General features: G+C 39.3%; 3 protein-coding genes across 7 annotated transcripts in view; 2 read left to right on the forward strand and 1 right to left on the reverse strand.

Moving 5' to 3' along the window:
- The first annotated feature begins 18181 nt into the window (after positions 1 to 18181).
- Positions 18182 to 22977, forward strand: LOC120788467. The gene is made up of 2 exons (XM_040124336.1): positions 18182 to 18478; positions 19502 to 22977. The coding sequence occupies exon 2, from the start codon at positions 19613 to 19615 to the stop codon at positions 20831 to 20833; it is 1221 nt and encodes a 406-aa protein (XP_039980270.1). The 5' UTR covers positions 18182 to 18478; positions 19502 to 19612; the 3' UTR covers positions 20834 to 22977.
- A 2939-nt stretch (positions 22978 to 25916) lies between these two features.
- Positions 25917 to 38178, forward strand: nfil3-2 (nuclear factor, interleukin 3 regulated, member 2). 4 transcript variants are annotated; one of them, XM_040123639.1, is made up of 3 exons: positions 25917 to 25949; positions 26640 to 26731; positions 33358 to 38178. In XM_040123639.1, exon 3 carries the CDS (start codon positions 33934 to 33936, stop codon positions 35803 to 35805), a length of 1872 nt encoding a protein of 623 aa, XP_039979573.1. In that variant the 5' UTR covers positions 25917 to 25949; positions 26640 to 26731; positions 33358 to 33933; the 3' UTR covers positions 35806 to 38178. The 4 variants fall into 4 exon arrangements, with proteins under 4 accessions (XP_039979573.1, XP_039979575.1, XP_039979576.1 ...); XM_040123641.1 differs by lacking the exon at positions 25917 to 25949 and adding an exon at positions 29445 to 29554 and having other exon boundaries at positions 26382 to 26731; XM_040123642.1 differs by lacking the exons at positions 25917 to 25949; positions 26640 to 26731 and adding an exon at positions 27631 to 27867.
- A 27539-nt stretch (positions 38179 to 65717) lies between these two features.
- LOC120787059 (ral guanine nucleotide dissociation stimulator-like 1) overlaps positions 65718 to 72089 on the reverse strand; it is a 15110-nt gene continuing 8738 nt past the window's right edge. For both annotated transcript variants that reach the window (XM_040122814.1, XM_040122818.1), the window contains 8 exons: positions 71976 to 72062; positions 71025 to 71057; positions 70518 to 70639; positions 69219 to 69308; positions 68780 to 68909; positions 67894 to 68220; positions 67591 to 67705; positions 65718 to 67481 (listed from right to left, as the gene is read on the reverse strand). In XM_040122814.1, the coding sequence (XP_039978748.1) occupies positions 67342 to 67481; positions 67591 to 67705; positions 67894 to 68220; positions 68780 to 68909; positions 69219 to 69308; positions 70518 to 70639; positions 71025 to 71057; positions 71976 to 72062 (1044 nt within the window). In that variant the 3' untranslated portion in view covers positions 65718 to 67341. The remainder of the gene's footprint in view (positions 67482 to 67590; positions 67706 to 67893; positions 68221 to 68779; positions 68910 to 69218; positions 69309 to 70517; positions 70640 to 71024; positions 71058 to 71975; positions 72063 to 72089) is intronic.

Here is a 72089-nt window from a genome sequence, read left to right on the forward strand (position 1 = left end):
ACTTATCTAAAAGAATAAATACTTGTTATAGTTAAAAATAATGGATAAATGGTTGAAATAGTTAGCTAAGAGTACAATGGATCAATGGTAGACATAGTTAGCTAAACATGACGGATTAATGTTTGAAATAATAGTTAGCTAAAAGTAATGGATGGTATAGAATAAAAAGTAAATAGCTAATAGATAAATTAATGAAATAGTTCAAAGTAACAGGTAAAAGTTTGAAATAGCTAAAGTAATAGATAAATGGTTGATGAACAGTTGAGATAAACATAGCTTACGTTAAAAATAGAGAATCAATAGTTGAAAAATAGTTGCTAGATAAATAGCAATAATAAAAACTAAAGGTAATGGAAAAGTAAATGGTTGAAATGTCGATCTCCTAACACTCTCAAGTAGAAACAGTACAAATGCAAAATAGACCAAACCGATTTAAACATTGACAGTTCAAATGCATTAAAAAAGAATTCTATGTTCCAATCCATGTTTATATTATTAACAATGCATGGCATAATCTAGTTTAAAATTAAAAAACACATTTGCTACATGATGGATGGTGTTGATGAAGGGCTATTTGAGTTAATCTAACAGGTGAGTTACATTATGTAAAGAAATACACTCCTCAGTGTGTGTTTACATAAAGTGTACATATTTAATCACATTTTCTCATTCCTCTGAGGACATGTTCTGACTGCTTAACTTGCCCGTGTTTCTTCTTCAATTAGTGATGTGAAATGAATGAAGAAACATTGGGTAGCAAGAAAATGAGGTAAGGACAGAATAAACAGACCTCAGATTGCCCTGCTAAATTGAGCCCTTGTCCTCAACAAACACTTCTATTCGTTTTCACTCTCTCCTACTCCTCCTTTCGCCTCCCGCTCTTTCTTTTTGCACAATGAAAACTCAATTGTTTAATTCTATGATCCCACATTACAACAGTCAACAATAATATAATGCAGTCAAGAACAATAAAATTTCATGTCTCCCTTTGCAAGAATTTTTAATTCTTTCTGGGTTAAACTGTTTACATATCTTACTTTCTTGAAAGCAGAATGATTTTCTCTTAAATTATTTTTTCTAGGAACTAGGAACTGGATTTGAATTGTATATCTAGCCAAACATTATGTCAGTTTCACAGAGGGTATGCAGTGTAGGTGTGAAACAGTTCAAAACAACATACTCATTATGACGGTGAGACATATAATACTAATTTACAGATCCATAATCAATGAAATCTTTGAGGACTTCTGGGTAACTTACAGCAAATGGTCACGCAACAGCCACCAATTAATGATGAAAAAAGAAAATTTGCACCAAAAAAACATTACTCAAAATAACTTTTAACTTATTAAATTTAACTCCAGGCAAACCATACCATTAACCTATCTGACTTGCCATTGCTCTAGCGTCAAAAGTCAAATATTTACAATAGCATCAAAACCAGTAAATAAATTTGTACAACAACAATAGTGAACTCTTTACAGCCTTGTCACTCACTTCAGGAAAGTGGGGCACAACCAGATTTCCTGTGCACATGTTGTTTAGATCGCCATAACAACAGAAAAAGAGGGGTTTTGATCAATCTGTATAGCTTATTTTAGTCCAAATGAACAACACTACTCATATGTTGGTTGATAGTGAGGTACACGAGTGGGATCACGTATAGAGTAAGCCTCACTTAGAGGAATAGTGTGTCATATTGAGAGATATACATACTTGCTTTCTTACCAAATATGAAACTGGAGCCTGGAGCCAATTAGCATAACTAAGCACAAAGACTCGAAACAGGGGTAGCAGTTAGCCTGGCTCTGTCAGAAGAAAAAAAGTCCACCTACCAACACCTCTAAAGTTCACAAATTAACCCTTTCTACCCAAAATGCTGAACTGTCTCATTTAGACAGTAAGCATTTCACTGCGACTTATTAGATTAAATGCAACTGTAGCAGAGGTAAGGTTATTTATTTGGCCAGTAAATCTCTTTTGACAATTAATCTAGTAGTAGTTGTGAAATAATTGGGGTGAAATGGTTAAAATCAGAACTCTATAAACTATTTAATATGAACGCATATATATAAATACACTGTATAAACCTCTCACACGCCAATTCACCAATGCTCCCCAAAGAAGTGACTATTGTTTCTCTTAAAAGAAAGCTATAAGAAAAAGAAAAAAAAGAGCTTCAATGCAAATTGGGGCCAGAACTGCATAACCACAGGCTACTCTGTAATTCTTGCCTTTTCCGAAACTAGCTGGTACTTAAAACAAAATCTACTTAGATGAAGTATAATTGATTATTTTAGAAAGTACTCATTTAGTTATGCGATAATTGGTACATTCCTGCTTTCGTAAAGAGGGTGGCAGAGTTTAAGAAACACATGGGCTATGTCAAACATTTTCTTCTCTACTACAGTCCAAAGTCCAAAGGCTGCCTTTACATAATGGTGCAAGAAAATATGAAGTTGCTGTAGTTTTTACGGCTGAGTTTTCAGGTCAGCGGTTTAGCAGGGTGGTCTAAGGCCGAAGAAACTTCAGCGACCACCTTGGGACAAATCCTTTTACCAAGCAAGATTCTAATCTTTTACGTTTCTCTTCCATCTCTTGGCTGCCCAGGTGGTTGGCTTTGAGCATCAGGGGAGCAGTTCACTCTGGGTTAAGCTCTTTCAGCCAACTGTTCAAAGCTCTTTTTGCATGGTTTGCCTCTCTAGTGGCTGCTGTTGAACTGCCTCCCATTCTATTTCAGGTTTTAAAGGAATGACAGTATTCTCACTTGACTCTCAAGAAAATCCTTTCAATCCACTGTATGGAACACAGCTGGGATTAGGATGCAGTCTACTTTACATAAAAGTGAAGATTGCATCCTCAGTGAATGTTAAACCAAAAAAGGAAGCCTCTCACGAGAACAACAATAACCACTCTCAGAACTTTCAGTATGGTGGGGGATGCGTGGTGGGAATTAGGCCTATAAAAAAATACTTTACTAGAGGCTTTGTCAATATAATGGAGGTTAGATTCATACAACTATAGACATTACAACAGTCTATAAGGTTTCTCATTTGCCTTTATGAAATAGAATGTAACAAACATAACCAATTTAAATAATAAATAAATGAAAAGATTTCTTTGTTAGAGGGGATTAAGTCTCATGTATAAGTGCATATAGCAAGTTACATGAATTAGAAAATACATCCAGCATGGTTCTTGTATTAGGATTAAGCTAAGATTTATTAAAGAATTTAAAAAGTCAAGGTCAAGAAAAGTACACTCTGCAAGTACACTGTGTTTCTTATGGCCGATGGTTTTACACTTGATTTCTAGGACTAATGTAACCTTCATATCGTAAGCATAATTGCTACTCTCATGTCAAAAATATTTAATAAGATCTGTTTAATGATAATGTACAGAGCCTTAAGAGAATGTTGTTATTTATAAATTAGTCCATCTTCATGTGGCATCATAATTAACTCCTCATCAACTGCATGACAATCCGATCAGAGTGCTTTACAGAATCCTCCATCATCTATGTTCTAATGTGTTCACAATAATGTTTTCAGTGTGGATTTGAAAAGGAGATACAGTAAAGCTTTGTGCAAAAGGGATTTCAGGGAACATGACCGTAATTGGTATTAGGAGCATGAGCACCCATGCAACAAGATCCAATTGATGATATGAAAGGTGAAGGCTTGCCTCATAATAAATTTTGCTTATTCTTTTATGACTGCAGCAGCTTGATGTAGCAACTGAAAGAGCTGGAAGAATTTTATGAACAAGATGTAAAATAAAGGTACAGCCACATAGTCTCAAATTCAAATCCAATTCAGTTATCTTAATGTTGTCAAAGTCCAGAAGATGCTACTCAAGTTGGGATGTTCCACATTACATTCACAGAATAAGAATTTCAATATGCAAGAGTATGGTCAAAAGGAGTAGTCTTACTCAATAGATACTCTTTTTCTAATAAACCACAAGGCTTGGTTCATAACTAACTATATTACAAATAAAAGCCCTGTTCAAGTCTAACACATCCACTGAGTAGTATTTCCCCACTGTGAGGAAGCCAGTCCTGGATGCCATCAGAGTTTAGGCTAACATTAGCGGCTCTGTTAATTTATATGCAAAATGTAAAACAAAAGTCTGATCTTACATTTATCCTTTTCATTTGGGACTAACTAGGTCTACTAGGTCTGCAATGCAATAACACTGTTTTTTTCGAAAATCTGAAATGTTTTCTTGTTGATTTTGCATGGACTTTTGAGACGCGCTTATTTTAGCACTTAAATAGCGCTTTTCTAGTCTGAGAGACCACTCAAAGTGCTTCATACAGCACTTTATCTATACATACAGCGCTTTTCTATTCATACACACACACCCACATACTCATGATATGTCTGGGGCAATTTGGGGTTCAGTGTCTTGCCCAAGATCACTTGGATCGAACCACCGACACTCTAGTTAGTGGATGACCCGCTCTACCTCCAGAGCCACAGTCACCCCTTATCATTACCCAAATCAGGTGAAAACTGATAAAAACCTCTCTGAATGTCTGAATATCAACATTAAAACTATTTTCTCGTCTCTTTTAGTCTTAGCCTTTTTGTTTACATTTTGGCAAATCTGCATCATTGTACTTCTACTGGTAGTTACTGTTCGCATGCTAAAGACAACAATCCCCTGGATTGCTTTTGATACTCAATAAAAATTACGAGCTCCAAAGACATACAGAGAACCTCTTTTTGTTGATTTCAAAAGGGATTCATGGATACTTATCCCTGATTGACAATGGAGATCAGGATATCATTGTAAACAGAGAGGGTGGGCTGGGTGAATATTACTCCAGAAATTCAGCTGTTCCTCATTTATCCTTTCAGATTGCATTATCTCTTGATTAAATCTGTACCATTTAAATGTAGTTGTATTTGTTTACATCCATACTGCCCATGTGTAAAACTGTAAGTAACTTTAATGGTGTAAGTTGTATTGTAAAATAATGCTACTCATAATTTTGGAACTGCTCCCAAAAAAAAAAAGATTAAAAAACAAAGAAAAAAAAGGAAAACATTAGTATCCCATGTGATTTGAAGGCAGCACACTGAAAGATTATACACACAAAAGCCTGGGCAGTATAAGAAGGTGTAACAACATTGTTTTTAATGTTGATTGTCTGCTTACAATTTAATCTGTGTGACATGGTTTAGACGGGTTGTGCTATGCTGTGTATACTGTGTATACTTTGTATAGTCATGTCAAAGGAGTTCAGAGAACGGAGAGATTATCGAACAAAAAAATATGACTTACACCAGAAAAACTTGCAACATCTGCTCATATTCATGCAGTAAAATAAAACACAGTATTAGTTGTCTCTACACAGGAAATTATTACTGTGCATTCAGAAAACATTCAGACCCCTTCACTTTTTTCACATTTTGTTATGCTGCATCCTTACGCTAAAATCATTTGAATTCATTTTTCTCCTCATCAATCTACACTCAATACCCCATAATGACCAAGTGAAAGCAGAATTTTAGAAATTATTTACCTTTTGACCCTTTGCTATGACACTTGAATGTTAGCTCAGGTGCCTCCCATTTCTCTTGTTCTTCTTTGATATGTTTCTACACCTTGAATGGAGTCCATCTGTAGTAAATTCAGTTGATTGGACATGATTTGGTAAGGCACACACCTGTCTATATAAGGTCTCACAGCTGATAATGCATATCAGAGCAAAAACCGAGCCTTGATCTGCCTGCAGAACTCGGAGACCAGATTGTATAGAAGCACTGATCTGGGGAAGTGTACAAAAAAAATTATGCTGCAATGAAGGTTCCCAAGAGCACAGTGGCCTCCATAATTTTTAAATGGAAGAAGTTTGAAACAGCCAGGTCTCTTCCTATGGCTGGCCACACAGCCAAACCGAGCAACTGGGGGAGAAGGGCCTTGGCAAGAGATGTGAACAAGAACCCAATGTTCACTCTAGCTGAGCTCCAGAGATCCTGTGTGGAGATGGGGGAAACTTCCAGAAGGACAACCATCACTGTAGCACTCCCCCGATCTGCGCTTTATGGCAGAATGGCCAGACAGAAGCCTCTCCTCTGTGAAAAACACATAAAAGCCTGCTTGGAGCTTGCAAAGAAGCACCCAATGGACTTTCAGCCTGTGAGAAACAAGATTCTCTGGTCTGATGAAACCAAGATTGAACTATTTAGCCCCAGTTCTAAGTGTCATCTCTGGAGGAAACCAAGCACTGCTCATCACCTGCCCAATACCATCCAAACAGTGAAGCATGGTGGTAGCAGAATCAGGTTGAGGGAAAGCTGAATGGAGCAAAGTACAGAGATGCCCTTAATCAAAACCTGGTCCAGAGTGCTCAGGACCTCAGACTGGGTCGTGTTCACCTTCCAACACGACAATGACCCTAAGTACACAGCCAAGACAACACAGTAATGGTTTAAAGACAACTCTGTGTTGAGTGGCCCAGCCACAGCCCTGACTTGAACCCAATCAAACTTATCTGGAGAGACCTGAAAATGACTATCCACCAACGGTCCCCATCCAACCTGACAGAGCTTGAGAGGATCTGCAGAAAAGAATGGAATAAAATCCCCCAAATCCAGGTGTGCAAAGCTTGTCACATTATACCCAAGAAGACTCAAGGCTGTAATCCCTGCCAAAGGTGCTTAAACTAAGTATTGAGTAAAGAGTCTGAATACTTATGTCAAAGTGATATTTCAGTTTTTATTTTTAATAAATTTGCAAAAATTTCTAAAATTCTGATTTTGCTTTGTCATTATGGGGTATTGTGAAAATGAAGGGGTCTGAATACTTTCTGAATGCACTGTCTTGAGCGTTGTTGTGATGGCTGAAGTTCAACAATATTAAACCCTCTGTCAAGTTGCCTCAGGTGAACCTGAGTGCTCAGGACACTGTGCCACTGTCATGCTGCAAAGAACAAGGTTAAAACTGGGCCATCTATATCTGTGCTAACCTCTGATTATGAACAGATTATGTAACCGCACAGCATGTTTTACATAACCGGCCTTACATAACATCCGTGCACTCCTTCTCTATACACCCTTTGTTCCGAAATTAAATAATTTAATTACCCCAATTCCCTTCTATCCAAGCCATCTGCTTGGCACCTAATCAAATATGTTATGAACCACTGACACATAAAACCCTCCCCGCACTGGGATTTACATGTCTCTGTTAACTTTCAGCCAAATTATGATGGTGATGTAAATCAGTGCCTGAATGAGATAGATGTTGTATTTACACATATAAAACAGCAGCTTCTGGGATGAATGCTGTCTTTATTCAAAAATAAAGAGTGCCTTGAATGTTTACCTTTTTGTTATAATTTTCATGGATTCATTATTTTAAGATATTATGGACGAGGGTATTGTGTTTCTTCTAAGTCAACAGTAGTGTCCAAAAAAAATATTTATAATACCAGGAAGGATCTTGCTTTTTTATAAAATCAAATACAGTTCAGTCGCCCGCCCCCAGCTCATCCTATTTCCTATAGTTCCTTAATCAAAATTTTTTTTTCCCTTCTTGCAGTTTTTTTTTTTTTGCATTATTCTTTATTTTAAATAAATGAATTGCAAATAAAATACATTATTTTTGTTAATTTTTATTTGCATATCAACACTGGCTGTAATAATTATAAAGAAAAACAACAGGGGAGAGCATCAGACTGATAAGTGTTTTGGTTGCTCTGAATTCTGGCTAAACTGGAGCAAACAAAACAAACTTCTCATCATTATGTCATTTCTCCTTGGTCCTCTAGACCACTTCAGGACATCTCGACCCTGTCCTGATGTCAGTTATAAAGACAGATCTGGGAAGACATTTGGTTGCTGGAAAGAAACCCTCCAGTAACTTTATATCTGCTTGATTACAATTTTAAAAAGATATTTAAAAATGCATCTGTTTTTACAGTTGTGTGCATGTTGTGTGGAATTTTCTGATATTTCAATTAATCCATTCCATTCCCCAGATGTGTCCCCTCTAATATACAGTATATAATTTGTTTTATGAGGATTTCATAAGCCAACCCCCACCCCTTCCTCCTGCCTAAACGATAAAAAGTGGTTGCTTTGGAAACAGTGTGACGTATTTCAGAGCCCAAGAATAGAAGCATGAGGAGGGAAGCGGGTCTGAGGCTCTTGGCTTCTGCTTCACAGTCAGTCTGAGTGCCTTTCCAAATGTTTTCCTCTAATGCGTGTCGGAGGCCAACACTCAAATGATGCTGAAATTTCTGTCTCATTAGAGAGCAGACAGGGTCTGTGTTGATACTGTGTTGGAGAGATTACCTGCTCAAAAAAAACATCATCTGGTTGGTGGAGTTTGGAGCAGAGTGAGGTCATGACTGAGGCAGTAAACTGAGGAATGACTAAAACATTTGGTAAGGATGCATATGTACACTGACAACAAATTATCCATAAACATACACCCACATGCACACAGACACATGCACATGCTCTGCTTGTTATGAAACAACCCACCAAGTCAAACAAACTGAGTCATAGCCTATTAATAGATACCGCAATACATCTCTCATGTGTATGAGCCTTGGATAGGGGCTGTGTGTCTGTGGTATAGACAAGCCGTTACATAAATGCAGTTCTGCATATCTCAGGGGAGTGGTGATTCATAACATGAGCATAGTTCTCTTTTTAACTGCATTTTTCTTATTCACCAGCTAAACAAATAATAATTACAAAGACAGCTAAATTTGGTGGTATGTGGAAGTGCAATCTACTGGGCACAAAAGACACACTATGGATGAAAGCTCTTTTAACTATATGAAATTAGGTTTCATTCAGGCTTTATAAACTTCCCACCTCAATAAAATGGATCACTGCACAAACAGCAAACAAACCATGTACTGGTAGTTGTATTTAATGGAGTAGGCCAATCTGCCAGGCCAGGCACAGTCAGAAATGACTGATTGGGAAATTACATTAGTAGTGAGTTGGTTTTGTAAGCCTGTTGCATAAATACCGCCTGCTCATAAATAACCACTTTATATCTTGCTTGTTTAAGCTGGACAAGAAATGAAGCATAAAAAACGACATGTGGTTTTGTCACCTTTGGATACAGCCAGGCTAGCTGTTTCACCTGATTCTGGTATTTAGCTAAGCTAATCAGCTGCTGATGCAATACCTTCAAATTTACTGTACAGACATGACAAAAGCTCACAAATTAACACATTATTTCTGTTTGTTAAATCCGTACAAACAGCGAAGGGTAAATATGATACACTGTGGTTTTACATGGCTAGGCGCAGTCACCATGGGCTTGTCAGGCATGTTGTTTTTACACTTTTACACTGTTGTTTTTTTGTGTGGCCGAAACAACTGAGATATTACATGTTAATTAGTGAATTTAGAGGTGCTGGTTTGTGTAATTTGTCACCTTTGGACAGAGCCAGACTAGCCATTTCCCTCTGTTTCCAGACTTGCTAAGCTAAGATAACTAGCTGCTGTTTGTAGCTTCACATTTTAAAATAAAAACACATATACACGAGACTGGTATCAATTTTCTCATCTAACTCTCAGGAAGAAAGCCTATTTTCCAAAAAATAGCTTTTTTTAAGGGCTATGCTACAGGCATTTTCAGTGTGGCAGTTGAGTCAAAAAAACAAATAAAATATTTCACTAAAGTAATGTGTGTATATAATGTGATGGAGACTGTGTTTGAGCAATTGTTGAAAGAGATGGAGCAGGGCCAAGAAAAGAGAGAAGAAGAGGGAGGGTTAAGAGCTAAGTAGAACTTAATATGATGTGGTAAACATGTAAAAGATGTGTTAGTTATTAAACTCCATTTGTATTTGTTAATATCTAATATTACTGACAGTGTAAGTGACAGCTCCTCTTATCTTTCATAATACCAGTTGACTAGGACTGAGTGTTATCACATTAGATAGCGTTACATGGCAGGTGAAATGAAGCCAAGCTGGCATGCAGTTTGATGATACCGTGCTTGTGGAGCACACTTCCACAGCACACTGTGTCACTGCAGAGGGATTTCTTCCAAGCCACAATGACGCAAACATGAACAAAATTTTTTTTCTAATACATCATACTGCAATTAAAGCTCAGAGGCTGCAAGGGGACTTAAGGACACTGTAAAGGAAGCACAGAGGGGGGTGGAAATAAAGAAGAAGAGGAATATATATTAAAAAACTGTGTATTGAAACATAATGAAACTGAGTAGCTGGAGAAAGGATCAGTGAAAGTGGTGCTGTTCTAACAGAAGACACTCAGCTGAAGGCAATCAGTGGCCATCTACATGACCATCTTCTGGCAGCAGCTAACTGTGCCAGCGGAGTGATGGCCTCCTCCCAACCCTGTCCTCCTCTCTGGACTCCCCCTGTGGTCCGGATCAGAGTGTATTTTAAGCTTGTCCCCACCTCCTTCTGCAGGGAACTTTACGTAACATTCCTTTGCCCGTCAACTTTGGCTAACACCTCCCTGCTCATCTGTCTGACTCCCAGTGGCTGTTTTTGTAAAGCTGGTCAGCTGGTGTAAACAGTCTTGCTGTGCTTGCTTGAGTCTTGTCTGTGCCACCTACTTGGCAGGAATAGAGCAGAGATATTTATATCCATCCTGCTTCCCATTGCTAGTGCAGATATAATCCAACCCAGAGCTGATAAATTATGAAGAAAGCCCGGATGCAAAAATTATACTTTCTGTGGCTGGAATGTCATTCTGTAAGCAATTTCAAATGTTCATGTTAGAAACAGTTGTGTTTACTACCAGGCTTGGTAGAGCTCTCCTCTAGGAAACTAGAGGTTTTATAACCTCTACCCTTCATCCATTTACTGCAACTAAAACAAATAATTTTAAACCAGAGAACTATACTACAGCTGATACTGTACAGGGATAATGTACATGTGCTGTAATTTCCTAATAATTACCTAGGAAGTTTCCTGGAAAGAGCTATGTAATTTGCACTAATTATAGGGAAAATACAGTTAAAGTTCTGAGACTGTCATATAAGTTTGGTTTGTTAACCTTGAATGGAATGAAAAACTGACAGAGATCAATTTAAACTAAAGTAAATTTACATTAAGTCAGCAGCTGATGATTATTTTCAATATTTATTAGTCTTCCAATTATTTTCTCAATTAAGTAATTAACTGTTAAATCTATAAAATGTCAAAAAATAGTGAAATATCCCCACCACACTTTTCAATTTATTATCATATAATCAAAAAAGCAGCAAATCATCACGTTTGAGAAGCTGGAACACGTGACGCTTTTCACTTTTGCTTGAAAAATTACTCCTTGATGACTAATGACTATCGAAATTTTTGCAGATTTTCTGTCAGTCGCTTCAACTTAATCAACTAATTGTTCTAGCTCTATAATTTAGATATTATAAGATATGATTTATTTATTGATAGAAAATGTATTAGCATATGTGTTGAATTGTATATTTGCCTCTGGAGAAATTTTACATTTGTGTATGATCAGCTGAACTGCTGTTCACTGAATAAAAGACTCTCCAGGTTATGTTAGCAGTTTTACTCTTAGCTCATTTTTTCTCATTGTTTGAGATGGAAAAGTTGTTATTCATTCTCAGACAGCACATATAACTAATTACAATGGCAGCCATTTGTAATGACCATTTCACCATTTAAAATTCTTTGTAATTTTTAAAACAGTGAGTCCTTGATTTCAGGGAGAGGTAGACAAAAGCACTGAACTGTTGACCACATGTATGGTGTAACTCACTTCCTGTTGCATAAATCAAGCAGACATAGTGATTTTGTGAAACTTTTCTTGTATTAAGTGACTTGAAATCTATTTGTTCAATACCAATAATAACAAGCATGTCATTAAACCCTCTATTTTTATTTTTTATTTTCCTGACTTACTTTTCCACTCTTCCAATGCCCCTTAAGACTCAGTTACAGAGAAGTAATCAGTGATTTTAATTGAAAACCTACCATAAAGTCAGTGGAGAAATATAGCTCCACTGAAGTAATTCAATGAAGAAGAGTCTACAAAATCTCAATAATAAAACATTCACTCATGGATATATTATAGGAACACAATTTTAGTTATTTGAAATATTTAACTCACAGAACCAATCTTTCCTCAAGTTAATGAAATCTGCAGTTTCACAGACTTATCCAGGTTTTTACTCTCTCAGATTCAGTGGTCTTTTCAATCAAAGAGATCTCCTGTCACTTTGGTGCCAGTGGCTTACAAAACCAACTCACTACTAATGTAATTTCCCAATCAGTCATTTCTGACTGTGCCTGGCCTGGCAGATTGGCCTACTCCATTAAATACAACTACCAGTACATGGTTTGTTTGCTGTTTGTGCAGTGATCCATTTTATTGAGGTGGGAAGTTTATAAAGCCTGAATGAAACCTAATTTCATATAGTTAAAAGAGCTTTCATCCATAGTGTGTCTTTTGTGCCCAGTAGATTGCACAAGCCAGATGCACATGGCACTGTTAAAATCTCACCTTTCATCCACACAGTGGAAAAGTGGAATTTGCAAAACAAAATATATATACACAGAAATATCTCAAAAATATTAGCTAATTTGAAAGGACTATGGTTATGGAATGGTCTTTTACTACCTGATTTCATTCATGATTGATTAATATTTTTAAGAAGCACTACTAATTTTAAACAGCTATGTAAGGCTGCTTGAAATTTCATTGACAGTTAATGAATATCAAGGGATTAGTTCTTTCTTGCTGAGAGTTAGATGAGAGGATCAATACTGCTCTCATGTCTATACGGTAAATATGAAGCTATCACCAGCAGCCGGTTAGTTTACCTTAGCATAAAGACTGGAAACACGGGGAAGCAGCTTGGATGGCTCCATCCAAAGGTAACAAAATCCACTGCAGTATTTGTTCGAATTAAACAAAACAGGTATAATGTGTTTATTAGTGAGCTTTAGAGGTCCTGATAGGCAGATTTTGTTACCTTCGGACAGAGTCAAGGATCCTGTTTGCCTTTTTCCAGGTTTTGTACTAAATTAAGCTAACCAGCTTCTAGTGATAACGTCATATTTACCCTACAGAGATGAGAATGGCATTGATCTTCTCATCTAACTTTCTGCAATAAAGTTAATAAGTGTATTTCCCAAATTTCAGACTATTCCTTTAACCTTCACTGACATTTTATAAAAGTGAACTATCATTAGCATTACAAAGACATTGTCAAGCAGCCTTGAATTGTTGTTATCACTGACAAAAACTCATTAAAAGTCATATAATTTAAACAAAGGCAGAAAGCATGTTTTCTATGTTGCAACATTTATGTCGAAAATTCCACATTAACATAATCTTGTGTAGAGCAGCTACTGTGATTTTAGAGGCACTGTCCTCTGCCTCTATCAGAAACCAAAGTTGGTCAAACAGTAAGGGGCAAGGGGCTCAGAGTGTATCTCACTGTCAACCTGAGCACATTTGCTCAGGGGGTTTACATATGTGATATGATACAGTACATGCAGTTCATTGTCTCTTGTACGTACACAAACGCAAAAGTGTTCGCTGTAAAAACAGAGGTCAGTTGAGGCTTTTGGCCAAAGCCTTCATGCTGCTTTCACACTTAGCACACAAAGCCATGTGTTGCCTTCTGCCTAACATATACAGTGGCATCAAAAAGTATCACACTTTTTGTGGCCAGCTAAAAGTCTTTCAATTCTTGTTTGGGGATTTTTTGTCTATTCTTCCTTTCAAAAGGCTTCTAGCTCTATGAGATTCTGGGGCTGCCTTGCATGCACTGCTCTTTTGAGGTCTGTTCACAGATTTTTGATGCTGTTTAGGTCGGGGGACTGTGAGTCCCAGGCCAAAACCTTCGGCTAGTGCCTCTTTAGTTAGTTTAGAGGTGGCTTTAGAGGTGTGTTTAGGATCATTATCCTATTGCAGAAGCCATCCTCTTTTCATCTTTTTTAGGGATGGTGTGATTTTTGCTCTCAGAATTTTCTGGTATTTAATTGTATCCATTCTTCCCTTTACCAGTGAAATGTTCCCTGTGCCACTGGTTGCAACACAAGCTCAAAACATTCATCATTCCACAGAACTTGTTCCCAAAATGCATCAGGCTTGTTTAGATGTTCCTTTTCAAACTTCTGGTATTGAATTTTGTGGTGAGGACGCAGGAAAGGTGACTCTTCCATGAAGGTCATATTTGTGCAGGTGTCACGGTAAAGTAGAACAGTGCACCACCACTGCAGAGTCTGGTAAATCTTCCCCAAGGTTGTTTGCAGTCAAACGGGAGTTTTGATTTGCCTTTATAGCAATCCAACGAGCAGTTCTCTTGGTCTTCCAGACCTCAACTAGGGATGCACCGATTCAACTTTTTCAGTCCTGATATCAATACTAATATCTGGCTTTGGGTATTGGCCAATACCAAGTAACGATCTGATACCAGTGTTTAATTAATAAGCTGTATACCTCACTGTGTGGAAGAAACTGGGATCATTCTTTTACAGCCCTGGTTGAAATTATTGGCACCACTGAAGTTTAAGTACACAATTTAGAATATCTTCAGAAATAAATGTAAATTAACCAATTTTGTATAATTAAAATATTTTGATAAAATATCCAAGGTTACTGAACAAAAGAAAATTTAAAAAAAAACTTGCAAAATAGTGAAAAAATACAAACACAAAATGTACCATAGACACAATTATTGGCACCCTTCACTAATAATCGGTTGCAGAGGCTGGCAACAATGACAGCCTCTAAATGTTTCTTGTAGCCATCTAGAAGTTTCTTGCACCTGTCTGCTGGTAGTTTCTGCCACTTTTCCATTGCTATGTGTTGCAATGGCAGATTTCAGCTCTCTCCAAAGGTTTTAAATGGGATTTAGGTCGAATTGTTATGTTTTTTGATAATAGCATTTCTGATGCTCTCAGACAGCTCTTCTGTCTTTGCCATCGTGAAAAAGAAACTGGAAATAATCAGCCCTTTTTTGTGCAGTAAAACCATCATTCAAAGGTTAATCTAGGTCATGTGAACACTGAGTAACTTTTTAAAACAAAATGTAACAAATAAATACATATATATAAATTTACTGAATTGTTATTTATTATCCTGTAGTAGTAGTAGCCACAAAAGTTTAATAAATATTTAAGAAATATCCCCAAACTTCTGACCCCTTGTTTTTAGCTCTCTCTGTGCTATTGTAAAATGAGATTTATTTTTGTGAAGATTTATTTTATAGATTACCTTATTTTTTTCTCAGGTTTATTGAGAGATTTGGTATAATTTAACATTGCCTGTACTGTTGATGGTGAGGGTTAAGATTGGCAGAATGATATAATGTAGGATAGTGAGGTGAGGAATCACATGTGTGGTCAGTGTTCAGTTGTCCTGCTGTCCAGACCAAGTTACACGGATGAAGCTGTCCCCATGTTTTTGCTTTACCAAGGGTATTTTATTTAATTAAGAATTCAGTTTATAGTTAACGCTAAGAGCGACCGGCATTACACTGGTGGCAGCAGGTTTGTGGAATGCAAATTTTTTGCAGTTTTGAGTTTTGCCGGGGATTAACGAGCTAACTGCCTGTGCTTTAACAGTACCTGTTTTTTTTCTCCCCTTACCATGGACTGCTGACACTACAAACTAATGCCAAGCTAGTGACTTGATCAATGTACTGGTGGAATAAAATAGACTCTATCGGACATTTAATCATCAAAATAACAACAAAGGACAACATAGTAACGAAGACTGGCACATGGACATAACTTTTGTCTGCTTTTCGTGGATTTTGACACTGGTTCAGGTTTTGGGGGGTTTACCAGCACACTGCTGATGCATGACGTAGTATGCACACGTAGTCCGATATCTGATATCAGTATTGGATCGTTGCATCAACTTAACCTCCACCATTCTTGTTATCTGCCATTTCTTAATTACATTACAAACTGCGGAAACGACTACCTGAAAACACTTTACTATCTTCTTATAGCCTTCTCCTGCTTTGTGGGCATCAATTATTTTAATTTTCAGAGTGCTAGGCAGCTGCTTAGGGGAGCCCATGGCTGCTGACAAGGTTTGAGGAGTCAGAGTATTTATAGAGCTTTCAGATTTGCATCATCTGGTCTTTCCTAATGATGACTGTGAACAATCCATAGCCCTAACGAGCTAATTAAGGTCTGAGACCTTGGTAAATGTTATCTGAGATCTCAAATCTCTTCAGCTTTTGTATGGTGCTCCTTTCCTTTCACTGTAAGATTGTACAAAACAAAAAATAATACACTAATCTTGCTTAAAATTTTGAAAAGAATGTTTAATCTTTAACTTTATGCCTTTTGGAGATCAGTTCATCCTCTAGTCACTTAACTATTCACAGTATCAAAAATTTGGACCAGGGCTGCCCCAGCTTTTCCATGCCACTGTAGTTGTAGGTATCTCAAAGTTACAAATACAAACTCACATATATGGACTGGTGTTATCTTACTAAATCAAAGATACTGCGGAGGACCAATCACACATTGGGGTAACGATGAGTCAGATGTTGTGTAATGCACAGGATACTACTCTAATAAAGATGTGGACCATAGACATCTCCAAACATGGAAGTGCTATCTAAACCAAGAGACAAAATTTGACCTGTCTGGTATAAAAAGTGTTGTGAATTACTGTTCATTATGCATTATTATATGCTAATGAAATATATAGGTATGTATCTATCTAAGTGTGACACATTGCATAATTTTGCAGGGTTTGATACTGCCACAGGAGCACTCCAGGAAGCAACTGTATCGCCTCACTGAATCGTTATGTTGCCTCGAAAGCACTATTTACGCGTCCTGTAGTTTCCAAATAATTTCCTAGAAAGGAACTGATATCACTGTACATTCTTAGGAAGGTTCCAGGGAAGGACTTTGTAATATGACTATGTAGGGGAAAAAGAGACAGTGTTTAAATGAAACAGTTTCATATTTTCATTTCCTCAAAACTTCCTAAAACCTGCTTGTGACATACATGACCAGATTAACCTATTAGGGTGCTCTAAAGCAAAAATTATATTCTCAGCTTCCACTGTCTTCCCCACCTACTGCCCTTTGTGCAATGTCGTCACCCCCTTCGTCTTCAAGTGCCCATTAAGTGCTGCGCAACAAGTACTCGTACGTACTCTGTATTAGTTTGTAGTAATTTGATTAAATACTACAATATTAGGAATGTGCATCAAATGAGCAAAATGTCAAGTAAAATAATAAAGCTCATAGCATTGAAATTTAACACAAGGTCCCACTACAAGACAGGCCCACAAACTTAGCTAACATTGCAGAACTCCCTTTAGTTGATGTTGTACTTCAATGGTGCAAATTCCCTAACAAATTTCCTGTTAGTCGAATTACCAATAAACAATTAAGCATGCAGTGAATCTGGGGGCTTTGAGGGCCCCTCAAGCCTTTCCATAAGGAAGGGATCATTTAGGATATTGTATTTGTGCTGTTTTTATATCCCATGGTTTACAATTTGTATCTTAACCCTTGTGTTTTGTTGACATTGGCTTTACTGTCTCATTGTTTGAAGTCCCACAGACTCCACTGTTGTATGTTTAAAAACAATAATTGCAAAATCATCCATTTTTCCTTTAAACAAAATACAGAAATTACAATACATTGTAATTACGCCAAATAAGGAAATATTTCATATTTTTTATGTTATACGAGCTATGCATGAATAACAGGTATATTCCTTTTGTTTGCCAAAGCCATTCAAAGACATAGAACTGTAGAACTGAGTATCTTATCCTAGGAGGTGATACAACAGCTCCTCTGACCCCAAAAGTTCTGGTGCAGAGGTCTAACTCCCTTTTAGTCCTAACTTCTTATCAACAAACTGTTATAAAACTCCAATAACAGAAATCCAAACAGACATGTTTGGGATTTGGGAGGGGTAGGGCTATGTACTGTCAACACCAATCACAGATATATGTCAGAGGAACATGCATTTTGTTTAATAATAATGATAATCATGGTTTCTGAGACTTCTGCTTTATGCCCGGGAGAGAAAGAGAGGCGCAACATTATCCAATTGTTATGGGCAGATTATCCTGTCGGAGGGGGCGGGGCGAGGGAAGTCAGATGATGATGGTGGTGGTGGTGGTGATGATGATGATGATGCCTGAACAGCTATTTTATGTGAAAGTCGATAGGAGCTTTCCTTTGGATAGCGAACGGGGGAGGAGGGAGAGGGAGGCGGTCTCAGAAACACACACACAAACAGGGCCCCGCTGGTTCAAGCGAGGATAATGACCGTCCTGAGCTGAACTCAACATTACAAATAGGAGCTGCGGTATTCCAAGTGGAGCAGAGTGGAGGTGCGCAACACTGATGATAATATTGAATAACAGCGCAGAGTGGATCTGCAGTATTAAACCATAGAGGGAGACAGAGAAAAGCGCTTCTTCCTGAACCTGACAAAAAGGCTTTTGGAGAGGCGGTCGAGTTATGGGCACCGTTGGAGAAAACTAATGATTCTTAGAGGTAAAATCATTTTGAATTGAGTTTTCCTCATACTATATATATATATATTTTTTTATTTTTTTTTAATTTATGGACTATGAAGTATTGATGCGCTAATTAAAGTAACAACACTGAAGGTGATGAAATAGACATTACATTCTCTTATAACTGTCTTAACATCATAATTCACATTTGAATTACTTATCACTGTAACTCCTTTCATAGCCTTTTAGACCGATGTTCCGTTGTAATTTAGAAAAGGTGTGAAGGTTTCAGCATTCTTTTATGTTGTAACTCTAACAATTGAATCTCTTATGTTAAAACAAACAAAAATATAATGTTTACTTATAGCACACACACACATATATCTATCTATCTATCTATCTATCTATCTATCTATCTATCTATCTATCTATCTATCTATCTTTATCTATATATATATGAATAAAGTAGGCTAAACTAAGGCAGAAGTTGTAACTTTTTCGGAAAAAAAGTGTCAAGTGCCTGTAAATCTAAATTTAAGCCTCAAATGCCAGTGAGGGTGAGTGTACATCAGGTCAGCTGTGATATTTAACAGCAACCTTCCGAAGATCAGCATGTCCCTGTCAGACATGACGGTCAATGCAGATTAGGCAAATAAAACAATCAGACCGGAAACAGAGCGGGAATTACTTAGTTGTTCTCATTACGGAACGAAAAACGCCCCAAAAGGTGAACCCATACATGTTTGATTAGGTCTCAAACTAAATACAAATGTAGGTTAAGATCTTAACAGGTTAATGTCATATTGTAATATAGATTTATTTCTTCTTGTATTTAAAAAGGCTGCTGTGTGCTTAAAAGTAACGGCAAAAGTTTTGTATGGCTGATTAGGTTTGTAACACACATTGTCCCAATGGTATAATGAGCCTTGCAAGGTTATAGCACAAGTCGCTCCCGTTTTAATGGAGAGATGTAATGGAGTTACATAATATTGTGTTGTAATGGCTCTTGCATAACCACTAAATCCCTCTTCGCCTGTCATTCCATCACTTTGATCACTAGGCGGCACTATTGCGGCCTCTCCTCCCAGAAATCCTGAGATCTCAGCACCACACAGCAGTACTCGCCACTCTCAGCAGTGAAATACAGCTCGTTCAACCCCTGACAGGTGTGATGTTTGAGGAGGAGTCCCAGCAGATGAGGGGGCAGCAGGATGTGGCTGTGCTCCAGGCATTGGAGTCACCTGCAGCAGTGACTCCAGGGGGAGGGGGAGCAGGGCCTCTGTCCTTCACAGATGAAACTGTGTCAATCCTGACCTCCAGCAGCCTCTTAGCCCGCTCCCTTCTGGGTCGCACCTCTGCCATCAAACGCAAAGAGAGTCCTGTTTCCAGCATCCGACGCAAGCGTGAATTCATCCCTCATGACAAAAAAGATGAGGGCTACTGGGACAAGAGGAGGAAGAACAATGAGGCGGCCAAGCGATCGCGAGAAAAGCGACGTGTGAACGATATGGTCCTGGAGAGTCGTGTGCTGGCTCTGCTTGAGGAAAATGCTCGTCTCAGGGCAGAGCTCCTGGCTCTGAAGTTCCGCTTTGGCCTGGTCAAAGACCCATCCAATGCTCCTATCTTGCCCCTCACTACAGCTCCTCAGCACAATGCTCAAACCTTGACTCATCACTATTATCTCCACGGTGGGGACGGAGGCCTCCATAGCTCCTCAGCCTCACATCCCAACAACCAGATAGGCCAGTTGAGCACCCGGGGCTCCAGGGATGCTGGTAACATATCAGAGGATTCAGGATTCTCTACACCAGGTGGCTCCAGTGTTGGCAGCCCGATCTTCTTTGAAGACCGGCTGAGCGATCATGTGAAATTATCACCACACAGGGCAGAGGAGCTGGGCTACGATCTCCACCACTCCCCTGCTGATGCCCACCACAATGCAGGACTCACTGGAGGGAAGCTGGACCAGGCCGAGGCAATGAAAAACCTGCCTCACAAGCTGCGTTTCAAGATGCCGGGAAGTGGTGATGGGGCTGATGCTGCAGGTGAAACCAGCAGCTCCAGACGTTGCCCCATGCTATCCACAGCAGGACGGGAAGGTCCAAGAGAGACCGTCAAAGGACTGAGTGGATGTGAAACAGGAGCAGGGCACTGCACTGGCCCTTGGCTCCAGCCGCTGGAGGGGGAAGAGGGCAGAATGGGGAGACAGTCCCCTCAATACATCGCCTCAGCTGCGAGCTACAGCATCCAGCCTCCTCCCACACAAGGACAAACTGAGGTCCAGTATCAGCATGAGAACACTTACCTGAAGTCTCAGCTCAACTCTCTCAGTGAGGAGGTGGCTCAGCTGAAGAAGCTTTTCACAGAACAGCTCATGGCCAAAGTCAACTGAGAACTAATGCTGTGACTCAGTCAGTGTTTGCCAATGTCTAGACTTTTAAGTAAGTGTACAAAAGTTTTACTGTAAGTGAGCCTATTGGAATTCAGCACAAAAACAGGAGTGCTGGACCATGCAGATATTCACAAGGACTTTCAAGTCTAGCAATGTGTTGTTTTTATTTCATATATTGTATTATATTGTAATAAATGTCCATAAACATTCATCTCATAACATGCACATAACAACTACTTAATCTCAGCTCCAATCAATTTGCTCAGACAGGGAGGCATATCTGTAATAGTGTTAAGTGTATAATAGTTTTTCATTTACATACACCGTGACAACTAAAAACGCACATCACATCATTACAATGCAAGCTTAACTAAAACAGCCTCACTCCATTAAGAGACAATAGGTTCTGGTGTTTCAGGAGCTACTTTAAATACAACTGGAAATCAGCCAGCAGGTTGTTAACACACCACTTTGGATGAAGTGTTTGCAGTTTGTAATTAGATTGCTATAACTTACTGCACAAGTTTCCATCTACTCTAAAACCCTGTAAACACTAACAGAGAGAGACAGTAAATACACACAGGAATGAAGTTATTAGCTGTCAAAACCACCATTAGTATTGACAGCTAAAAGAAATTTTTTGTTAGGCTTGTTTATCGTCACTTGTTATGTGTCAAAATGCATCATGTCATGTCAAAATGTGTTTGATTTTAATTTCAGGAGCTCCTTTTAGGAAATACACTGTAACATGTACTTTTTTGGTGTTTCACATCCCCTGTTAGTTTCTGTTCATGCCTAGTTAGAACATATTTAATTACTGTTATCTGTACTGAGGTGATGACAAGAATTAAACGTCTGTTGTCTCTCTGTACATTTTCATATTAGCAATAAATAAATTTGACAGATTCATTATCATGGTGGTGAGGTAATCATTACGCCAGGAAAACATAGGGGCACTCCACCAATTTTACACATGAAGTCTGGTTTGCTCACTACAACAAATACTAGCTTTTAAAGTTAGAAAAAATTAACTGATGATGGCATAGTGATGTCATCAGGGCTATCTCAAGTTGGGTTCGAGTCTTAGAATTTTTGACAGAAAGCCTACGCTACCAACTTCAATTGTGGAGTTGTAAAAGTGTTAGCATTTAGGAAGCAGGATTGGCTAACGAACACTGCTACTGAGTTACATTATAGGAATTGTAGTGTTTTTGGAGATTGACCAAGATTTAAAAGTCATGACATTTCAGCATGTGCTGCTTTGATTTTGACCATTCTTTTTTAATATGTTTCATGTGAGTCCCTAATTTTTTTGGAAAGTGCAGTATTAAATTTCTGGAATGTCCCTTTAAACACCAACTGAACAATTCCTAACATACATTTCACTGTAAATAGCACCCAGCAATCAACTAAACATCTAAAGTGAATGCGCAAAATGTCACATTGCTCTTTTGAGTCTAGATGTGATTTCCCAATAACAGATAATGCGTTAGAGAATGAGAGAATAAGAAAAGGAAACAAGAGAAGGGTAACGTTTGACTGACAAGTGCTGACAAATGCAGGCAGGGAGAAATTGAGTTATTTCTCTCCCACAGTCCCTGCAGGAGGTCATACAGTCTGACAACCAGACAGAGAGAAACAGACAGTGGGTGCCTGCTATTACTCAAAAGTTCTATTAAATACCCTCAAAACATGAGCGCTTTAATTATAAAAGCTGGAGGGGACTTCATAGTCAAAGAAGAAGGGACACGTGAACTTGACGGGGCAATATAGTCACATTCAGTCTAAATAAAGATTCATGTGATTCTTTTGAAATGTCACTATGTGTCATTACACATACTGTATAGTGTCATAGTGCCAGAATTTCAGTACAATTTTGTATCAACTAAAATCTGTTACCACTGTTTCTCTTTTTCTGTAGTTATTTTGTTTTTTTTTAAGTCATGCTACTTTGGGATCAGCAGGGGGCAGCAAAGTCAATACCTTCAGCATGGCTATAGAGTTCCAGAGACTGTGTTTCACCATCTACCACATGATATAAATCATGCTATAGATCATGCTAATTTTTATTGTTCCTGCAGGTTAGGAAATTGGTTGGCATGGTGATGGGTGATACTTACATTCAGCTACTGTGGAGTATGAAAAGGTCTATAATTTAAAAGAAATAAATATTTAATAAAGATGTAATTATTTTGGGTCATTATTATTTGGTTATGAGAAATTCTCCAATAGTTTTTTCGGCTTGGCATGTGTCATCATCATTTTATTACAACAGAGACTATGCTCTCCTCTGCTTATACATAAAAAGTGTTTATTCCAGTTTTTCGTATCTGATAGAGGAAGCTGGGATTAAAAAACAGATACATACTGTAATTACATGACCTGATTGTAACCCTTTTAAAATTTAAAAATATATACACTGATTTTTCTTATAATTCTTTCCAAAAAAAATTCTAAACATTTTGCAAGCATAAATAGCCTGAGTAAATTGGAGAAGGCTGTAGTGAAATGGAAGGGTAATAAAGTATAAGTGAGGCAGATGCTGCAGTTGTGAAGCGGAGAGAAAGGAAGGGAGCGGGATGTAATGAAGCTACTGCAGAACATAACGGCTGTTATGCTACTGTACTACATCCATGCACCCTTAAAAAACCGCAACCCCCACAGCCTCCTCTTCCGAACATTCTTTTCCCCCCTTTTCTGCCAGTGAAAGGATAAAGCCTGTTGCTAGGCAGGCAATGCGACAGTTGCCATGGGAACACTTGCAGACATTGCTGAAAGGGGGAAAATGTTGGGTAGGGTGGGGATAACGATGGGGTGCAAAAAGAGAGGGAGTGATGCAGAGACAGAGAGAGTGTGTGTGTGTGTGTGTGTGTGTGTGTGTGTGTGTGTGTGTGTGTGTTTTGGAGGACGCCAAGTTTAAGGCCAATACTTCTGCTCCTTCAATGCTGTTTGTCTCCTCCAGCTAAAGAAGGAAACAAAGACGTCTAAAAGTATATTTAGTTCAAATTCCAGGCTCCACAATCAGGGTTACCCTCTGATAATTCAATGTCACAGGATGTAGGTGTGAAGTGGATTCTGAATGAATAGCATTTAAGGAAAAAAAAACAAAAGATGGCTTTGCCAACTGCACAAATTTCGACTACTGCGTATAAAAGAATAGCAAATATAGAATAGCAAATCAAGAATAAAAAACGCCACTTAGCATTATTGAAGATAGTTAGTGTATTCAACAAACTAGAGCTTGGACAAACACAAGAACAAATAATTACTATAGTATTGAAGGTGAAAAGTCCCCAACATCCTTCAAGGACAAAAAACAATCCAATTATACAGAATAATTGTTGAAATTAATGCAATCGTATGCACAACAAATACCAATGTTACTGTAATACACTGAAATGTGGAATGTGCTTATGTCTTTATGGGGAAGGACAATTATGAAAAACCAAGGGCACAAAGTTTTCTGAACATACACTCACACTTACACACACCTTTTTTCACTTCCATGCAAAAGATAGAACAGTCTTGAAGATAAGGAAATAACGAACACATCCGGAGCAGAATTCAGCCCTCGAGGCATCCATCCATTCAGGCACGTTTTTCAGGTTTAACTTGCTCTGTGAATAATGTACTGTGCTGTACATTTACCGAGACACTGAGCAGACCTTAACCACTGCTGTGCCAGGAACAGGATGCAGGGAGATGAGTATCTGACACGTGGAGTTGCTTCAATGACTGTCCAGCTGCACAGTTGCTATTGTCTACATTGTCAGTTGCTTTGTGCAAGTGCAATTTATGTATTGCTTACTTCTACTTTTTGAAATAATCACAAAGCAGATAGGTCTCATCCAAGCTTTGTTATGCACTCCCAGGGTGAGTCTCTCTCTGATACAGTCCCCTGCATGTTAGCATGATAGATAACCATTCAGCTGTTTGAGCTCATTCAGAAGCCTGCTCCTGAATTACCCAAAGGATAGTTTAAATCAGACGATAGTTTAAATCAGAGGACTCTTCCATGCTCCCCTGCCAGCATTACTGACACACAATTCTGCTTGTGATCAAGATGGATCAAAACATGCACTTCAGTTACACAATATGGTTCCATTCTGTCCAGGGGAGCTTATTTAAAGAGCTTATTCAACATTGTGTGAAAGAAGTAGCTTCTGCTTATTGCAACAATACAATAGCAGACACTATTGGTGCCAGGCAAGATTCTGTAACTATTAAACCTAATTTTTCCACTCTTGTTCATACTCCAGAGTGTCACTGTCACAAGATTTGATGAGTTGAAAACACGATGAACTTACACAATATGTCTTTTCCTGGGTTGGTAATACAGAAACACTAAGTTAGTCCAATTATGCAGTGATTAAGTTCCATGGGGCATGGGGGTAATAAGGAAGAAAAAACCCTCCTACTCAAACACACATACAGTATGTAGATAATTACTTACACGGGGTGTGGACACACTCAAAGTGCATGCAACAATGCCCAGTGTGATCTGAATTTGATGGAGTAGTGATATAAAGTTTCACTGCTGTATCATTTTGGGTTGTAGCTGTTCAGGCTATTTATCTTTTCTATTTTAAAGCGCTTTATGCCAACCAGGTAGAATATGAATTCATATTATTTGCAAATCCAGTAGTGTAAAGTAACTAAGTATATTTACTCAAGTACTGTACTTAAGTACAGTTATGAGGTACTTTAGGTATTCTACATGAGTATTTCTATGCCATGCTACTTTTTACTTCTACTCCACTACATTTATGTGGGAATTATTGCACTATTTTCGCTACTACATTTATGTGACAGTTATAGTTACAGGGTATTCTGCATATTTGCATATATTATCGCTGTCTAAAGGTAAGAAAATTCAAGTAAAACCACAACTTTTTGTTTTTACACTTTTTTGATACGAAGTAAACCAACAAGTTATGTTTTAATTAGTGAGTATTAGGTAGTTTGGCAGCATCTCTTGGCAGGAGAGCAAATAAGGGTTTCCCAAAATGTGAAACTATTCCTTTAACTTAAAGCCGATTGGACAACAGAGGAAACACACACGAAATAGCTTATACTTAAACAGAAAGTCACATGGGCTAGTTTCAGATGAAGTGTGGTGAGTATAACCTGCACAAAGAATGAGAACCTGCTTTTCACAAAACACCAACTGTGGCTGGTAAAAGAGGTTCTTTTTAATATTTCTTTGCTGACTGCTTGTTTCGATGCGTGTTTTCACATGCTGCCTTTTTATGTAGTAACCTTATTAAGGGTATCACTGGCCTTCATCTGACTGAGTCTGGCTTTGAGCCTAGTCCCTCCCCCGTCAGGCCTTTCTCCTCCCCTCCGCCCCCCCCCCCCTCTTCATTTCCTCTCCTGCAACAGGATTTGAGGGCGAAGAGAGAGGGAGGGGGCAGAGCCGAGAGAAAAACAAAAAACGTGACTAGGCACTCAAAGCCTCCTGTTATGCAACAACTGACCTACTAACATACATTTAGAGACCCTGTGAGAAAAGGGGAGAGCGAGAGAGAAGGAAAGAGAGAGAGAGAGAGAGAGAGAGAGAGAGAGAGAGAGAGAGAGAAATTGGAGCAAACATGACATGAGGAGCGCACTGAAAACAAGCTGCACTGTGTTCACACTTAGCATATACCTGCAATTATCGGAGAGCTGGTGTTTTGAAAGTGACGTTCAATGTGTGTGTGTGTGTGTGTGTGTGTGTGTGTGTGTGTGTGTGTGTGTGTGTGTGTGTGTGTGTGTGTGAATGTGTGTGCGTATGTTTGTGCTTGTGCTTGTGCGTGTGTAAGGGCAGCTGACCGGCGGCCGGTGCTCAAAGCGGATTGTTGGACAGGAACAGGACTGTCTCTAACCCTCTGTGGATTCTGTGATCTTTAAACGAAAAGGGTAAGTTTGTGTTATTATTAATAATAAAAACTGATAACAACTAATAAAATCTTTACATTCCTAACTGATTTTGAATAGGCTGTAAGACACGGACTCTTCTAAATAGGTCTGTTTGCTCATATTACATGAGTATTTGTTTTGGTGCCTGGGTGCGTTTTCTCAATGTCAAGGCAAGGCTGTTTTCGCCCTCGACAGACTGGAGCTATGTGAGGGTGTCTGTGTATTTGTGTGTGTGTGTGAGAGAGGGGAGGGGTGTGTGTGTGTGTGTGGGGGGGGGGGGGGGGTGAACCAGAGGTTATGGGATTCCTACAGAAAAAAAGGTGCGGGGAAAACACACGGAGGCGAATGTGGATATTTTGGAGCGACGCCATAGTTGTAAAGAGGCTGGATCAATACACTGCACTGTGGTATTATGGTCCATACCCCAATCATTTTATTCACGGATCGTTATGGCGCTTTAAGGGGCTAGTTTTGTTGGTTTATCTCAGTCTCGGTTTAGTAATACACCTACTTTTATAACAGGCATGGCACAGATAAATGTTATTTAAAATGAATTAAACGTGCAGGTATTTGTGCTGTTATTATTAGTAGTAGCAGTAACATTATTATTATTATTATTATCATGTTTTCATAGCATTAATATTAATATTACATAAAGAAAATGTTCCATATTAGTAACATAATGTTCAGTGTCAGGTTTACATGTCTCTATGTTGCACAGACTCTGTGAACAGCGACTTATTTATACTAGGCTTTTTTTGGGTTAGTAGGCTAGCATGCAGACAAGTGGAAAAATCCCATGCAAACTCCGAGGACACACTTCTCTGTGTCACGTGTAGCAGCTCTTTGTAAAGGTTAACGCGGCTGTGCAGCCCTCCGGGTTAACCCTTTAGTAGGCTAGCACTCTGAAGGAGCACAACACAAACCGGAGCACACCGACAGACATGATCGAGGCATGATCATCAGTACTGGATACATGTGGACAGTCAGTTTTACATCTGTGTCCTTTGTTTACAACCTCGATTCAGAATGTTGGGAGCCAAAAATATGAAGAATGGTGATATTCACGGGCTCTGATGGGGGCAGCAGCTGCGAGGTGAGGTGTGGATCAGAACATCTGGATCTGAACATCAAATGTGGGTCAGATTGGTTACTGTAGAATCCTGATCAGCTCTGTTGACAGCTACAATAGTATACATTCTCATGCCATAGCAGATGAAAACGTGTAAATTGCTTTCTGAGATGCGTCTAAATTTTGAGAAATTTGGTGAATTTCATAGCACAGTGGGATTCATGCAGTCGCCTCCGATGACTGAGGATCCGATTAAATATGCATGACGACGATTTGTCAGACAGTGCAACAAAGAAGGCATGCGGGGTAACATATTTCTCACAATGTCTTGCTTCGTGAATGATAAGTGGTTGTTTTTTTTTGTTTCGCTTAGTGCCCAACCTATACAAAGGCGGAATTAAACAATACATTGTAGCCTTTAACTGAACTTGAGCGTCTATAACAACTCCGCCTGCATGGCAGCAGTCCAGCACTGGTTCAGCAGTGCTGTAAATGTTGTCATAACTTGCAGACACATAGATGACAAAGACACAAGGCAACTTTATGAATTTTATATGATATTTTACATTTTGTTTTGAAATCGCAAACTCATCCTGGCTTTATTTTGAATACCGGCTTTGTGGTTTATACACTGCACGTGGGCTTGGTCCTCCCCCTCCTTCTTTTGCAGCTTTCCTCTCCGGCAGTAGCATGCCTTATGGCATCACATGCAATAACAGTTTATATTAATATAATTCACACATAATAGCAGTGTGAACAAGGGATTTCTTGATTTAAAAATCATTTCAGATTATGTTGTGAAAGTGTCAGTACAGCCTATCTCTCCTCAGTGGAGTGAAGCGCGTGAGTATTTTACGCATTGTAAATTGTGCAAGCCGTATCTGTATATTCTGCGTAGGAATCACTGAAGAGGCTATGAAGGTTGCATAATAAATTAATTAAATAATTAAAATGGATTAAAGAACGTGAAAGATTATGCAATCGGCGGAAACCCACAGTCTGTGGACATGCAGCGCTGAGCTTTGCTGCGGAGCGGGCGCTGCCAATTGGTTGGCGTACACACTGGGTCTCTATGCCAGCTATGAATGTAGGTCACATTAGCTCTGCGGGAGGGGGAATGAGGCGCACAACCGCCGCTGACTAGAAAGGCACAATAAAAACCCCATCAAAATAAATCCTCGCCCCGCCATAACAAAGAAACGCGGCAGGCAAGAACAAAAAGAAGATACACACAGCAATAAAAGCTGCGTGCGACCTAAATAAATACAATTTCACTGATAAATGTTTGAAAAAATAATTAATTAAAAATTATTTCAAGCATATTGAATCACTGCTCTGAACTGCTGAGACAACTGCTCCGTGGATTTTTAGGTCTGTTTGTGTCCATCTTTACTGAAAAAAAATCTGGAAGGGGAGTTTATGGCCAGAAGCATGCACCATCCTTTCCCACTCTGTGGCCTCTTGACTTTCTCGGGGTTTCCTGGCACATGCAAGATGATAAAAGATGAGGGCCGTGCTTTATTATTGCGCTGTGGTTTGGAACCAGCAGAGAGGCGTATTAGAGCATTTAGTAGGCCAAGGGAGCACATGTGACTGGTGCAACACATGGACTGAGTCACTCCACTTTTTTCCCCTTTCCAGAGAGATGGGTGCTATGGCTGTGTTCGTGGAACAAGGATATAGCTTGGATAGGACTCCGCCTTGCTGGCATGCCGCCCGATAGCCCCACCTCTTTTTCTTGGGAAGATAAAGTCAGTCCCCAGACTTGGGATTCATGCAGACCCCACCCCTAACCCCCAACATTGCACCACGTGTCATATATTGCATTCTTCGGGGGGTAAAGTGTCATCATTCCCTTTTCATCTGAAGCGCTTGCCCCCCTCTCCTTTTATTTTAGACCTGCTCCCATTTCCTGAAACACTCCACAGAAACACGTGCAGGTGTTTGAACTCAGTCCACTATTTCCAAAGCTCATTGCTACATTTAGACTCCTGTAGTGTGGGCCCTGTGGTTGTGTGAGCGGGTGCAACTTGGATTCTCTTACGTTACTATCATTCCACAAGTGCCACAGAGACCTAGTGATGACACTCGAAAAATAGCCTATATGATAAATTGGAAAGAGTAATCTAGGTCAAGGAAATGTGTGCAGAGGAGCGGGGCTGCAACACACTGCAGGTTGGCTAGCTTCAGTGGGATGTATTTGTATATTTGAGTCTGAAAATTAAATTCATCCATGCAAATAAAGTGGCTGTATTTTATATTTCTTTTTTAACTCACAGCAGTGATTTATTCGTCATGTTTCTGCTGTTGTGGCTTTAAACATCTCCGGAAATGAAAATCTAATGTAATTTTGATTAGAAAGAGTGCAGATGAAATGGATTACAGCCTGAGCTGTGACAGAAAATCCTAACACCTTGTAGATCGGTATGATTCACATTAACTCACAGAAAAAAAGCAGGAGCCACCACTGTTAATTTAAAAAAGAGAGTTAATTCTAGCTCATCCTGACTGTCGAAGAGATATGCAATATACGCACTCGGTGACGTTAATCACCCTGCTTTTGTTACGTTGTTTTCTCACCATCTGTTTCTGGCCATGTCAAGCAGCTGGTAAAAAAAAGTCTGATATGATTGGCTGGCCCTTCTGTTTCCCCCTTTTTGTTGCTATGGGTGACACATTCCTTCTATTGAAGCAATACCATCATTGTTGCAATTGCCACTGCCCACTCAATCCAGCTACTGTATAATCTCATCTCCAACCTTTTCTTTGTTTTAACTCTCACTCATTGATTCCCTCAGCTTCTTTGTCTCTGCTCCACTTAATCTCATCGCCATCTATGTTTAGACAATGCTCTAATTTTCCACGCCTCCTTCTTCTTTTTTGTCTTATCTCTTTTTTTCTTTTTTCCGATCTCTCCCTCCCTTTTTGCTTGCTGCTTCACCTCTTCAGAGCTGGCCTGACCTATATTCGAGCTAGACTTGTGTTTACAGAGTGCAGTTGGTCCCCAGTATCTGGGTTAGTGGGACACACTGAGAGAAAGTCTCTCCCGTCATTCTTTGTCTCTCATGCCCAACAGCCACATGTCACAGGCTCACGGGGATAACCTTAAACCTTTTAGCCAAGAAGAGGAAAAAATCCAGAAGAGCGGCGTCTTTATTTTTTATACAGAAATGGTAGCAATGTAATGTTGATTCTCAGATTAGATTTGGTTCTTTGGAGAGAAATTAAAAAGACTTCAAAAACTGATGGTCCTGCCTATTTAGTCTGACTTTGTCTGCATTTTAGAGCTAAGAAAATTCAATCTTTTGACAAAAGCTGAAATTCATAATCATTGTGAGGTTATGCCTGTAGTTATGTAATGCTGTCAGATTTTAGGGAAGAGCAGAGTAAAACCCGTGTAAACACCTTTCTAGATTATGAGATTACAGGTTTAGACAGTGTAATACTGTTTACGCAGTTTAACATAGGAGTGCCGATGTGGCGTAATACACATTTACTGGCACTGGTGAAATGGATGGGATCTACTGTTTCTTTATTATTATGGATACATTTAAATATACACCGACACCAATACACATGTGAGGGAATACTTTTGACACCATATATTTGACCTTAAATACTTAAGACAATCTGCCTATGTAGGTTCGTGATAATTCAGAAAAGGTCATTTATTTGTTGTTGTCTTTTTTTAAAGTACACATCATGTAGAAGCACAATAACTACATCTGACCTAATTGTTTTTACAGCAAGGGTCTAGCTTGTGAGATTAAAGAGAAGCTGGTAAATGCAACATTGCCTGTCTGAAAAATGTATTACATTTATTCAGAAAGTATGTGTAAATTCTGAAAAAGACATCTTGTCATCATAATATCACTTACAATTAATTCCATACTTTTATTGATTTCTACATTAAAAAAGACTAAGAGCCTACAGCCATGCTAGCGGCTCTATGAGGTTGTACTAAAGCACAGTATTACCATCCATGCTAACGTGCTGACAATGACAACACTAACATGCTGATATTTAGCATTTGTAAAGTTTATCATGCTCACCATCTAAGTTCAGCGTGTTAGCATGTTGGTATTTGCTAAACACAAAGTACTACTAAAGCTGATTAATTTTGATCTCACAATCTGTCCAGTAGTTGAGACATTTCACTCACAACCAACAAATGTGAGATAAAAAGCTGGGACATCACCAAAGTCACTGTGATTAATTCTCAGGGCACCATGTATGTCTGTACAGAATTCATCCATAGAGATATTTCAGTCTGGACCAACCGACAGCCAGACTGGCATTGCAATCCCTAGAGTCATGCCACTTACTTGACTAAAAACACAACAGAGCATTTACAAGAATTGTTTTTCTGTTTGATTCGTTGGTGTTATGCTCTAACAACAACAACGTCCTGCTGCTTATGTCTGGAAGCACACCTGTACAGCTCATTATTCAGGGCACCCTGCTGATTTTGAGCTCTGAGGCGCCCATCTCCATAGTTGTGAGATTGTTGAACCCTTGTGTTTTACCCAAATATTAACAGGCTTTGTTGTTCCTGCTGATGCCCCGCCTCCTGCGTCCTGTCTTTCCAGGGGCCCTTGACCTATATTTATCAATGACCCACCTCCCAGCTGCCCCCACACCTCCAAATCTCTCACTCCAGTTTCAGCCTCCTTATCCTTGACCTGCGTTGGCTGCTGCTTTTGTCTGCCTTATCTTCTCACTCTGCATCATTGATTTGGCATAGAGTTATTTTGGCGAAGAATACTGCCACATTCCTGTGCAGATGAACGCATGGGGGGTAGCACTGTTAAAGCAGGGCTTGTAGATGGGGTTTCTCAGCAAGAAAGGGGTAGGCTATCCCTCATGGAGATTTTTTTGTGAAATGTTCTAAGACAACCAGCCCGGCATCTGACTCAGCCTTTGCTCTGTCTGGTCCATCAGGCAAACCAAAGGAGCTAATGCTTATACTGCTTAGTTTTGCATGCTTAGCATATATCAAACTAATGCAATTTTTGTGGTGTTACACTTTTTATTTAATGTGTGCACGTTGTTTGCACCAGTCTTTTATTTTTCCCTCAGCTGCATCAAAAACTGTGAGCTCAGATATTTCAACGTGTTTAAAACATTATACAGACACCTTTTTAAGTACTGGGTGACATGATGAAAAGGGATCATCAGCCTTGCAGTGAACACAGTCCCCACATTACATCACAAAAGTCAACATCAAAATGCCAGGCTAAGGGTCAGGGGTCATAGGCTGCAGACGGAGCAGATCAATAGCGGGGTCAAAAGGTCAGACAGTGAGGTCTAGCAACCATTGATCGGTTGCCAGGAGCGACACACTCAGTAAAAACCAGACATGCCAAAACAGCAGAGGAAAGCTGTACAGATGTAGAAATGTGTCTTTGATCTCTATCCATGCTACAAAAAAAACAGCATTAGGAGAAATTATTTAAAAGAAATAATTGAAAGTCTGATATAAAAATGCATAATGGAGCACAAGCAGTCCACATGGATTAATGTATCCTTTTTTTGTGTGTTTTTATCTCCACAGTCCTTCATCTTGCAGTCAACTGCAGAGACAAGAGACAGGCAGAGGGAGGGAGAACAAGAGCAAAAGCTCCCCAAGAGACTGACACGCTGAGGTAGACAGGCCAACCTACATCCTGCTGTTTTTGTGGAGATCTAGGACACTTCTCCACCAGCTTAACTCAGTGTGCCACTCTTATGTTAAACCTTTAACAACCAACAGCAGAACAACAATAGGAGAAAAAAGAAAATTGCCTCATCCACTCAATTTTAAGAAATGTTGTGCCTTTTCAGGATCTGATCTGATCCTCTTAGGGTCTGTGATACTTTGAAGAGTCTGGACAATAACTAAAAACCCTTCAAGTAGATAAATGAGGGTTGCTAATGCTGAACACCAACTGTTCTTTATCTTTTTGGCTAATTTGGACACTTGACTCCCCTCCTGTCTTAACTAGACTGAACCTTCAATAAACAGACCAAGAACTTTTGGAGAAAACTTTCAAAGGTGTTTTATCACCACCCCCTCCTCCCCTTGACCTCTACCCTGGTTCTTTCCTCAGTTGCCCAAGCAAAATTTCAAACTGGCTGCCACAAGACAAGAATGGAAAATCTGACTTCAGCTCTCAAAACATTGAACAAGAACTCAGGGAATAACCTAAATTGCCTTGAGACCTTCAGCAGTTACGAAGAGTCTCTACCCCCTATCCAAGGGACTCCAGCTCGCCTGGGGCGACTCATCAAACCCAAACCCAATGTGACCTGCAGGCGAAAGCGGGAGTTCATTTCAGATGAGAAGAAGGACGCCTCCTACTGGGAGAAACGTCGCAAGAACAATGAGGCTGCCAAGCGCTCCCGGGAGAAGCGACGTCTCAATGATATGGTTTTGGAGAACCGTGTCATTGCACTGAACGATGAGAATGTGAGGCTCAAGACTGAGCTGCTCCAGCTGAAGCTGCGCTTTGGGCTTATAAGCACTGCTTCATATATTGAAAAGAGTCAGCAGATTGGTGGGGGCACCAACACAGGAAATGGAGGCTCATCCTCATCCTCCTCTACTCAGTACTACTCCAGCGGTTACTCTAGCGGTTCACAGGTGATGATGAACTCTGACTCCTCAGAAACAGAGCAGTCAGGACGTAGTGAGGGCCACAGGCAGCTGGTAAAATACTCCCCACGTGGTTCCCTCTCTGACATGTCTGATGGCTCCTCCAGGGACAGCCCTGAGCCGATCCCCTTTGAGATCAAACAGGAAGGTGATAGGCTGGAGATGGACATTGCCAGTGGCACCACAACCCAGATCATGTTTAACATCCATCGTGGTCTGGCCTCTGTACCCACTCACCACCAAATCCAGCAGCATTCTCAGGAGCTGGAGGCTGCATATCACAGCCAACAGCAGCAGCAGCAACACCAACAACAACAACCCCTCCAGGAGCCTGTTGCCGCTGTCAACACTGTTAGCCAGCCTGCCCCTCACCCACCTGCTGCCCAGAGGAGCGTCATTCTGTACGGCTCCAGCAGTGCCTCCTATCCTGTTGACACCCTGACAAGGCCCCAGGATATTGATTTGCAGGCAGCTCAGAAGCAAAGCAGCATCAGCAGTCAGATATGTGTTGGTCTACTGCCCCTGTCAATTACAGAGGGCTCCACAGAGACACTGGCTGAAAGGAAGACATTAGAGTCTCCTCCATGTGAGCTCTCAGACAGTCATAATGAGGCTGGAGAGAGAAAGGTGTACAGAGTTTGCGAACTTCCCCAGCAGCACCTGCAGCAAGAGCAGCAGCAGCAACAGGAGAATGATTCGTCTGCAGAGCTCCTCCTCAAACAAGTGGAGGGGGTCAGCCACTCCCACCTGTACCACCATCTCCTGCAGCCTCTTCATTCATACCTCAGTGCCCAAGAAGAGGAGCCACCTGTGCTTACCTACGAGGGCAGGCCCAGGAGTGAGGCTTACTACCAAGGCCAATCAAGCTCCTCTAGCAAAGACACCTCATCCAGTGATGGAGATCCCCGCAGCTCTGACAAAGAGGCATCCACAGATGATGATGAGTCCCCCTCCTCATTCTGCTCAGACATGGGCAGCTACCACAGCCAACATCTTACCAGCCTCCATCAGCCTGCCTCACCTCTGCCACCCTCCCAGGGCAGCTTTCAGCTCCATGGCCGGGATCCCCAGGGGGAGGTGAAGGGTACAGCATTGCCCCACAAACTCAGACTCAAACACCGGGCAGTGAGCACCAGGAGCAGCGGCAGCAGTGGTGGTAACTGTTCCGGCCAGGAGTCCCCAACCACACCTCCCTCTGCCACACCACCTCCCCTGCCCCAGCATCCCTACTTTTCCCTCACTTCACCACAGAACATTAAGCGAGAGAGCCCAGACGGAGCCTGTAAGCAGGCTGCCTCAGGGCAGGGGTGCAGCAAGGAGAGTGGGAAAAAGGAGACAGGTGGACGACGAAACAAGAGGCGAGATTAGGTGGCATTCACTTTTAGAACTCGTCACAACTTAAACAAAAGACGAAATTTCTCCTCTAAGAAATACCCTGCCATCATGCCTCTGCACTATAATCACATCCCCTCCTTTAGCCCTTGGGACAGGAAGCTGGGCTTTTCTATTCCCCTACCCACAGCATTACCGAAAAGGCTGGACATCTTGTAGGGGTGTATTATATTTGTATATATTGTACAGATTTGTCATTTCTTACATCTTCTCCATACTTATGAAGCACTTTTGTTTATGCGATGAGAGGAGGAATGGAACTGCCTGCTTTTCTACTTTTGTCATCCAACAATATACAGCAGAGTACATCAGCAAAAGCAAATTATGATCACTTACAAACAAGAATGTGGGAGAACAAAAAGTTTGGAGTTTTATCAGGACTATAAATTTGGAACATATCTGACTGTAGACAAACATACACATGTATGGCTATTTGCCTTAACTAGAATCAAATGCAAACCTATTTTGGGGACATTCCCTCGACCAAAGAAGCACCAACACTACCAACACTACAAATATTAAGTTCCATACCTCTTCCCAGACCCTACCTCTACCAACCCATACCCTCCCCAACCATCTCCATTATTTCACAAAAGATCGCCATCACCTTTATTTTTTAAGCACTTGGTCTGTATATTACTGTGATATATGAATATATGTAGCTATTATAAATATATATTTTACAAAGAAATTTGAATACAAATTCAACAAAAACACAACAAACCTGCAAGGAGAAAAGAGGATTTTGAAAGTGACCAGCCTAATATGATTCACAATCTCTGTATAGCCACAATGTCTACTGTTGCTACAGGACTCATTCAAATTAAAATGCCTCTCTCTTGATTGTTAAGCTTTAGCATTAATCATTTGTTAAAGCCCTGTTTACACAGAAATGGCCGTCCAGTTTGGAGCGCCAAGAGCACTGAATGGAGAAAATGTTTTTTCCTGAGGCAAGGGCCTCATTAAAATGTTTGGATTTCTTAACCTTCAACAAGCCTTTAAATATTCGGTGGATTTCACCTGCTGCAGGCTATAAGCCTTTAGTTTATTTGAGCTTTATCAACCATATCTTGTTGATGTTACCATTTACTGGCCCAATGTATTTATTTCCCTCTTCTCCACACACCTATCACTGTAGAAAAGCCCACAGGAACATAGACAGAGAATGTGTACAGACCTTTTTAGATACATACTGCAGCCTTTAGTTTGAACTGTAATGTAGGCATGGAATGCTTGGAGGCAAAAACAGGAGGAATTAAGTCACATTCATGTAAACACACTACAGTCCACTGAGTTCTGAACAAGTTCCTCTTGTGTAGAGACCTAAGAAGACAGACCTCCGTAGTTACTGTACATTTACTGACAGAAAGTTAGGTTTTTTTAGTATGACCAAGCATGGTCCTTACGGCTCATAATGGATCCCAGATAATTGAGTTATTGTGAACTAAAAGCTAAAAGATTTTTCTAACCTTCCAATTAGCGCCATTGTTAAATTTGTTAACAAGAATCTGAGTTTAAGCATTTCCCTTTCCCATGTGCCTCCATTATTCATTTCAGGGGTTATTCATCCCAGTCTCATGGTATTTATGCCACTGGGAACTGATGAATTGCCTGCACTGGATCTTAGTTTAAAAAAGTGTAATGTTTATTTCATTGGTTTTATATCTTCTTTTTCGCCAAAGTGTTGTTCTGTCGTCTTCTATACTGTGTCTTTTTTCCTATTGACTGTGATGACATGTATTTGCCTCATTCCTCCTGCCCCTCCCCCCCTTTCAGTGTGTATTAATCATTAATGTTTGTGGTTTTGCTGATGGTTTTATGAAAAAGACAAGAGGACAAAAAAAAGAAACAGGCAAAGATTGTGTGGTGTTTAAAGATGGTGGTTGGTCTGGTTGGTCATTACCATCGCTTCCTTTTGACATGAATACATATGTAAAGACACTAATGTTCATTGTGGAAGATGGGAGCATTTCAAGATCGAAAAACAAAATAAAAAGAATGTTGAGCTATCAACATATCATGAAAAGAGCCTGTTTTTTTCTGTTCTCTTACCAATGTTTTTTATGGTTTAGCACAATGAAAGTTACATGCACAAACACTTATTACTGAATTATCAACCGACTTCTACAGCCCACAAAGCAGGACTGACATTGAACTGAGCAGCCATTTCTATCTGTCTGAGACTCTCTAAGCAGCAGTGATTGGCAACATAGCAATCTGCCTGTAGGTAGCACTTACAAGTTGGCAGTCTGACTTGTCATCCTATCAACTGGGATGATCATCTATAAACCTTATGCCAGAATCACCAGTTAGGTAATACATTACTTATTGAGTGACAAAAGAGAATTAATCACCATCAGCAAACAAACAGAATAAAACAGGGCATTTTAACATTATAACCATACTTGGTTTTTGTCTCTTTATACTATATGCCCTGTTATATAAAGACATACTGCTATTTCCTTTAAGATTGTCTATTTTTTTAGCTTTAGATCTTTCAGACTTTTCTCAAAAACTTGACATTTAGACAAAGGCAAGGCTTAACAGGCACACTCTGTTTCCATTGTGCAGAGATAGCCTTGTATAGAGCTTACCATTCCCCATGGGCAACTCACTCTTTTTGGCATCGGAGGCTAATCTGCAATGAGAGGAGCTTCGCAGTGACACACTGACACACTTTGCCCAGTGGGGCCAGCAAACTCCCTGGCAAACTTGTTAGATGTAACACTGGCCTACTTCTACTAATGGATACTTGCTTTATGCATGAAAATTCCATCAAACGTTAAACTCATATTTGACAGAAACCCTCACTTAGGTATAAACTTTTCTGATTAGAGCGTCTGCATTTGAGACTCATGTTTAAACCTCTTTGAACTCTTGTTAATTTTGGCACACTCCACATGATCTTGAGTGAACATAGAAAGGACAGGCTGAAAAGCTCTGATATTCTAAAATACTTCACTGCTCAAACATGAGCTCATTCAGCAGAGAAACACTGGTCTACCAAGCCAAAGGAACACTTTTGTTGTAACAACTTGAACAGGTTTGCTCCACTGAAATCCAGTATATTTATAGCAGAGGACCAACACAAACTGGACTAAACAGCATGTATCTGAACTGAAAGAGTCAGCGCTGTGTGATGTGCAGGACAAAGCCGGGGCAGAGCCAGTCTGAGCCCCTGACTGCTGCTGCCAGCTCAACTGTCCTGCCAACCTCCTCGCCAAGTCCCATCACATTCTTTGTATTAACAAAGAAAAGGCTGCTGTGTTATCATGTCTAAGTCCAGAGTCACAGGCTATATGGTACCATAGTTTAGGATGTGTATACAGTTTGTATTTAGATAGATAGATAGATAGATAGATAGATAGATAGATAGATAGATAGATAGATAGATAGATAGATAGATAGATAGATAGATAGATAGATAGATAGATAGATAGATAGATAGATAGATGAAGCCAGTATTCAATAATCAACTAATATCCTGTCATCTTAAATAGATTTCAAGTTATTCCTTTCAATGCAAGATGTAGAAATATATTATAATTGTAATGGATTTATTACACAACTGGTCTCTAAAAATGATCAGTTATCCAGTATTCACATACATTGTCTCTTAAATAATCATTTTTTTCCCTTTATAAACCAAAATGGGGTCATTTCATAACAAAATAAAGGGCAAAGGAAGGAGTAGTGAAGGGGGAAGGAGAGTGGAGGATACATGAGGGGAGGGAATTTAACCCAGTGCTCTAACCTGATCTAAGCCTGCAAACAAAGCACCTCTTTGAGGCTGACGCATCGATACCCTTCACAATGCTCTCAGTCACACACACAAGCAAATACATGCATGCACACAGACACATACCAATGCACATTCCCTCACACACTCACAGGCATTAAAAAAAAAAAAAAGCAGACTGCTTTCCCCATAGGATTCTGGCTTTTGGGGAGGTGTTCAGTAAACATAGAATTCCTCACAATAGCCACCCTACCAAGGTGACACTCCCTGCAAGGAATAGCAAAGCTACGGCACCATTTTGCTGCATCCCCTATTTTCCTGATTTGACTGGAACGGCTGCTGCATTGGAGCTTGCATAAACAGGTCAGGGGGAAAGTAGGTCAGTGTGCGCACGTGGGAAGGGACAGAAGAGGAAAAGGAGAACTACAGAGAGAGAGAGAGAGAGAGCGAGGGCGTGTGCTGATGGATGGACGGATGAAGGTTATGGCTCAATCCATGTCACTGTTGATGCTGCTGTTGTGTCTGGCGGCAGAGATGCTCTTGGCAAACAGAGCAGAAACAGGGCTCTCGTATAACCTGGTTCCCCTTCACAGCCTGGGGAAAAGGGTTAATGGAACAAGAAAGGGGGCTTGGGGGGGCGGAAGGATGGTGGTGGTGGTGGGGGGGGGGTTGGATCAGAGAGCAGAGTAGAAGGGAGCAGGGGGACCCCAGGACTACAGAGATCTGGTTTGTTTCCAAAATGACACACTAGAAGCTTCTATCACATTTCTGGGGAAGGTTCCAGGATACTGCGAAGCCAGGTCAGATTCAGGTAACAGGACTGAAGAAATCCCCTGTGTGCGTACTGGAAAGTACAGCTGTAACCACAAAATTAAATTTTCTCTGTATGTCAAATGTCATTACATACTGTAGCAGGTCTATAGTGACCTGCACTGTATGCAAATAAGGAGCAAACTCAGACAAGAGACCTGTACACAATATTCAATAGCTTCTAAGGAAACACACCTGTGCATACAAATGTGCACTGCATTAGCATATGCAAACATACAGAGTACATATGTGCAGTATGTGAAGTGAGTTTTATCACACGGCTGTTGACATGACCTACTTGTCTATCATTCACAAACCTGAAGGCACAATTCCCAACATTTCAGTATCTGACACTGGATGTTCTTATTACAGGGTCTGCTAAATTTACAGAGTGGCCAGTCAAACATAGTCATTATGTAATAAACAGAACATAACAATGGTTTCTTTAAAAATGTGTCTGTGCCCCTGGAGAGGTACTCCACTATTTGAAACCAGTCAAAAAAGCTGGTAAATGAAAAAGTTAAGATCAAAAACATTTTTTGCTTACATAACCATCTTATAGCTTGAAGCTCAGTGCACACCTCATCCATATAATGAAGAGTTTACAGGCAGAGGGAGGGTTGTCTGATCAGAGGCGGCAACAGTAAAGAGGTAAAGCTATGAAGAAAGAGCAGTAAGAAACAAGGTTAGAGGTGTATGAATACAGTATAATGAAGAATGGAAGAAAAGAAAGACACAAATACAGTGTAAAGAGGTAAAATCAAAAGCTAAAAATGTATCTATTTAAGTTTTTAAAGTGTGCCATTTAGGTTTGAGATAAACTGTCATGGTAAAAGTAAAAGCATCTTTTCTTTTACCAAAGAGTAGGAGTGGAAATGAGGTGGATGACATATTAAATGCTTTCAACAGTTGTTCAGCCACATTCAAACTGGTCTGAAGCGGCTGGCGGAGTGAATAGAGTTGGGACAGGGAGTGGCCTGGCCTTGATTTAGCTTTGGGCCCACTGTAGTCCCCCCTCCCCTTCACTTTCTTCATCAAACTCTCTGGGTCATGCATGCACACGCACAAAAGGCCTCAACAGCATCTCTAAACTGTGACTTAAATAGAGATGTACACTGTACAGGCATGTCACATGAAAATACCACTAACTGTTTTTTGTATGTTTACTGCTGCTTAACAAATTAACAGATTATTTTTAATGTGTAAGAAAACACAAGCAAAAATGCAAAAGATTTCCAAAGGTGAGTGAGTGTGTGTAACACCATGTGATAAAAAATGGGAGCAGCCAGAGAAAAGAAAAGGACAAAATCCGACTCATCTGACAAGTATGTTAATCCTCAACCACTGATACACTTATCCCTATTCATATGACCCATTTCCTCTCCAGTCCCGATGTCAGGAGGGAAAAAACCCTACAACTACACATCCCCATTAGCAGCGCCCCCCTCAGCAAAGCAGAATGCAAATGCAGCAATGAACCTGCAGCTGACTGGCACACAGCAGCCGACCAGGACAAGGGTTTTATCTGCAATGCCAGGTTATTCTAGCTCATATTAGAGTGTCAGAGAAAACAGTCCATGGGGAGAAAAAGAGAGAGGGATAGAGAAAAATAGCTTAATGACCATGATTCTGCAATAATCAAGAGTAAAAAAAAGTCTGAGGTGGAGTCAGTAAGGAGACAGAAAATGAATGATGATGGAGGACCAGAGGGCACAGAGAGGGGGTGGGAAAACATTGCAGGGGGTAAAAACAAAGAGTCGGCTGTGTGATTCGCCCCATGGGTTTCCTTCCTTTGGACCACAAAGCCATTGACTAACTTCAGCCAGAGGGGGAAAAAAAAATCAGCTCAGCATACCACCCTACTTTAGCCGCCCCCAAACACACATGGACAAACAACAGCCCCACCTGCGACCCCTGCTAAAACAGTGGGTTAACTCACAGAAGTGATGTAAGGGCTTTGGGGTGACACAAATACCACAAATTGTGATGTTTGGGCATTCATCACAGTTTTACTGCACACCCCAACTGCAGTTACACTCAAGCCCTCCAGAGCCATTCACACACACTGCAACACCAGATGCAAAAGCCCGACAAGTCACTTTCTCAGGTGGAAATGCCTGGACTCGTAAAGCAGGGAGATAGGGGATGGAATGATACAGACAAGAGTTCATGGTATATCAGATGTTTTGAAAGGGGTCTATTGTTCAATACAGATTAAACACTTATAATCAAATTACACCACTAAACCAGCTATCATATTCTGTCATTTCAAAGGCCAAGACAATAATTCAAAGCATGAAAAACATGTTGGTTGCCAATGGTGGGGCAACATTGTTTCACCAAGATTACACGACTGCAATAACAATGAGCATAGATGCTGCCTAATATCAACTAGTCTGGCATCTAGTGATGATAAAGATAAAAAATGAGTTGTTTTCCATTAATTGTTTGACCTTGTACTTATTTTATAGTGACTTGAATAATTGATTGTAAGTTTAAATGCAAAGATCTTCTCTAATTCAAGCTAAATCTGAGAGGATGTTCTTAGGGCATTATTATCTTTACAACATCACTGTGTAATGATTTGCCATAAGGTACCATGAGAAATAAAGTAAATGAAGAGAAATGCGTTTATATAGTGTGATAATGATCCTTAATTCAATCACTGCAAAATTGTACTAAATAAAACAATTGTCATTGTTAACATTAGGCCTGAGCTGAGTCTGCTGCTGCTAGAGGAGAGCAGACATATAAAATAAGAGTCATAAATGAAACTGTCTAATCTTATCTAAATATTGACTTGATGGCTATCAAAGGTTTATGATACACACCATAATGAACCCTTTACTGGTAATGTGTAATAAGTATCAGAATACCACAGAAGCACATGGAGCTACATGCAGACAGATAATATGTGTGTGTATTATCAAGAGAAAAAGAGCCAGAATTGAAAACATAACACTTTGGCTGTGTTAAAATCTTACAACGTGAGTTCTGATGTTTTTAGTTGTTTTGTGCTTTGCCTGCTGTGAAAGCACTGCTTTTTCCACTTTGGCAGCAAAGAACTCATTCACAGAGGGCATATCTCAAACCATCAGTGTTGTGGTGTAGGTTGGGAAGGACTGAAGAAGGTATTACACAATACCAGGCAACCTGCTGCCTGTAGTTATAGTTGAGTAACATATGGCTGCCTATGTTACTGTGGGATCCAGGTAGAGTGAGAGTGGAATGCTTGTTTTGATTTTAGAGGGCTCTGTCAGGGGGGCAGGACAGCACAGTGCGTGTGTATGTGCATGGGAGGTAGGTGTACGCATATGTGTGTGTATGTGTCTGTGTGTGTGTTTATATGTGTGTGTGTGTGTGTGTGTGTGTGTGTGTGTGTGTGTGTGTGTGTGTGTGTGTGTGTGTGTGTGTGTGTGTGTGTGTGTGTGTGTGTGTGAGTGTGCATGTAACTAAGGGGAAGGTTCATTCACGGCAAATTACCCTCACTTGCATGGCCTCCCTCTGTTTTTGTTTTCAATTCCCCAACCATGGCCGAAAATTAGGTCAGCAGTCAAATATCATGTGCTTCAGCCAGAGAAGCAACAAGAGACAGAAAACAAACACATTCTTAACCTTTTAACAAATATTTCTATGACAGTATATAGGTACACTTTAAACTCAAAAGTTTACTGTTTCATCAGTTATTTGTAGACTTTTTGTGGCCATATCTTCTCCCAAAACGATTTTTTTTTTTCTTTTCACCAAACCTCACAGAAATGGCAGTTTGCCATGTCTTATGTTTACTGTTGACTTTGGAAGGACTCCAGTCTCAGTGACCTTGTGGAAATTCACGATTACAGGTATTGTCGGTGTGTATGTGCGCAGGCAATGTGAGTGATAGGAATGAGGAAACAAAGAAGAATATATTAAGTGACATAGAGATAAAATCTGAAAGAGTTTTCTTGACTGTTTATAAATGATGCATATTTGAGATCATTGCGAATAGATGGCTTTGCTGTAAGGAGCTGTACAAACAAAAACAAACAACATCACAAGCATGGTCCCCATTTGTACATCTACTGTTATTTGTAAGACAGTTCACAAGCAGTTGATTAAATAAGGGGGAGAAGAAAACAAAACACATGATAAAAGCTGAATCAGGTGCTTTTGCTGATACCGGTACTGGATTCATAAAATAATTCAGCATAATATTCTGTGACTTAAAATAAAACATTATAGAAATTAAGTCGTCTGTATCTGATCTGGAAACTTGTCTTGACACTGTTTAGAAAGAAAACCTATTAAGTCACATATTTGCTTGTTATGTCAACATAGCCTTGGACAACATACTGTGTTAAAGGGTCGATTCAAATTTTTGCTTACAACATAGTAATTTTGGTTTGAAAGAGCATGAACCTGTTTTGAACCTGTTTGGAATACAAGGATTTTATGTAACAGTATTATCAATATCACCAGCACTTGGTATTATTCAAGAAATTATAACAACTGTAGTAATTTTCAGTGATTATTGATTAATGCTGTCGAATGTATTTAATAATAATAACAACACGTAAAATTATGTGACATTAGCTGGCTATCATAACAGCCTTGTTCAAAAATGAAATGATAAATACCAACAATTGATAAAATTCTTACAGTTTCATTCACATTTCTTGATAGCGAATCAGCTGACACGGAATGCATTATTATTTACATGTAGAATATGTATAGCATTGATATTTGGCATCTAGTCTCCCTACACTGAAACACCAGGTTCAGCACAGCACAGAGTGGGGAATGAAATTTACAGTCTAGACAGAGATAGGAAACAAGGGCAGAAATAGGGGGTATGACATGCAACACAAGTTCCCTGACCAGAGACGCAACCGTGAATGTTGCGGTTATGTGGTATGCGCCTTAAGCAGTAGACTGTTGGTGTAATGATTAAGCTGGCATGGTAGCAAAAGAGAGAGCAGGGCATTGATAGGTTGAGTGCACCACCATGATCAAAAGAATGGGTTGCATACGTCTCCTCAGACATACATGCAGTCATTGTTTGCTTCTTTTCACCTGTAAGCAAGGAGTTTCACCAGGAGGGTAAAAGGTGCATGGGAGATAACTCAATCACCCCTTAGAGTCACTGGTGCAGTGACCACATCATGATCCGTCACTGGCTTCCCAACCTACGAACATGTTTCTTCAATGGAGCTAGCTTGATAATCACACTGACTGAATTCACAATTTTGTTGCGCTGCAATTAGAGCATTTCTCTAGTGGGGTCAAAAACAGCTGTCAACGGGCTCCAAACCAATATAAATCGCAAACAAATTTAAGATTTGGGCGGCAATGTAGTATTCATCTCTCAGGTTTTTGTTGTGGAGCCAACATGTCCTATTTAATTTAGAATTTCATTAGAAAAAAACATATTTAAACAAACTTTTTATGCATCAACCACAAATAAGTGGATATAAGTATCAATTCCTGTGGTATGAATTGTTGCCTTTGAACCAAAAATAGGTATTAGTCAAACAGACTTTCGTGGATATCCACGTAGCGCCGAAGCGTGAACACTTGAAACAGTGGGCAAAATGTAGGTCAGCCCCTCCTACTTTCTTCAGCATGGGCCCGCCTTGCATTCACCCTTCCACCAAATAAGATTTCAAGCAGTAGAGCCTCTAGTGAAACCACGCACCATAGCAAGCAGCTGAGGCTGTCGGGTAACAAAGGGGTAAGGTGGTGCAGTGGGGGTGGTTGATCAGGGGAAAAGAGAAGCTCCAGCAAAGAAGCCCATGCTAAAAATTCAGATTTGGCTCTCCTAACATGGCTCTGTCTCTTAGCAATCCCCCTCCTCCCTTTTTTCCTCTCAGACTTCTGAGGAAATCGCCTTTCTGCTCCAAGAAACCTGACCATATACAGCAGCCAGTGGGATCACAAACAGACTAAACTGTAGTCACATGTCTTAGTTGGATTTGATTTTGCCTCAACGGCTGACTGCAGGAATGTCATGTCTTTGTGGTGACCCCTCTTAAGAGTAACCGTAATCTTTCATCAGGTTCAGTTAGTTTTCCCCAGTGTTAATACTGTGCCATGACTGTTTGTCTTCGGGGAGGACACAAGGCCACCTTTTAAGGAATTAAAAACAAATGTGGTATTTGGTGTCTGGTACAGGAGCGGGATGGATTCAGAAAAAAAGAGAGAGAGGAAGGGGATGATGGGCTGATTTTTATTTTCTCCTCAGACAGGAATGTGAGCACTGACTCACTTTGGGGGCCCCCAGCAGCAGCTGACTTCAGGGGTGTGGGTGGGTGTCAACAGCCTTCCATTATGGGTCTGCTGTTTAGGGCAGTGTGTCACATACTAAGGGAAGTACAGTTTCTCTCCATCGTACCACTGGCAGATTGCGCTGCAGCCATTATAAGTTGGATGACTGAGAAAACGATTCATAATAGCAGGGAAGTTAAAGTTAAATCATAGGTTATGCATCAACAGCTGAGTTACACCGCTGAGGTTGAGTCACTCTCTTAAAGATACTGACAGGCTTAACCAATATCTCTCCCAATATGTGAGGAGAGTGGAATCATATGTAAAAATGACAAGTTTTAAGTATATTCTCTCTTACATACAGTAGACTAAATCTATCGATTTCAGAGGCTGATGTTTGTAAACAAAGCCAAGTTGATATTAAGGCATTGCACTTAAAACACACATCCTCTACTTGCAACCTGAAACCCGGTCACTGCAGCAATAAAACAGGCATGAATCACATATTGGGAGCAGTGACAGACATTTTGCAAACAGCGGCAGGGCGTCATCCTCACCATGGTTTATAGAGGAATGGAGATAAAGCCAGAGGGGAGAGGAGATAAACCTCCATGAAGGGTCTCCCAGTGAGATAACCAAAATATGATCTGAAAGTAGAGAAGCTAAACTGCATTCAGTGGCTTGTTATGCAACACAGGACATGAGGAAACCTTTTCATTAGACTGACTGCACATAATAGCGCTATCTAATCTACAGTCGCCTTTGTATTGAAAAGAGACATGAGACAAACAAGAATTCAAGGGGATTGCTTACATTGTGTATGACATGTTGTACAGTGGTTATATTTCTTGGCAAACAGGCAGGTTGCTAAAGTATTACACGTTTCTTACAATGTCTTATTCAATTATAATGCATAGAAAACACTGTGATCATCATCCACACACACACATCGCAGCCCTGTTGACATTAATCTTTTGCTCACATTGTCCGTTTCCTTCTCTCACATTGTTGTCAATCACACACACACACACCCACAGCTCCAGAGTTTGCGATAGTGTTAACTAATGCTTCTTCCCATACACAAAGCCAGTGCACCTAGTTTTTCATCCAGTTCGATCCAGTTTGTCACAAAGCAGCAAACCTCAGGTGAGTGAGACCTGAGAGGTTCGTGGGTAGACTTTCGGAGAGCCTTGTGTGAGATTATTTTTGGGATCAGGTGTCACAGAAAAGAAAAAAGTTGCGGCCAGTTCTCAACAGGGTCAGAGGTCAATACTACAGTGGACGAACATCAATTGAGCCACACTGTGAGACATACCAACTAATATTTTCCCAAATGAACAAAAAAATATCACATCATATGCAATATTAACACAATGCACACGTAAAATGTTTTAGTTTAGGAGGATTTTATTATTGTGAACTGACAGGGTGGCGACTGCTTCTAGATGTTTCAGTTGTAATGAAGTAACTTCTATTTGGAGATCATAGTTTTCTTGCATTGAAATTATGTAAGGTTTATGAGTAGATACACTGTAATTGGTCAGCCATACTGGAGGTCTGGGTTGCAGGACAGGTTAAGATTTTTATAAGTCTATCGTAAAGGAATAGTTCGACAGTTTGGGAAATGCACTAACTCAAATTTTTCTTAGCTTAGCATAAAGACTGGAATCCGAAATAAACAGTTAGCCTTGCTCTGTCCAGACGTATCACGCTCTGCCTACCGACACCTCTTAAGCGCTCTATATTATATGTTATATCTAATTTGTTGAACTTGTTTAATTTGTATACAGGCTAACTCTCTCCCCCTGTTTCCAGTCTTTGTGTCAAGCTAAGCTAACCAGCTACTAGCTCCAGCTTCATATTTATCGGACAGATATGAGTGTGGTTTCGGTCTTCTCATCTAATTCTCAGCCAGAAAGCTGAATTGCCCAAAAAGGCACAGAAAAGCTGATTCTTAAACCTATAAATAAAATATCTGTGTTATAAATGTGTATATAAGCTATGTTTATAAGGTTTTATAAGTCTGTTAGATGGTTAAGTTTAGGTGTAACATCAAAAATTGTTATTTTTAGGTAACCGTTAGAGATTTTTGTTTAAGTAAAGGGCAGTAATCTAGCAGGGATGTCAGCGTCTGTCCATAAATATAGTGGGATCCATGTGAACATCCATGTGTAATGGATGCAGGTGCAGAGTGTGTGTCCTGTTGACTGAGGTCTCAGGATATGTTATCCCTCCCCACAGTAGCGATGGTTTCCTGCCACAAAGAAAGGACTGGGCCATGAGCCTGGATTCAACATAGGGCTCTATGTGGATCTGGTTTATTGTGCCAGCCAGACACTGGGTCTCAGACAATGACAGGCCTTGTATCTCAGTCCATGTGTCTGTAACTCACCATCATTCTAAATCACATGCTCTTCTTCCTCTTTTCCCCCTCTCACCTGTTCTCCCTCACAGACTTTAAGAAGCAGCAGCAAGTGAATCAGTGAAGATGAATAAGGCAACCACTGAGGAAACTCACAGAGGATATTAAAGGGTAATTAATTGGAATAATAGCAAGAGTACATTAATGACACTAACTGCAGTCATTAGGGCCACCAGCAGAGCGGGGGGGGGGGGCATCTTCACTTCACTGTTTCACAGATCCATTTAAACTAAGTACACTGTTATATTCACCTACAACATTATCTCATGTCAGTGTTTTCCCAAGTACATCAATCTCCTATATTTAAAAAATTAACTAAAGTTGATGTGGATGTCCCTATTTTATGTGACATGTGTATTTTGTGTATTTGGTTCTGTATGTTTTTATGTGCATGTGCTTTATAGCTGAAACCTAAAGAACAAAAGATACATGCCATAAAAGACCTGCTCTAAGACATCCATCCAAGACCTTGAAGCATACTGTAGATCCAAGTAGCTTTTTTGTAAGAGAAAAACTAAACAGTAATAATGAGGGCGCACAGACTTCTTGTGAAATAAGTAAAATATCCTGTAATATCTTATTTGGTAATTTTGTTTCCATTCGATCTATTATGCAAAACCCTTTCATCAGCTTCAGTACATAAAAGATGTCATGTCAAAATATGAGGCTTAAATGTTAAGTGCTTAGGTGTTATTTTCTTATTTTTGGTCCTTCATTTCAGACAGAGGTTGAAAAAAAGCATGTTTCTCTTCTCTAGCCGGTGACTGTCAGTTTTTTTCAGCTGACTTGACCACTGTCACTAGCAGATTTTATCAGTTGATAAAACTTTCGCCCCAATAATATCAAACATGTTTGGGAGTTAAAATCGGAATGATTACGATTATGATTATGTCAGTCCCGGAGCAGCTGACAGTGTTGCCAAGAAAAGGTAAACGTCTTAGAATTTAAGGCCAATGTTAGCTAGCATATTAGTTGACAAATATTAAAACTGACAGTTAAAATCTCACATCCAGTTATCGCTGATGAAAACTGTTGGTGGCCGCGTCTCCCCAGGCATTTTCTCATCTAGACTCATTTAGCCTTCTGCTTTTCTTTTTACTCACTGCAAAGTATTGCTAACATTACCGCAAGTTGTTCCACCAATCTCCATTTTGTTTACATCTGCTTCCCAACAAGAGAACATGTGAGACAAAATTAGGTGGTGCATTGCTCCCTGATTGCTTCCTCTGGCACAGTAATCCCAATAATATCCCATAGTGTGTGATGAGTCATTATATTCAAATCTTGTAGTGTGCACGTTTGAGATTAGAGTGAAGATAATCTGAGAGGTTTCTCCTTATATGCGTAATGCGACCTGATTTCTATATCAGTTCGATTTTAAAACTCCTGTAGTCTGAGCCCAGCTTACATGACAGTTACCTCTTACTTTAATGCTTTCAGCTAACTTGTTTTAAAATGAGAGCCATGTAAAATGAGTATAAACTATGCACTTGATGGCTACAGGCATATCGTGCTGAGGTTAAAGCTTCTTGTCCCAGGCAATGTAAAAAAAAATTGGACATTTAAAAAAGATGGAGCATTGTCCATATTTTGCAGTGTAGAGCAAGTCAGACCTACTATTATATGCAATTATGATAAGAGAAAATGTAAAAACAGACTGTTATTTCTTTCTAACATTGCCCTGTTTGGCTGCTTTGCTTACCTGCTTGGACAAGCAGAAGATGCTTCAGTACACTGAGAAATCCAAAGCTTGAGGTGCTTGCCATGTCTGGCCTGGGTACAGTTGCTAAGTTGAAATTGGAACCATTGTTCTTGGGAGGGATTTAGAAAACAATCAGTTACCACTTACTGCCATTGATCAGGGTTTTTCTTCTATCCATTTAGCCATTCATCAGGTTAGCATTCCAGCCAGTCAGCTGTTAAAAAGTGTCCACTGCTTACCCACCATAAAAGATAGGTGAAAAGTCATTATTTAAATTTGAATTAGCTTTAATTGATAATTACTGTAAAGTAATCTATAACAATTGTATTATAGAGTAAAACAATATTTGATTGAGCATTGTCATTGTGAACCTCTTAGCATGCTGAAATTAGCATTTAGCTCAAAACACAGTGGTGCCTAAGTAGTGTAGGCTTATGCTCGGATTCATCTTGATAGTATTTCTATTCAATCTTCTCACATATTCTGATCTATATTATGTACATAACATATACATATGCACACATATGATCAAGGACACATACCATTTTTAGTTTTAAATTTATTGAATTAAAATGAATTATGAAATAATGAAATGAAATAAAATGAATGATATTTAGCTTGTCTTTGAGTGGAGGGAGGTTCACATGTTCACATGCACTTGTTCATCTAGATCAAACTGCTCCTTAAAGTTGTCCATAGAGTCAGCAGGCATACAGCTAACTGCCAAGGAGCTCACACACAAAACCTTTATGTAGAGCTATGTACTTACTACCACTTGTTACAATGAACTTGCAACATTTCTCTGATGCAATTCTTGTTTTAAAGCAAAGCAGACTATTTTATATTTTTAATATATTTTATTTGGTTTCATTTTACCAACATTGCTTATTAGTTATCTATAACCACAATATTTACTAACCCTGACCGTCTTAAATTAAAAGAGAAAGGAACACAGTTTAAAATGTACTCCTGATACAACACCCTTGTTTTATTACAACTTGGGGTGGGAAATATGGACAAAATTTCAGAGTAATTATCACTGTATTATCTTCATGTCAATATGTGACAGCATTAAGTACTTTTAGTGCTTTATTAGAACAATATCCTGTGGTGTTCAATAAATATATGTCCTCATTTTTATTAGTAAGATTTAACTCCTGTTCCTTGAGTTTCGTTAATTATAAACAAATTAATCAATGCTCGAACTCACCCACCCATCCACCCACACACACATATACACAAATACAAAGAAAAAGCACACACATACACACAAACACTCTCACACACACCTGGAATTTATTAATGATCAATTCAGGGTCTTATATCAACAAACCAACAAACTGCATCTTACGGTCCTCTAAGCTTCTGGGAAAGAAAGACCTAATCTGTGTTTGCTTGCTTTGGTGCCACGTGAGTTGTTGGTTAAGTAGGTCAGTCAGTAAGTCAGGAGTGGCAGGGAAGGAGTGCACAAACATAGGCTAACTCCATTACCTCATACAGTGGATTAGCGTCAACAGGTCCATCCATCTGTCTACAGCTGTCTTGGTTCAAGTGACTAAGGAGAGCAGCCGGGACTCGTGTTCCTGTCCCCCTGTTTTTCCCCCCTAAAGTCACACAACCACTCACATAACCCATGAGCAATGCACACAAAGATCCAAGTGCGCGCCTACACATATACGAGATGTACACACACAGAATGCGTGGTCTACAGCACACCGAGTCAGGCCAGTAAGGTTACACCTGCAGCCATCAATGCTGAATTATTGTGAATAGCCAGCGTGACAAAAGGAGCACTTCCTGTTTCTTGTATAGAGTGTCAAAGGACAAACTGAACCGAGAGACAACAACAAAAGAGAAGAAGGGGGGCTTCCTGGTGCAAAAACCTTATAAACAACCCTTTAGGAGTATGCTGACAGCTGACAAACATATATATAGGAAGTGCAGTAATTGCAGCTTCTCTGATTAAGTCAGTAAAATGATAAAAGTTGCAATAAGGTAGTTTGAATGGGTGTATTATTATTTCAATAATTTACAGATTGGTAGGATAAAAAAAATTGCCCTTCAGATTTCACTACTACTGCTGAAATTGATAATTGATAAGCTGAAGAAATAAGCTGTAAATACAACACCGAAAAAATGATCACCTTTTAAGGTGATATGGTGAACTTGTGCTTATTTACACATTCAGCAGATACAGAGCAGAAATATTATTCAATCATGTTTCTGTCCACCTGATGAATGTCCAACATTCACTCTCCTTTTAGCTCCTTTTTTGGTCTCCACCAACTCCAGAGGGAAATATCTGGCTCTTTAGCTACTAAATGCTCCACTGTGTTCACTAGCTAGCTGCTAAGTGTGTCTGTACAGATAGCATCCAGTGGGTTTTTTAAAACTTTTTCCTGGTGCAACCGAAACACTGATGAAGCCACGGGGTGAACCAAAACAGTAAAGTTGCAGGCCAGAAAACCAAAACAATGATCTGAAGATGCTATAAAGCTCAGTAAAACTGAGAGGACCTGCAGACTCGGGTGATAATTCTCTGTGGGTTTGCACTACAAACGACCCCTTTCACAGAAAAGAAGTCATGTGATCTGTTGTTAATTTAGAAATATAACTTCTAGCTGGTTTAAAAGGGTGCTCTGAACACTATAGTAATGGTAAATATGGCTAGGAAGACTAAGTATTGGTTTACCAACATTCCAACAATCAACTCCATTATTATAAAATAGAAGTATACACAGTGGCCAAAGGGATTTTTCACAACCTAGTAACCCCAAATTTGTTCTTGAAAATGTCTTATAACTGATCTATAAACCTTAAAGAAAGGTTCAGGAAATATTAACCATTAATAAAGTTAATTAGCTAAAACTTACAAACCCTTTATAAAACTTGCCTTATTAGAAAGTTGTACTAATGTATTAATTTGTCTGCCAAAGTTTGGAGTATCTACTAGAGTCAGTTGGTTAATTTTTAATAGTGAGTTGTCTTGATGTTTTCATAACAGAAACACACCAATAATTACATAAATTGCATTAAAGACTAAAGAAGTGTTCAGGTTTCAAATGAACTAATGTTTCCAGATGTAATAAACTGCTAAGGTACTCATGCTGCACAGGAAGATGTTTATGCGGTTTTGCATTTAACATCACTTGGTCTTGCTGGTTGTCAGGAAAAAAGCTTGAGAATGCTCAAGAGCTCACTAAGCAAAAAGCAAAAAAAAGCAGCAGATAAGATAACATATAGAAAAAGAAATAAAGTCATCACCATCTAGCAACAAGCGCACATAAAAGCCAGAGAGTAGAAGTGGGTAATAAGTGTACACAGTGACAGCAAGGGAGCCAGTTTACAATAAGGGCCTCCTTGCTTCTCCCCGCCACTCAGTCCTTCCTCCTCTAATCCAAATACCTGGAGGGGGGAGGGAGGAGGATGAACAGTAGGCCCCATGTGAGTGGTTGCTCACATGCAGTCAGCACACAACGTGTTACAGTAACACCTTTACTGAGGCCAAGGCGGGTGGTTATGTAAAGCAATTCCACACAGACAGGCATATTGTGTCAAGGGCATGGAATGGGATGGGGTGGTCGGGTTAGCATGGGGTTTATGGCAATAAATTGGAAGGGATTTACAGTATCAGCTGTTGTTTGTGTTTGCTGTTTCACCGCTTACATGCTGTGTTCAAGTGTGCCACCATAAGCTCCATCATTGTTAACACAAAGTTTGCTGCCAAAGCAACATAATGTGTTAGTAGATTACATTCAACAAATTTATTGTAAGTGTGATGCGAGCAGAGGATGTGACAAATCCCAAAGTATGATTACACGAATTTAACACAAATATAAATGAACTGTAAAGCCTGAAGGACTGATATATAATTTTAGAAAATCATTTTTGTCTGGGTTTCATGTTGGAGCCCAAAGTTATGTTGTGTTAAAGTGCTGTGTCTTGCTATGATTGACATGTCTGAAGTTGCACGGCCCAGAAAGACAAACAGAAATGAGACTAGACCACAGGCTTCATTTCTATAAGGCTTCTGCAAGTGAGACAAATGGGTTAAGCTGGGATATCATCTACAGTATGTGGGTCATTGAACCTGTTACACCAAGTTTTTCAGACCCTCTCATAATGTTGGTGATGGCAATTAGCAATACAGTCGTGTTAGTTTAAATACTCCACTGCAGAGTGACCCTCAGCCTCAGCCATGAGCAAATAAACACTAGAAAAGCAAAACCAGAGAAGTCTTTGTTACAGCCTAGGAACTCAGTAGCTGTTGAACATTTTGTGTTTTACACTGGGAAAAAAGCTACTAATGACCTGATTGTGAGCTGTGTGAGACGCTTCCCAAATTTCGTTTTACCTCCAATTGCGTTCTCACTCCCCCACTTTCTAAGAAGCCCTCCTGCTTCCAAAAAACCCACTAGGATTCGTGGCAAAGGTTTTTTTTTTCAGCTCTTAGGCAACTCCGGCAAAGTCGGGAGTTAATAGCAGCTACAGCACTAGCAGTTGGGACATGTTTACATTTAACTCGTTCAAGACTCTGCCATGAGTTGCAACAGAGGTCATGAAAATTCTCCAGCAACAGGGTAAACTATACTTCATCTGAACAGAAAACAGCAAACAATAAAACTGCGTGAATGAAAAATATGATTTTAAAAAAGGGGCGGATGAATTATGTGAAATATAAAAGTGAAAAAAAAGCTCTCTTGCTTGTTTAGCTTGTTGTTTTTCAAGAAGAACTAAGGTATCGACATGAACTTAAATCAGAGAATAATAATGGTTGCCATTGTCCGTGAAGCAACAGGCAGAGCTGAGGAAATGGGTGGGTTCTTGGTAAAACAGAAAAAAAAAAAGGCTCAAAGAAAGAGTGGAAGAGAGGGAGAGGAAGGGGGAAGGCCAGCACGTGAAGGCAGGGAGTGTGTTGTCTGAGAGCCATGTGCTTGGGCCAGGCATGTGAGTGACTGGAGCTGTTTGCGTCACTGTATGACTCACCCTGGAGGAGGCTAGCACTCTACAAATCCATCCATGAAGGTGATTTGTGCAAGTATGCCTACTATCTAAAAATAGACACACAGTAACAACATGTAAAAAACACATAACACACACTTGCAAAAACAGTTCTCCTCCAAGTGAATGAGGAAATAATGGTAGCAAGTGTGTTGAGGTCTCTCCTGATTGGCCAAAATATGGAAGACACATCTCAGAGACAAGTCAAACAGGTCACCAAAGAGTCTCCTGAGGTGAAAACTGACACTCATCAGGACAGAAGCTTTTCTAACTGGATTACTCTGACTCCAGGTTCTTTTTTCCCATGGATCATAATACTGACACAAAAATGACCAGTGTGGGTTTTACCTAAGAGCAGCAATGTGCAGTGGTATGCAGTATATGAATGGATGAATGAATATTATTTTTATTGAAGTGTCATAGACCTAAAGGTGCCCGACCCACATGGGCTTACAAGAACAATACAGCTTACATTACCTACAGGGCAAGAGAAAACAAATTATATAGATATTTGATAATCACATAATATTAGATGTACATTTAATAAATTAAACATACAAAGCTCTCATACGTTGATAGCAAGCATTTAAGAAAAATGGGTGGCTATGCCAAACATCTATGTAAACATTTACTGAAATCTACAATCATTTGTCATATCAAACAGGTTGGGATATACATTAGACATCTTCAAGAAAAATTTATCTCACAGCTCATGATAAAGTGGCAGTAGAATATAAAAAGCATTTCATTTGCTTCATTTTCATTTCTGTCCTCTTCTGGGACTGAATGGAAGTGTCTAGTTTCCATAGCAAAGGGCAGGATGCCAGAGCTTAACTGTCACAAACGGACCTCTGAGCTCTGGTTAAATTAAGGCTGACATATTGTTCGGGATGGTAAGTGTGCTTATTGACACATATGTTCTCATATTTGGTTGTCTTAACATTTCTTCTGAACATTTTTCTTAATAGCTTTCATAAAGCACAGACTTAAAATAACTAACACCTCAAGGTACTTTACTTTTCTTACTTAGAACAGCTCCCCGAGCCCTACGGGCCAAGTCTGACAGTACTCTTTTTACTGTCTTAAAAGTAAGATGATCATCTAATGTAAAACCGCAGTATTTGTAACTTTCAGAGTATAACATAGCAAGAGAACTGAACCACTATGAATAACAAAGTTACTTTGGGTATTGCCTTTTTTTCTAAAATGCACGATCTGAATCTTTATCTATCTTCAGTCGCCATTTACTACACCAACAATGTACAATATTTAACCTACTCTGAAGATCCCGTTGAGTCTCTGCCAGAAAAACTATATCATCTATATAAAGAAAAGTAGCAATGTTAATTTTTACACACGTAACTGGGGCTTGATAGAGAGTTTTCACAGCTTTATAAAATTTCCCATCAAAAATTCAATAGCCTGAAGCTAATCATGATGTACATTATCAAAAGCCTTCTTTTTGGCATAAGGATGGGTGAAGCTTGGCATTCAAAGGAGTCATAAAAGCATGGAGAGGTGCCAGAACAACATAATAGTGATATAAATTTATAAATCATTTGGTTAAACTCTTCTCAAAATAAAACAATATAACTTTACCAGCTCCAAACATGAGATTTCAGTGTGTGACAGTGTGTGTGTTTCTTTGTGGCAGCACTGCTCACAGTAGGGAAAAGGTTAACAATATTGATCAGCACCCTACACTCATTTCAGATGTAAGGGTTGGAAAGCCATGAATAACTCGTGGGTGCAAAACATCTGTATGTGATTTTAAATGTGCATGCAATCGTATAACTGTCTGCATTGAAGTGGGGACTAATATTTAGCCCTAAATGCATATGCATTTGAACATATGGCACAACCAGTCTGCACCCAGTCAGTTGATGGGCTCTTCCCCACCTCCGCTTCCTCTTCTGAGAATGGGGAACAAGATTGTGTTTATCAACAATGTGCAGAGCAGGCACATGCAAATAGGGCCTGGAGCTAGCTTTGTTACAGCTTTTACAGCGACTGGCATATGTGTAACATCTATGTAGATGGTGAAAACATGGTAATAACTCACTGACCTGAGCACACATGCAAATATCACAGACACATACACAAACTACTGGCACATTCCTCTTTTCCTCTGGCTCTGAGCTGTAAAAACAGAATGCCTTTCTCCTCCACAGGGGGAGAGTCATTCAGGTGAGGCAGGGGGCAGCTGTCTGTGGTGAGCAGAGATGTGCGGAGTGCAGAGTGTTGCCAAGACTGTTTCCTAGGTTCCACACTCTCACATGTGCCTCCAATTTTTGTGGTTATGAAACAACCAAAACAGAACAGCAAGGATGTTTTCAAAAGGTAAGGACAACTCTTCTGCTTTTACATGATGAACTTCATCCAGATGCAAGTAAAAACTGAGGTTCATGTGCTCCTCAATAGAAAAGCTACTAACCCTGCAAGAAAGCATTCTCACAAAGCTTTGTTTTACTATGTATATGCTACACTTCCTTCTTACCCAATACGCAGAATCTAATTTCCTCACAGCTTGTGCAAGCAATGCAGAAACCTTGGATGTTAAAGCTGAGTGTAAAAGCTAAAGGGAACACATCAAGCCTTTAGATCAAGACTAGGCAAACTGATGTCAACATTTCATGGCCATATGATGATCTTAATATCACATTTAGGAAGAAAACAAAATGCTCAACAGGGAGAGACTATGTGGAAGTGACTTCTGACTTCACCACTAGTTACACACTTGACTTTAAGACTGCAAGCAGCCATGAGAAGAAACATCCCTGACTTCCTCAATCACTCTTGGGTCAACAGAGGTGAAGATCATTGATTTTATTGACAACTAAACTCCATGTGTCATCAATCCTCATTTGAGACCTGCTATACAGATTTCCTGGACAAATCCAGATAAGACCTTGAATGTGTCCTCTTGCCTTCACAACTCTGCTCCAAAAGCAGATAAATAGCATTTTGGATCTGGCAGGGCTAAGAGTAGCATTGATAGAATGTTTACTCCTGTGGTGACATGCAACTCACACACATAGCTAAACTAGCGGTCAGGAATCACACGTATACATAATACATGAGAAAGTATAAGATGAGGGGCAGTGTCGTGTTTCTCCTCCAGAACTGCTGACCTGTGCATCTCCTTCAACAAACATGCACACATGTCCCAGGGCAAGTCCTCATCTACTGAATCCAAACCTGTATTCCTCTGCTGAGTGTGCATCTTCAGCAGCCAAGTGCACTGAGTGGGTAGATGGACCAGCAGCACTCAGCAGAGGACAAACTCTTCTTAGGTCTGTCCTTACAGGAATCCTCTACTGCTCTGATCCCCTGATCAGGAGAGCCACTGAGTGGCTGTATGTGGATATTATTTATGTTTTCTATTTCAAAGGGATAGCATCATAAGATTTCATCCATTCAAGGCCAACTTCACATTTAGGTTTAATGGAATGAGGAGGTGGAACAAATAATGATATGTGGGCTTTAAGTTATGTAATAATTTTATGTTGTTCACTATCAAATGTCTGCACACAAAATACTCTGTACTGTTTAAAGCCACAACAGCTCTTTACTGCCAAACACATCAAGGAACCAACTGCGTTGAGACTCAGTTATTGCTGATAAATTGCTACTGCAACCGAACGGTGTCTCGATGTTTATACAGTCTACTGTTAAATGGGCTCACTAGCCACTGAGCATATACCTCTATGGCGCTATCTAGTGTCGACATTTAATCGGTCTTTTACTATGGTGGGTTATGGTAACATTAGGTGAATTATTTCTCCCATTGTCCCTTTCTTTTATCATAAGGTTTTCTAGTTGAGTGGATTTTATAAGTGGTTACACTTTGTCTTACCTTTGGTATGTAGTCTTCTCCTCCCTGACGTGGTCGTTACTAGTCAGGGCAACTCATTGTAATAACATTTATTCTATGAGGGAAAATTCAATATACCAAACTAAAACAGGCTTTGTTATAGTTTAAGCTGTCTGAAACCGTAAAAGTAAAAGACTCGAGTAGTTACAAGAATGTTTTGTACCACGCACGAGTGCATGTAGGGCTCAATGACGTCATGTAAGGCGGGAAAATGAGACAAACTTTTTAAAAAATCTTTTCAAATAAATCTAATTTTTACTCTTGCCAAACACTGCATCCATAAATGTAAATTCACAAAAACAAAAGCTTTGTTTATTTTTTTTAAATTTGAAATGATGCACTACATAGATTATAATGGAACATCTTCCATTTCAAAAGCAACAAAAACTGTATTTTCCTCTTAGAGTATTCCTTGACTTTTTAAAAATTTTTCTATTTTTTGATTTAATTTGTATTTAAGCTTGATATGTATGCCTTGTTTCTTATTTGTCTTGTTGTTTTCCCCTGGCTCAAAATGTTATCTGTATGTTGACTTGCCAAATTAAGTTACTTAAAAAAAAAAAAAAGTTTTAAAAATTGTAGTGGAAGTAAAAACATCATTGCAAAAGAGGAAAAGAACTTCCTAGAATTATCCTTGATAAGTGTAAGTCTGTTAAGTAAATAACAACAGAAATATAAAATAGGCACTTCACTCTGTCATCACTCAGTAGACCATTTGGAAAAATTCTTCTTTTTTTCTTTTTTATATGGCCTGAGAAAAAGTTTGGTTGATTCCCCATATTGTAAAAAGGTTAAACAAGTTAACTTTTTTCAAAATATATCCTTTTAATCCCCATCCCCATTAAATTTACTGAATTATCATATATAACAGTTTTATCCAAGATAAAACTGTTATTCGTCTTTTTAATGCTGCATTTGCTAGATTTTGGGGAATGAATTAAGCCACTTTATGTTTGACCAAATGTATGGTAGTTTGATTTTATTTTCAACTTGTGTTATAGTATGTTACTTAAGGTAGAGAACATAATTGGTTAATTTTTCCATATCATTTTTAAAACATTTTTAAAGCTCAAATTTCAAATACAAGCCATTGGATCAACTTTAAACAAAAAACAAAAAAGACTGAAGAACGCCATGGGATTGTCGAAAGATATGGAAAAAGCTAGTAAGTGTACTTGAGTTATAATATATTACCACAAAAAACATGCATTATTTAATGCATTAATAATTGCTTCCGTGTATAAACCCTGAACTCTCTGTATTTATTTATTTTTTTTTATTATATATGATATATTTTCCATTTTCTTTTTGTACTCTTTTATTTTATTCTTGTTGAAACCCATTATGGTTAATTCATATCATGGTCCATATTGCCTATACTGTATTGTATTTGAGGTTCAATAAAGAAGACATTACATTTGCAGAAATAGTGCACTATACACATTTTCTATTACATTATAGAAGAATTTTTTGTTTCTGTTGAAGTATTTTATGGGCTGTTAAACTGTACTGTATGTTGGCTCACATTTAGAAGAAAAAAATACCTTAAGCTCTTATTTGACTGTAAAAAAAAACTTCCACATTGTCCACTTGCCAATGGGTGAACATAAAAAGGGGATTGAGAAAAAAACGTATTCTTGTCTCAAGATAACGCTGACATTCATTTAAACTTTTTAAGCTTTTAAACATAAACAAATACATAATAATTCATACAGGAATCACTTTCTTCATGACTGATGTAGTGAGGTAATCGTATTGTGTCATTTCCAGTTGCCGGCGTTTGTGTGACTGGTAGAGTGTTTTGCTGCTCTGCCTCTACCCAGTTAATTTTCCTATTTTCTTCATTACTGCAGTTTATTACCTGCTTTACATTTAAAGAGGCATTAATTCTGCTCAAGCACCGTTAGCTCTCTCCGTCTTTTAGCGATTTTCTCGCTATTTCAGTTGTTTACACACTATTCAGATCGACCAGGTGCTTTAGCTTAGCAGTTAGCGATGGCTTCTATCTCGCCCTCTGACTCTCCTGCTCTCTCTTGCTGGATGTGTCTTATTTTTAGTTACAACTATGCCTCCTTCAGCGATAACGGCACAAGTAATAAATGTAGTTTATTTGCAGCTATGGCGGCGAGGCTAAATGAATTGGAAGCACGGCTCCGCAACATGGAAACCAAACTGTTAGCCATCCCCCAGTAGCCCGTGCGAGCTGACCCAGCGTAGCTCCTACTCTCCCCCAGCAGCTCCCAAGCAGCTGGGAAGCCATGGCGGCTGGGTAACAGTCCGTAAAAAGAAGTGTAGCCCTAACCAGAAGCCCATGGTTCACCACCAACCAGTTCATGTTCCAAAGAGATACTCCCCACTCAGCGACACACCGACTTAGAAACCAACTCTGTTTATTAGCAGCGCTATCTTGAGAAACCTGAAGTTAATGACACCAGCGCCCACAGTCAAATGTCTGGTGTATTCCTCCGTCCCCAGAGTGGGCAACATTGAATCCTATTTGAAACTGCTGGCTAAGGATAAACGTAAATATAGTAAAACTGTTATTCCCGTTGGCAGTAACGACACCCGAGTGTGCAAATCGGAGGTCACAAAAATTAATGTTGAGTCGGTGTGTACATATGCAAAGACGATGTCGGACTCCGTAGTTCTTCTCAGGGCCACTGCGTAATAAGCGATGACTTGTATATCCGCATGTCATCATTTAACCGCTTGCTGTTGGGTTGGTGTCCAGCAAACGACGTGGGCTTTGTAGATAATTGGCGGACTTTTTGGGGAAGACCTGGTACAAGTAGGAGAGATGGCATACATCCCACTTTGGATGGAGCAGCTCTCCTATCTAGAAATCTGACTGAATTTATGAGTAGACCAAAACCATGACAACCCAGAGTTGAGACCAGGAGGCAGAGCTGCAGTCTTACACGCTTCTCTGTGCTTCCATTACAGTAGTCACACACCGAAAACCCCATAGAGACTGTCTGTCCCCTGACCACCTAAATTAATTAACTCAAAAATAAACAGAAAAGGATTTGTACACAAAGAACTAATCAAAATTAATACCACCACTGCAGAACTACACTAAAATAAGAGAATTAAATGTGGACACTTAAACATTAGATTGCTCCCATCCAAAGCTGTATTAGTAAATGATCTATTATCATATCATCATATTGATATATTATGTCTTACTGAAACCTGGCTGTGTCATGACGAATATGTGATATATATGCCTAAATTAATCCACTCGCCCTAGTCATATTAATACTCACATTCCTCAAGGCATCGGTCGAGGAGATAGAGTTGCAGCCATTTTCAACTCAAGCTTGATAACCAACCCTAAACCTAAAGTCAATTATAACTCATGCGGAAGCATGGTTCTTAGTCTTACACATCCATCATGGAAAGCCTATTCTATTTGTTATGGTGTAGCACGCTCCTGGCAAACACTGATTTTTTATCTGCATTTTCTGATTTTTTATCAAGTTTAGTCCTTAGTACAGATAAAGTAATTATAGAAGGTGATTTTAATATTCATGTGTATGTTGATAATGGTAGCCTTAGCACTGCCTTTATTTCGTTATTAGACTCAGTTGGTTTCGCTGAGAATATAAATAAACCCACTCTATGTTTTAACCAGATCCTCGACCTTGTTCTGACTTACGGTATCGAAATCAAACATTTAATAGTCTTTCCACAGAATCCTTTTTTATTGGACCATTGTTTGGTAACTTTTGAATTCCTGTTACTGGACTAAACACCACTAAGCAAAAATGTCTTTACTAGATGTCTATCTGATAGTGCTGTAGCTAAAATTAAGGAAGTGATTCCATCAGCACTTAATTCACTGCCATATCACAATATAACTGAGGACTCGTATACTAACTTTAATCCCTCCAAAATTGATCATGTTGTTGATAGTGCTGCAGGCTCAATGAGAATGACACTTGACTCTATTGCTCCTCTAAAAAAGAAGATAATAAAACAAAGGGTGGCTCCATGGTTTAACTCCCAAACCCACATTTTAAAGCAAACTACGCGAAAACTTGAAAGCAAATGGTGTTCTACCAAACTGGAAGAATCCTACTCAGCCTGGCATTATAGTCTTAAATCATATAGGAAGGCTCTCTGTAATTCCAGAGTAGCGTATTACTCATCTTTAATAGAGGAAAATAAAAACAACCCTAGGTTTCTTTTCAGCACTGTAGCCGGGCTGACAAGAATCACAGCTCTATTGATCCATGTATTGCTATAGCTCTCAGTAGTGATGATTTCATGAGTTTCTTTAATGATAAAATTCTAATTATTAGAGACAAAATTCACCACCACCTGCATCCTTGAAAAAGCAGTCACCAACCAGTTGTGTGACTTTCTACATAAAAATAATTTATTTGAGGATTTTCAGTCAGGATTTAGAGTTCATCATAGCACAGAGAGCACTGGTTAAAGTTAAAAAGGATCTTCTAATTGCATCGGACAAAGGACTTGACTCCATACTGGTCATGTTAGATCTTAGTGCTTCATTTGACACTATTGACCATCACGTCCTATTACAGAGACTCGAACATTTAATTGGCATTTAAGGGACTGCTCTAAGCTGCTTTAAGTCCTATATATCAGATCGATATCAGTTTATGCACGTTAACAATAAATCCTCCATATACTAAAAAGTTCGTTACAGAGTTCCAAAAGGTTCTGTGCTTGAATCAATTCTATTTACCAGATATATGCTTCCATTAGGCAATACTATTATGAAACACTCCATAAACGTCCTTTGTTATGCAGATGATACCCCATTGTACTTGTCAATGAAGCCCAATGAAACCAATCAGTTAACTATACTTCAAGCATGCCTTAAGGACATAAAGGCCTGGATGACCAGCACCTCTCTGCTGTTAAACTCAGGCAAAACCCAAGTTATTGTGCTTGGCCCCCAACACCTCAAAAACACATTATCTAATGATATACTTACTCTAATGGGCATTACACTGGCCTCCAGCACCATCATTAGTTCTCTTTGATCACGATATCTCCCTTAACTGCCAGATAAAACAAATTTCAAGGACTGCCTTTTTTCACCTGCATAAAAATCAGGCACATCTTGTCTCAAAAAGACACAGAAAAACTAGTCCATGCTTTTGTTACTTCAAGGCTGCATTATTGCAACTCCTTATCAGAATGTCCCAACAAATCTCTAAATACTCTCCAGCTGATCCAGAATGCTGCAGCGGGAGTACTGACAGGAACAAGGAAAAGAGATATTATTTCTCCTGTGTTAGCTTCTCCACATTGGCTCTCTGTAAAATCCAGCATATAATTTAAAATCCTCCTCCTCACCTACAAAGCTCTTATTGGTCAGACACCATCATATCTTAAAGAACTCATAGTACCCTATTACCCCACTAGAACACTGTGCTCCCAGAATGCAGGCTTACTTGTGGTTCCTAGAATCTCCAGAAGTAGAATGGGCAGCAGATCGTTCAGTTATCAGGCTCCTCTACTGTGGAACCATCTTCCAGGTTGGGTCCAGGAGGCAGAAACCCTCTCAACGTTTGAGAGTAGGCTTAAAACCTCCCTTTTTGATAAAGCTTATAGTTAGGGCTGGCTCAGGCTTGTCTTGAACATCCCCTTGTTATGCTGCTATAGGCCTAGACTTGCCATCATGCACTGAGCTCTTCTCTCCTCCTCTCCCTCTCCATCTGTACACATTCATATCCCATCAATGCCTCTATTAACTTTGCCTCTTCTCTCTTCCGTAGTTTTGTGCTCTCTCTTTTCTCTCCTCTCTCCTCCTGTCGCATTCTGCAGGTATTTCCTGTCGCTTTCTGCTGCAAACCCCCTACTGCCCCCATGATCCTGCTCAGCACACACTGCTTCAATTATTATGATTATGATTACTATTATATTTAGTCTTATTAGTATTATTATTTACCCTATTATTGTAATTATTAGTTTTATTATGTGTCATTATTATTATACATCTTTATGTGGTACCTGTATTGTTCTATGTTCTTTCTTTCCTTTTTTAAACAGTTTATTCCTTTTTGTTTTACACCTGTGACATGATCTTTATAAAAAAAAAAAAAAAAGAGTGAACAAAGAGAAGTTTTTTTATAAGCCAATAAATACTATCCATTCAATTTTAAGTTGCTAAGAGAGGGGATATTGCAGAGTGTAAGGAGAAGGAGGGAGAGTGTGGTTTGAGGAAGTCAATGAGACACCTGTTTCTGTGATATGTATGCCCCTGAGCAAGGCTCTTGATTCCCAGATGTTCCAAGGGGACTTGAGTGATTAAACTTTTGTGATTTTACTAAGTGTGTCTGTTCCTTGTATAACTCACCCTCTTTGCAAATACTCCCTGGAGCTTTGACTGTAAGTAAGTATGATCATTATCAACTATCTCATAACATTGTTGGCATCAATTGATGTCAGTTAAATGATTACATCGAAACTCCTCATTAGGCTTCAGTCAAGCCATTTCAGCACTAGTTACATCCAGGCTTCACAAGACTGAACCAAACTGTTAAATACAATTAAGTTAAAAAAAAAACAAAAAAAAAATATTTTAAATATTTTCAGTATTCATCAGAAAATTAGACATCTTCCAAATTCTAACCACACTAATCAAACATGTTGCAAAATAAAAGTATTTGAAAAGTACTTCTTGAAAAGTATTTTCCAACCAGTCAGAAGAAAAGTTAAAGCCACCTAGTGAGTCATTACAATGTGTCAATCAAATAAAGGTGCGTTCAGAGTGAACCACAGTGGAACGAAAGTGAATAATAATGTAAATACAAAACAATACAAAATCTAAATTACAAAAGTCAAACTTACTTAGTCATAGCACTAACACTGAAAGCACACACAATAGTTCACCCTTATTGTTGTCTCATCTAGATACGGTAGCCATTTGACTTTTACATCCCTGTCCATCAAAGTCTCTGCTGCCATGGTTACCCCAGTTCAGGAATGCCATCTTTTCAGTCGCACATGATAAGTATCACAGTAACACGACCTGGGCTGAAACTCCCAGGGAACACAGTGATCCCTGGCGAGAACATCCCCACCCACTCGCCAGATGGCACTGGCACAGCAGAACATACGTGCATCGGGCTATCGGGCTAAGTGGCTGACAGGAGTTCGTTACTGACTGTACACCCTTCACACAGCATCTGACCCTATTCCCTTTTTAACACACAGGTTATTAATGGCACCCAACTGTGTAGGGAAAATGGCCTGTCATTTCTAAATGTTCATGCATAAATCACTGATGTCGTGTTGATTTCTGGGGGAGTTTGTTTCTTTGCACATCTTCATACCCATAGAGTTATTGGAAGTGACATCTAGCAGCAGACTTGAGAAAAAAAATCAATTACCAACACACCTCTGGGAAAGTCAAGGAATGGGTTAATTTTTTTTCTTTTGTGGTTTAATGGTAGGATTCATACCCAGTTTATTATAAAAAGAATAATAATAAACCATGTCCGATCCCGTTGTTTTTAAGCTTCATCAGTTATTTCCAGCATTTTTCTTAATAAAGTGCTTTTGCATCATCTTGTCAATCATGTTAAAAAGTTGATATTTTTACCTCTTTTGTGAAAATGGGTAATAAAGGATATCCCATCTCTGACAACATACTTTTCTTATAAAACAACTATTAAGATAAAGACCACTTTCCAGGAACGTCTGATGAGTTCTTCAGGTGGAGAATTTGTAGACTAGAGGCACTACTTTGTGTATCGTCCAAGGCTAGATGTGGCCCTCAGTGGTTTCTTCTGGCCTTTGGGAAATTGCCGCAAAACAAAGTCAAAGTTTGCCATTGTGGACATAGCATAGAAGACATTTGCTTTGTCCGGTATAAGAAACTCTGAAAACAGAAATACAAGAGTAAGTGTCATGAAGGGGTGTTTCCCTTTCCACACTATTTCATGCATTATTTTCACAGTAGAATTTTTTCCATTTCATTCTGTTCTGACCTCTTTCCTGGGACATGACCTGTATCAGGGTAAACTCCTGCCAGTTCATGTGCTCAAGGTGATGCTTTTCCAGTGCCCTCTGAATCACCTGAGCAGTTTTGTCCTGGCTGGTTAACTATGAAAAGACAAAGAATCATATGTCCTATAAAATACACCTATATGAAAAAAGAAGTTTTTGCTTGAGAAAATCTGTTCAACATTTTGCCTAACTGTTGCTTCATTCAAATCTTTTTTACAAATGAAAAACAACACAAAGGGGTTAAGATCTAATATTCTGAAATCAGTACTTGAGGATTAACTCACCAGAATGCTTTTGTACATGTTGCCATTGTTCTGGGCCAAGTCCATGCTCACCCTGACTATGCAGGAGTCAGCCACCTGATAGTTATACACAGGGAGGGAGGTCATGGACACAGATCTTTTGTGATGAGAGGCCAAAGTAGGCTTTGGCCAGGCACCATCACATGACGAGGCTGGGGAGCAGAGGTCCGTCTGGCAGTCAGACGAGGAGCTAGAGGGAGAAGGGGAGTCTGCAGAGGAAGCCGTGGAGGAGCAAGGGGAGGATGAGGAAGAGGAGAACAAGGAGGAAGAGAAGGCCTCAGACAGATTGTTGCATGAGCTGTGAAAGGACTGGAGAGATGATGAGAAGGAGATAGAGACAAGAGAAAGAATATTGATGAGTGTCACTGGGAAAATGGTCATAGCATTTGTAGTGTTTTAGAAATGTATTGCTCCACAGGAAACAACTAACCTATTGAGCCACTGTGCAGCAGTGACAACTAAGCACGATTAAAGAAACCCTACTCCAGCTCAACTAAGGACCTGCTCAATTGAAATTCCACTTGTTGATTGCTCACGCAACTTTCAATAACATTTTAAGAGGATCTTTTGAGAAGGGAGATTATGTAAGTTTCACAGTTTTAAAAGCCATTCAGTGTATTTTAATAAGGATCAGAAATGCTCCAGGGTTTGTTCAACTACTTAGAACAGGACGATTGTTTGTTAAGTATAAATAGTGGATGTTGTGCTGAACACAGAGACCCATTAGATGAAGGCACAGTATGACAAAGCTTTCAACAAAGACACCACTGTTAGCACCATAAAGGACAAAGGATGGACAGAAAACAAGGTTATGAGACAATGAGGCAGATACATACACATAAACACACACACACAAGCAGATGTTTACCTGCAGTTTGATGGAACAGGCCGAGTTTGGGGAGGTGAGATCCTCCATTTCAGATCCACTGGATCCAGAAGATGAAACACTGATCTGGTCGGCAGGGAGTTTCTTAGATCCATTGCTCATTGTCAGGAGACTGAGGACAGAGGTTTCACTTGATCTCATAGCTAGACAAAACTCATTAAATGATGATAATGAAGCTGATTTTATATTATTATATAATATCGTAGAATTTATTTTCCTTTCTACTATGTACTATCACTGCATACAACAAAATATACTCTAAATATTTCATTCCTTTCCTGTTATGTCAAAAAATAGTTCTGCAAATACTGGTTATACCAACTGTGACTTAAGTGTTTAAGCGCAGGTCTGTGTGCATACTAAAATGTGCATTTGCTGTATGTGTTTGAATATTCAAATTAGACCAGAGCACAATACTCACCTGGAGAGTTTCTTTGTGAGTGTTCGATGGCTCCAGAGAGTTGGTGAACATAGGTCCACTGGAGGCTCCAGCTGTCTTGACAGTTCATAGCTGTAACATAACATACATGAACACTGAAAATCTTCTAGGCCAGATTTTCAGATTATATTGATCAGATTTATTACTCTGGATGCTCTAAAAGAGGTAATGCACACATCTCTTTTATTTTTGCAGCAGCAACTGCGATGTCAAATGGTCAACACTGTTCATGTCAACTACTAATTTTATTCTTCAGCTAATGCCAATTTGTTGCATCACTTTTGTGCATATTGTTTTAACCCAACAGAAATCTCCACAATTGAGCCCTAGAGTGTTCAATATTAAATAGATTTTTTTTTTTTTTTTTTTTTTTTTAAACTTAATCAAAGTGAAGAGCTGGCTGGGTAGCTGTTTAATTCAAAGTTTCCTCAGCAGCATTTTGAAACTTAAAATGTTCCTCAGAGAAAGACACACAACTTTGTGATAACAAAAAGACAGAGTCTATAGTCTATAGTAGGTTGATTCAGAATAAATTTGACATTGTACTAAAAAAAACAGGCAAAATTTGTTAGCAGCCGGTGAGCTATCTAGCTTAAGAGAGGCAGAGGTGTGATTGGCTAAAAGGTGAGAATGAACACACCAGTGGTATGAAAAGTGACATTGTGAAATAAAGTTACATGAAAGTGTCATGGGGGAAAATACCATTATGAAATTTAAACAGACTTTTGAAAAAGGGCATTGTGGACTAAAAATGTATATAATGAAATAAAAATGACATCTAATGTCTAATAATGAACAGCATCGTTATTAAGAAAATAAGACTGTTTAAATAACATTTGATAATAACAAACTGAGTTTTATTAATTTCTTAAATTATTTCATAATATAAAAAATTTCATTTGATTATTTATGCCATAAAGTTAAGGTTGGACCCTTCAGGGATACTACACAGCATCTGGTGTTTAACACATTCAGGAAATATTTCATGAACTGCTTGTACCATAAGCTGCATCAATACCAGAGTTAAGTCATGTGAAAGAAATAAATTTTTGTATTATAAATGTCAAACCAGTGGTTTCTTTATGATAATGCACCAACTGTGAAAGTCTTACATTCATGCCTCAACTGATGACAAAACCTGATTGACTAACCAGATACCATATATTAGTGGGACAGGACATTTTGACCGTGTAACTACCAGGTTATGTAACTACCAGACTTTTATTGGGCTTTCAGCAAGCTGTCCTCAACATGGGAAAATAAACACTTTTTCCATCTAACCTCTCCTGGTCCGTGAGCAGCTTGTGTGCCTGGAGCCAGGCAGCGATTCTGGGGTGACTGGGCAGGTTGTACTGGGAACAGGATACCTGCAGCACACGAATCTGTGACAGAACCTCAAACTCCTGTGGGGAGAGACAAATGTCGGTCGATAAACAGAGCGACAAACTACAAGGTTACCTGCTTCCTGTCATCTGTATGGTTGCATAACCTGCCGGCAGCAACAAGGTGATACAACACGATACTTTGAACAGTTACAAAGGTTAGCAAAGTAAAGTGTTCCTTGAAGATATATGTAAATGTTAAAAAAGCATAAGAAGAGTCATAAAATGTCCAGCCTGCTCTGTTTACTTTGACAATGCAAATACACTGTACACACCCAACCACACAGGAATGTAGTGTTGACAGAATGTTGTGGGGAAACCTTTGTACTTTGTTTTTGACTACTGTGAAAAAAATAATAAATATAAGGGGAATACATAAAAGATGACACAAAGAGGAACCACTTACCCTCCTCCTCTTCTCAAGGTTTATGAGCCCACCCTGTCAAAACAGTAGATTGTACAGTATTTATTTATTGCCTTTATCAATGATTAATTGTATTTAACAAATGACAAAAACAATACAGTAACACTTTATTCTAACATCTCCTATTTAGCATTTGACAACATAGCATGAAACAGTTGTGATCATAACTTCATATTTTACATAAATATGAAATATCGAGTCTTTATTTATATTTGTAAAATTTACTAATAAGGTGTTCATTTATGAATACTACTTCTTCACTCTCCATTACAATTGAGAAAACTCAAAAGACCCTGAGATGCAGCTGAAAGCACTTGGGCCCTGAGTGAGAAACGAGTTGTCAAACTAATGTTTCCTAGTTCACAAATAAACCTACCTCGAACACATTTATCAACAGTTTTAAACCCATCGTTTGTACTTGTGTGCATATGGGTGATCATATAATATGATTAGTTCTACATTGTGCTGTTATCAGTCATTAATAAACTTTAAACTATGTATTTAAATGCATTAAATTTGTATTAAATTGTAATTTAATTAATTATATTGGTCTCAATATCAGTCATACATTTAATTCCTATAAATTATGAAAGACCATATAGATTTTGTGTTTCCCCCAAGATGTTCTATGAAGATTATCCAAAAGATAGAGTGCTAGTATTTGTATGTTTCTATGTTAAGCAGACAAACTTTAAACCATTTTTCTCAACTTTAATGCTTCTGTAGATTTTGCTCTGTCTTTGTGTGTGTTTAAAAAAGTCTTAAGTCTTTATACACTGATTATGAATGCTAAATAGGGGGGATTAGAGTTAATTGTTACCCACTACTATGTACTAGAGTATAATATAATGATGTTTTACTGCACAGTGTATACTTAACCATTGAAAGTCAAATATTATACAGAAGAAGTGTTTCTCAGGCCACATTGTGTACCTCCAGAGTGTCTGGCAGAGCAGTGTCCAGCATGGTGAGGACAGTCAGATAGGTACCCAGGTAAGGAATCACTCCACTTGAGGTACTCTGCAAAGAAAAAACATGCAAGCACAC

The sequence above is a fragment of the Xiphias gladius genome, chromosome 3 (assembly GCF_016859285.1).
Source record: "Xiphias gladius isolate SHS-SW01 ecotype Sanya breed wild chromosome 3, ASM1685928v1, whole genome shotgun sequence".
Classification (NCBI taxonomy): domain Eukaryota; kingdom Metazoa; phylum Chordata; class Actinopteri; order Istiophoriformes; family Xiphiidae; genus Xiphias; species Xiphias gladius.

Excerpts from the sequence above, each read along its gene's own strand:
- LOC120788467 (XM_040124336.1), top strand. The coding sequence starts at position 19,613 with ATGTTTGAGGAGGAGTCCCAGCAGATGAGGGGGCAGCAGGATGTGGCT.
- nfil3-2 (XM_040123639.1), top strand. The coding sequence starts at position 33,934 with ATGGAAAATCTGACTTCAGCTCTCAAAACATTGAACAAGAACTCAGGG.